This window comes from Girardinichthys multiradiatus, chromosome 21 (genome assembly GCF_021462225.1).
Source record: "Girardinichthys multiradiatus isolate DD_20200921_A chromosome 21, DD_fGirMul_XY1, whole genome shotgun sequence".
Taxonomy (NCBI): Eukaryota; Metazoa; Chordata; class Actinopteri; order Cyprinodontiformes; family Goodeidae; genus Girardinichthys; species Girardinichthys multiradiatus.
In genome coordinates this window covers 11,483,483-11,555,571 of record NC_061813.1, presented here as the reverse complement: position 1 = coordinate 11,555,571, position 72,089 = coordinate 11,483,483, and positions in this window count along the sequence as shown.

Here is a 72,089-nt window from a genome sequence, read left to right as displayed (position 1 = left end):
TTCTCTTAGCTTGATTAACAGGAAATCATAGGGTGTTTTTTGTAAACTCATTTTCATAACTGCTGTATTTGGAAGAAAGTTTAAGAATTGACAGAAAATACAGAAAAAGGAAAACTTAGCTGGTCACTGTTAAAATAAATGTATTTTCGTAAAAGAAGGTCAATGTTGAAGGGTTGTGTGTGTAACAGAGAGAGAGAGATACAGAGAGAGAGAGAGAGAGATAGTGTGTGTGTGTGTGTGTGTGTGTGTGTGTCAGCAAAGCTCCCCAGGGTTAATTTAAGCAGTGTGAGATTATAAACCTAGTCAATTAGCCCCTACAAAGACACCAACTCACACCTCATAAATCAGTTCTGTTAGTTTTAATTTATCTCAGGTTTGAGGGACTAAAACCAGGGTTCCAGGGTGCCCATGCAGTCCTAAAATAGTATGGAAAAGCATTAAAGTTGTATAATCTCAGTTCTTTTGTGAGAACTGAGTTGAGTTTGTGTGTTTCCTTGTTCTTTGCCCATTGAGTTGTGCCTGGATACTCTGTAGTCCAAAACCATTATTGTTAAGCCAAATGACGATTCTGACCTGACTCTAGAGGTTCTGTACAGATAAGGAATAGCTGGATGCAAAACATCATTTGAGGAACATAGTTGAATTGAATTTTTTCTTAAATAGCAGTGTAAATGCTGACTTTTAGAAGTTAATGTTTATAATTAAAATCTTGGCATTTAGTTTAAGTTGTTTCAGTAAAACAGTATGTCTTTCAAGGAGTTCCTTCCTGGCTACAGCACACCACCAAGTTCAATGAATTCTTGATATGTCAGTTTGTGACTTCATGTGTAATTTATAGGGTATATTGGCAAGATCCTGCAAAAATAAAATGTAACATAAGGCAGTGCAGAACCTCATTTATGATATAGTTTAGTACAACTGGCAGAAACCGAAAAACTGATAAAAGTGGCGTCTACCCAGTGAACACCAGAGTTTATTGTTGACTGTTTTTTGTATTTACTCCATCAAACAAACAGAACATGATTATTAAGTTACATATCTCATTTTAGCTGAGCTTAGTATAAACGTACAGGTGTAAATTATGATAGTTTGTTTTAAATTTGTCATTTGTTTGGTTGTGCACTTCTTGCATCGGCACAACAAAAATTCTAAAGAGTATGAAACATGACTAAACTTACCATCTTCCAATAGCTTTTCCAAGCAGATAATTAAAAACCAGACATGGTACATGGATGGTACAGCGACAAATTGTAGTAATTGTGGAGTCAGCAGCCAGAACATGTAAGGGATGTGAGGTTATTTGTCAGTCTAAAAGTTCCTTGGTAAGAGTTGTTTTATTATTATCTCATTTTATTGGTGTTGCTGGGAGAAATAGGAGTTCTGATGCTCATGCACATCAGAGTTACAATGCTGGTCTCCAAGCTACTGTTTCTAAGAGGACATTTCTCCTTATGTCTTCCTCCTCATTGCATAAATTGTCAAATACATCTTAATGATATGAGCTCAAATTCAAGCTGCTATCACTGACTCCACATGAGATGATTATTATTTAGTGCGTTAAAGCTAAAGTTTGGTTCCACCCATCATTCTTCTGCAACTTTGTGCTACATTCATGGCTGTCCTGTACTCTCTATCTTTCATGCTTTTTTACAACTTTTTCCGACATGAATATGACTGTAGTAGGTTCCAAGCATGAACACAGCTGAAAAGAAAATTTAAAGGTTATATATACCCTTTAAACTTGATAAAATCATCTTGAGTTTCTTGTTTTTTTTAGTACTCCTTATAAAACAACTCTTTTATTACCTTAGTTTGTACTCTTCAATGTGAGTGTGAACATGCACAAACATCTGTGCTTTTGCATTAAGCTCTGCTTCAGCATGACTTCATCATGACAAAAATCTACAACCTTGGTTCTGCTACAGATGATAAGATTTGACAGATGTTGAGGAACAGCTGCACTGTAAAGTGTTACAGAATTGTTTGGAAATATTTTTTGCTATAGCCATGCCAGCACCCAGGGATTAGGCCTAAGGAAAACGTCCCTGCATACAGACGATGGGACATCTGTGTTACTGAAGGGCAATACACAAGATACCCATGTGTATTGGAGTAGATTATAGGTCCAGCAGTAGCCATTCCAAAAGGTTAGCCAATTTGCCTTAAAGCAAATCAAGCTGACTGCTTCATTGTGTATTGTGTAGTCACCCAAACACTGGGTATTTACCAAATTCTGCTGACTGGAACAGGGAAAAATCCATATAAATTAAGTTGAAGCTTCAATTAATAGGTCTGTGAATGGCTGACAAAAATAAATGTGCAACAGTATATTACAGTACGTTAAAGGCTTTTTAAGACAACTGTGTCACCAAAACAAAAGCGTGATGAACTAGAACATGTAGGAGCAATTTACATCTCAACAGTTTCCCAAAATTAGCGTGCATAAAAGCATGAAAACATCAGTTCAGTTCATACACCTTGATCTTTCTGAGACAATAAGAGCCCAACAGGAGAAAAGATGGATTGGGGAGCAGGGGGTCTCCACTGTTTGTGTGTTAGCTCTCACTGTTTGTAGAGAAGGGTTCTTTTTTTTACGATGCCATCTGCGCCAAAGCAAGAAAGGCCAACATTGTGTGTACATGCAAGGCCCTTGTGAATGATTACTGTGTTAAAGCGTTAATAACAAAGTCATGTGAACTTCTCACACAGCTTCCATGGTTGTTTTTGCACCAATCAAAACAAGAACGTGTCTTATAGTACTTTTATCTGATAGAACAACATAAGGTAGTACATACTATATGTGTCAAGTGCAATTAAACTGACATATAGTTTTCAAAATTTTTTGCTAGCAAAAAAAGACCATACAGTGGATTTGTTTTCACATTCTAACCACTAGGCCACCAGGGGGAGTGGTGGCCTAGTGGTTAGAGAGCAGGGCATTTGCATCCTGGAGAGGCCACAAGTACCCTGGTTTGAATCCCACAGCTGGCCACTCTGGGTCCCTGATCAAGATCCTTAGCACCTGAATGCTCCCTGGATGCTGCACAATGGCAGCCCACTGCTCCCTAACGGATGGGTTAAATGCAGAGGATAATTTCTCCGTTGTGAGATCAATAAAGTGTAAATTATTATTAATCGCTCCCTCTGAGTCGATTCTTTGTAGAGCCACATTTGCTGCAATTACAGTTGCTAGTCATTTGGTGTATGTCTCTGCCAGCTTTGTACATCTAGAGATGGACATTTTAAGTTTCTTCTTTGTAGTGATTGGAACTCCGGCTCCTTTAAGAGAACTGATTCTATTGGCATGGCGCACTTAATCCAAACATTCCTTTGCAACTCTGGCAATATGATTAGTGTCGTTGTTCTACTAAATGGTGAACTTCTGCAGCAAGTCTTTTACAGCCCACAATAAGTTGTCCCCTATGAATGCCCTGTATTTAGGACTACCCATCTTCCAGTTTATAAAAATGGTGTATGTAGGTTGATGTGTAGTGGTAGTTTTCTGTCACACATAACAATCGGTTTTGGTTTCTCCTGACCAGACTGCCTTCTTCCATGTATTTGTTGTGTCCCATTGGTTTTGACAACTGGGACACCCATGGAAAAAGTTTAAGCTGTGAATACGTTTATGATTCACTGTAAGTGCTATTTTAAACAACCCAACCAAATTTTTTTGCATTAGTCCTAAATTTATGATATTTGTTCTGAATTATTTTAAACTAGAGACATAACTTTTATTGAAATCTTGCTCAAATTTAGGATCATACAAACGTTATATTTGTACATCAAGGTGGGAGTCTTCTTTCACGCAAACACACAAATATAGGTGGCTGCATGAATATTCTTAGGGCTGGTATACACTTCGATTTTGTACCATTGCAGTTGAATGGCAACGATTGTAAGAAAATAGTGGAGAAATCTTTGGTCGTGGCTCTAAATCTGCGCTCTTACGCCGCAGTGTAAGACAGGTTCAAGGATAGCATCTTGAAACCAAAGATAACCTGCGATAAATATCTGACAGTGTCGGATATTTAGAATGACCATCTCCCAGTGTAACAGCTACTACGACCTACATTACACATATTCATCAATGGAGAAATCATAGCAGTAACCGTTATAGACATTATAGACGCCATCTGCAAATAGATGAGTAAGAAATAAACTCCTTCAACTCTCTGTAAAACTGGTTTCCCAAGTTGGCCTGTTTTCCCGAGCCACGTCCGCATCCATATTCTCTTCCTCCTTCTCCTTTTCTTCATATTAGTTTCAATGCACATAAATCCCGCAATCACAAGCGCCACATTATTTATATTGTTTGTTGTGTTTGTCTCTAGCAGCTCAGATGGATGGCATATGTTGATGCAGTGCACGCTGACGACGTTTCTTATTGCTATACATAGTCACCAATTTAGTAGTAAATGATTATCGTACAATGTGCATGCATCAAACTTGATGTCATACCAAAGACTATTAGATCCACACACATAGTGTGTCATGGAATAGTCTTATAAGATTGCTAAAATCGCATGGTGTTAAAAGGCCATTAGAGAAGTGACCAGTTCAAAATCTGCGACAGTCTCTAGATACAAACACCAACCATGCTAAATACTGTTTCTTTTTTTTCACATCTTCATTCTATAGAACATAATAACCATTCAATAAACAAACTGAAAAGAAAAAAAATAGCCTTGAGAGACGACATTCTCCAGCATGTGCTTTACAGACTGAAATCTTGGCACTGCAAATTTTCCCTGTCCCAAATTTTGCTGCTGCACACTTTTTATCTGCCTGCAAACTCATGCATTCCCATTGTGCCTGCTCTGCATCCTGCCTCTCTCACGATAACTGTCATTCCCATTGCTTAATCATGTCAATTTGCGTTGCTGTGGCTGAACAGTGCTTGTTGTTGTTTTGCTGTTTGTGGGCATGCCCAGAGGAGGAGTTCTCTTGAGCTGTTACGAATAGGGTCCTACTTTTTCTACAGGCTTGATGTAGTCAGCTCATTAGCCACCATTCGCTTCATCCCCAACCTGGTTTGCATAGTGAGGCAAATGGAAAGTGAAGGTGTTCTAGGAAGAAAAAGGAGCCTGGAACTTCCACTTACCCCCTGATTGGCATTTTTCTGTCAGAGCCTTCTTCTTGTAGGTAGAGGCATAAACATCCACTAACCATACCCCTCCCAAAACATCCATGTCTGTCTACAGCACTTAGGCCACGAATTCACCTAAATGCATTTACCAGAAGGTTCTTTATTTTGCAGGCAGCCTTGCAAGTAGTGTTGAAATCATTAAAGTGGTATCTACATAAGTTAGTCTGCAAAATAATATACAGCTAGGAGGGTAAGTCTAGGCCTATTTGAAAAGTGCTGAAAACATCCAATGGAACGGCACGCAAAGCAAATAAATAACCTCATTCCCTCATCACACTATTACATATCTGCTTTGCATTTCAATGATGTAGGAAGATATGCTGCCTCTGATAAATAGTGTTTCAATCCCACCTTCCTACGCATCTGATTGTGAACCATGCACAATTTGACCAACAGCTAAACCAAGATGTTATAGATTATTTGGACATGTCCAGTATGTATGGGCCACTGGCAATTTATGCTAATCCTAATCAAATATTGTAGCAATATAACATTTCTTAATCTCCTGATGCAGAGATGCTGTATCTGCACTGAAAAAGATTCACCCAACTTTGATGATACTGAGGGATTGGAGCAGCTTCAACCGACATTGTGTTTAATTTAGTCAAACATAGTCACAGAGTATTGAACACTCATCCCCAGTTAGTTAAACTTCAGTATGAAAAAACATAAAATGAGACAGTGAAGTCAATATAATAATAATAATAATAATAATAATAATATAACATACATACACCCTACAAGCCTTTTCAATGTGCTAACAAACATGGCAAGGGAACAGTCTGACAGCTGCTTTAGATTTCAGTAATGCTCAAATTTAAGCTAAGGTGAGTAAAGGATTAAAAGACACATAGGTGTTGAATTAAGACATCCATAAGAATTTACTCTCGCTTTATGAGTTCAAGCTCATCTAGTTTAATTTAAGACAAATCAAAAAATATAGATATTTCTACGAGATGTTACCTAGCACATCCATAGGTTTAAATTCAGTCTCTTTAATATCTAGAAAATATGACATCTTAATATAAAATAGTTTTTTTTTTTTTTTTTTCGATTAAATGTCTATTTCATTTCTGCCATTCAAACATGATTTTAGTTTTTTTTTTTTTTTGGCTTCAATGTAGTACTACAACTTCATACAACTACAGAGAGTTGCTATTGTGATTAAAAGGACTAAATTACAGTATTTTGAACAAAATGTCATAATAAAGTAATTCTTTATCTGAACAGTCCATTTGTTATTATAGTTCGTCAACTACTTCTGCTAACACAAATTTCTAAAGGATGTTTCAAGATCCTGTAAGGAGAGACATAGTGAAATTGATGGCGCAGTTATTGCTGTCATGTATGCTGGTGTGTTGCAAATTATGTGTTACATGTGTGAAAATAAAGGGGATTTTGTGGAAAATCAATTTATGTTGCATCTTTGAAGAATGTGTGTATACTAATTTCATATCGGTGTGCTCCAGTTTTGAATACTGCATGTGTGTTGGAATGAAATGTGTGGAATTCACAATCTCAGTTACTTTTTGCTGTGATGTCACCATCTTTAATTTATTTTTTTTATTTTTTATTTTAATGATCAACTGAGCATCTGGAAACAACATTTTAATGCTCTACGAGTTCGCCCAAAGCAGCAGATTGTCATCATTCTGTTCTCGGTTCCTCTGGAGTATGTACTGGCAGTTATTTACAGAGTAAATTTACTCAACATCATAAGGTTTTTTAATTTTTAATAAAAAAGAAATAGCAACAATAGGATCATATGCATTGCTTTGACAATTTGCTCATAGACTACAAAAATATTTTGCAACTATGACCAGCATTTGGAAATGAGGATAACATATACCTTCTATGACATTTCTTCCCTCTTTGTTAGAAGCCAGCAGTACCCTTGATTTTGTTTTTTGTTTTTTTCAATTTCTTCCCCTGTGTTGAAATTGTATATTTCTTTCAGGAAACAGTAAAGTTTTAATGGTAACTACATATCAACTAGTGATGGCTTTTATCAATTTGTACCTGCTTTGGCAGATAAATTATATTTTTTTGGCAGTGCAGATTGAGAAAACGTGGACTGTGTGTGCAAAACCTTTAGCAAATCACCCTTTAAGTGTTTTAAAACACTGCTTCAAGTGAACTTTATCATTCAGTCAGTTTATTTTAAGTTGGACTAGATCTTTAGTATTAGAATTAGCTCTTAAATAGCTGTTTTGGTATCACAATAGCTTACACTTTCTAGTTTTGAATACCAAATATATTATTCATTATGTGACTTTCTATATTCTCTGAATGTCTATGAGGTAATACTAACTAATTTCCAAAGCACAGATTAACATTCAATGTGAGGCTGCAACGTGGCATTTGTGAAGCATTTGACTTCCAAAAGTGTACTTGTTTTCCTCATTTTTAGGGTTTTTGAGTTGCTTAGAGACTGTTTCAGTGAGTGTTGATGTTGGGTGGGTTGCAGAAGTTTAGTATAAATAAATTAGAAGTAGTCCCCATAAGAGGCATAGTAAGTACATTGCGGCTTTCTGACATGAGAGGGAATGAGCTGACATGGTCTCCTGGGCCTCCCTCAGCCCTCGGTTGGAAAACATGGAGGTGATGGAATTTCAGGCCTGGAAAAAGCCATAATTCCGGTAGTGCTGTGAATGTATGCAGCCTTTAAAGTCCTGGCAGGGCTTACAAAAGTAAACCCGATCAGTTAACTATGTTGTCAAATTTTCCTGTGGCTCTCAGAGACTTGTTAATGCCCTGTCTAAATTAGAGTCCATCGTAAAAGGGCTTATTTTTTTCCGGCCCTCCCAGGTAGCAATAGAAAGTTTGCTTTTATATCTTTATCATCTGTATTTGTACATGCACAATTTAATACCATCAGATGTATGAACATGTATCATTTGGATTTAGAAGAGGCTGTAAGTTATATGCTGAGTCTGCATCTGAATTGAACTGAACAGTAACTACAGTACAATCAGTCCTTTATATTTGCATTTCTTTTAAACTTTGTGCAACATAGGTGAATGGAAAGTGAACGTGGAAAAAAATTCAATAAAATCTGTCTTAATCCTAATAATGCTTGCAGGTTGTCAAGTTATGTTGCTGGAACAACCCAGGCAACACCAGAAACATTTTTTAATCTGCTCTGGCTATACGTAAATAGTCATTAAGTTAGTGGGAGCCCTATTCATGCTTTTCAGCTCCTTGATAGATGCAGGACACGTTGCCAATGTCTACACAAGATGTTCTCCAACATAATGGCATCAACACTTTCACAGAAAAAAATTGAGAGCTTGTGCAAAACCTGGTGCGCACCTTTTTCGACTGACATGCATACACACAGCACAACAAACATCTATTGATGATGTGTGCAAAGAGAGGGAATCCACTCTGGCTGATGATAATGTAGTTTTTCTTCTCTAGAGTTTCTATGGCAGATGTGCTAGCGCTGTAAAACCAAAAGGGATGCATTGGGGGCTTGTTAATTAGCAGAGTGTTTTGAAAGGCCTCGCGTCCCGCTTTGGCTGGCAGGTTGGCAGCACCTGATTAGTGGGGAATAGTGAAGTGCTGGAACGACTTTCTAGTTCCCTGAAATAAAGAGAGGGAAAAACTCAGCACTTCTCTGTCTCCCGCTCCCTCCCTCTCCCAGAAACACTCATTCAGAGGGCCCATATGCTGACCTCATTTTTTCCCCATCTTCACCTGACAAATTGCATTCTCCATGTGTAAAGCATATACCCTGAAGAGAGAATCCATGTGTCTAAAGCTTCTTTTTGAACTGGAAAACACAGAGGAGATCATTAGACATGTCGCATTGTTTTCTGACATGAAACATGGTCTATTTAAAATGTAGTCAATTGCAGAGCTTTGCATAAGTGTTCATCTCACTTGAACCTTTCCGCATTTTGTCATGTTACAAGCACAAACCAAACTGGATTTTACATCACAGACCAACACAAAGTAGTCCATGATTATGAAGTGGAAGGAAATCTATCAATGTTTTTTACAAATAAAACGGAAATGTGTGATGTGCATTGCATTGATCCCTCCTAAATCAGAACATCTGCAAGTGGTTTAGGGGATGTCTCTACCAGCTTTGCACACACAGAGATGGAAACTCTAAACACTGACGAACCTCTAAGAGGTTTCCTTCTATGACTGCCCTGTATTTAGCTTCATCCGTATTCATCTATCTATCATATCCAGATTCCCTGGGCTTCCCCACAGCATGATGCTGCCACCACCATGTTACACTGTAAAGAAAATGTTTTAAAGGTTAAAAAGCTAAGTTATGGAGTGCATGATTCATAGCTGTCTGATGTGTTCCTTGGTCTTCATGAGGCTGTTTGTTCACTATTGTTCCCCGACATACTGTGAGGTCTTCACTTAACAGCTGGATTTATACTGAGAAAGAATTACAGAGTGACTCGATTTTCTAATTAGAATCATTTTAAAGGCAGCTGGTTGCCCTGGATTTTATTTAGGAGTATAAGTGTAATTGGTTGAATCCAAATGCATACCACAGTTTTCAGATTTTTATGTCTAAAACATTTTGAAAACCATGCATCACTATCCAGCTACTTCACAGCTAAACACCACATTGTGTTGGCAAATCATGTAAAATCCTAATTAAATACTTTTGCTACTGTTGGGTGACAAAATGTGAAAGACAGATACAATATCTCTCAAAAGTATGCACACCCTTAATGAAATGTTTTTGGGATGTAAACAATAAGCTCATGACAAATAATTTCAAAATGTTCCCACCTGTATCCTGTAAAACCTAACTTAAATATAAACAAATCTATTAGAAGAAAAAAAAAAACTGCAAAAACCTAGCATGCACATATTTGTAGTAAAAAGCACCTTTTCACTCAGTTTCATTATTCAGTCTTCATTGATAGTTTATTCCCCTCGACAATTTTTGTCCACTCTACCTTGCAAAGTTCTTCATATCTACTCTACACATCTCCCAAATGCACAATCCTCCTTAGGTCATGGGTGACTGTTCTCACTGTGCCAGTGTGTATCTATAATGCCGTGTATTTTTAGTATTCTTCTCCTGGCTGATACATTTGTACACTGAGAGAAGAAGCTAAAGGCTGAAAACAAATAAATATCAAGAAAATCCTGCAGGGACATCTGAACTTCATTTCAGATTAATCAAACTCACTGTAATAGATGCCAGCTGTGAAGTCAAGATGACTGTATATAATTTAAAAGGTGCACATTTATTGCTATTGCAATTTTTGGATATATTTCCCTCTTATAAATTAGTCGTTCTTCTTACTTGAATTGTATAAGCCATGTTATATGTGGAAAAGTTCTGAAATATTTTCACATCACAAATGAAGATATGAACTGCTTTTAGGGCCACTGTAAATTCAGAAAGTTACAGTCTAAGTAGAATAAGAATAAGAATTTGGTCGCTGTGTTTGTTTTAGGCACCTTTCCACACCCATCCTACATTTGTATTATCCTTAAATTACCGCTTTAGCATATGTCAGTGAAACAGACATATGCAGGTTACCAGACAGCCAAAATGCCAGGTTGTATAAATGATGCTCAAGGAGCTGGGTGAACCCTTCAATCTCTGAATGACAGCATTTCAGTGAAGGATAAAATTATAGCTTGGGGAAGATGCACATTATCGTCTCAGTCGATACACTTAGAGAGAGAAGTCGCAGGTAAGTTTACGATGCCTTTCTCACACCTCCCAAAAACCACAGCAACACATCATGCAGCCACACATGGTGAAACAGGCTGCATCTGTCAGGAGTTGGGCCTTAAAAGACAGAAGCATGCTGTGGAAACATTGCAGGCTGTCATATTCTAAATCAATAAATTATTCAAGGTAGAGGGTTTGCATTGAGCATTGTGATAAACTGTTTTGTGGTCCTTACGACCTCCCATAGGAGTATGTGATTTCAGGTTATTTGTGTTTGCAAGCCTATTTATCCCCTTGCTGCCCTCAGTGTCAAGACCACCATAGAAAGTCTCTCCTCATGGGAATTATCACAAATCAGTGCGTCATCTAGTGAACTGAAAAACATGATTTCATTACTGTAGGTCAAGTACAACTAAATCAACCTAAACCTTTGTGGACCTTCTCTTTTCTGGTTTGGCAAACTGCAGGGACTCAGTACTCATTGGAGGGGCCAGTTTGAACTGCATTAAAACATCAATGTGCAATAAAACATCTGTTCAGAGACGTTTTGTGAAGCAAACTGAATCATGATTCTGAGGTATTCATTTGGTTCCATCCAGACAAGCTAACGCATGCTCTCGCTGTGAGATTCGATGCTTGATCTTCTCTTCACAGATGAATGTTGGGGGTTCCACACATATGGTCGCAGACAGAAGGCCAGAAATTCTGGCGTTATTTTGCGGTCACTAACCTCTATGTGTGAATGCAAATATGATGGGATTTCAGAGGCATGTTGGCTCATCTCGGTGTCTGACTTTATATCTAGCTTGTTGGATAGCTTGGAGGAGTTATTGGCAAAGTTGTTAAATATGAGATCAGGAGGATCTGCAGCCAGTGAAAGAGTAAGAGATGGGCTAAACAAAATTAGAACCTCAGAAAAGGTAAATAGAAAAAATAGAAAGCATGCAAAAATGTTTGAACTTTGCCTGGATTCAGCAACTTGTCCTGTGAGCAATACTCTCAAAAAGAAAGTGTTGAGAGAAACAGATCTTTGATAAGAAAGAACCTCAAAAAGCCAGATGTGTAACACACAAGAGTAGGATTGTTTGCTTTTTCTAATCAATCCAAGCAGTTAGAGGTGGAACACAGTAGTGTAGTGTTTGAAGCTGTGTAACTGATCTGGCATGTTTTTTTTTACCTCACTAAGACTTATATTGGTGACTCTACAAAACATCTGATTTTAGTTTTTGTCTGTAAGAACATCCTGAATATGTCTAAACCATTGATAGACTGAAGACTCTTCCAAAAATAAATGTAGCTTGTGTTTCCTTGATACTGTGTACTCTTTCCACCCAGCCATTACATTTTTGTAGACTATTGTCTCTAATTCACCTCCAACTATCACTCGGTCAGGGTGGCTTTTAAATACGACAAATGCCTGTTGATGAATATTCTACACATACCGAGCATTGTAGTGGAAGCACTTTGATGCCATCTAGTGGTTAGAGTTTTGCCAAAATATGCCTGATTTTGCTTATTGGTATTCTAAATACCTAAACTCATATGTATTGTATGTGCCATGGCAGCACTCTTGCCTTGCAGCAAGGTAGCACTGTTGCCTTGCAGCAAGAAGGTCCTGGGTTCGATTCCCAGCTGGCGGTCTTTCTGCATGGAGTTTGCATGTTCTCACCAGGTACTCCGGCTTCCTCCCACAGTCCATAGACATGCCTGTTAGGTTAATTGGTCTCTCTAAATTGCCCTTAGGTGTATGAATGAGTGTGTGCATGGTTGTTTGTGTGTTGCCCTGTGATGGACTGGCAACCTGTCCAGGGTGTACCCCGCCTCTCGCCCAAAGACTGTTGGAGATAGGCACCAGCTTCCGCGCGACCCATTACGGAATAAGCGGGAGAAAATGACTGACTGACTGTGGGTGCCATATTACAATAACAAATTCTGCTTAACGTAGAATCTGCTTAACAGCAAAAATACAATTATAATCATTTTTTGTGAAGTCGTAAATTCATTCAGGAATTAAGAAGTTACCTTTTTCAGTACAAGTTTGAACTTTATTGGATGTAAGTGCAAAGTAAGTATAAAATGAGACATATGTCCAAAAACAGTAAAACAACCCTGTATCAGTGTTGTTTACATGCACAAAGTAGGCTGCTAAATTGTCTTTTTTTTAAATCAGTTGGCCGTCTTGAAATGTATACAACAAAAGTTACAGTGGCTTTTAAAAGCATTCATACCCCTTGAACTTTTTCACATATTGTTACATTAGAACCACAAACATAACTATTTTCTTGGAATTTCTTGTAAAAGACCAACACAAAATCGTATACAAAGGTGAAATGGAAAAAAATATATATATACATGATTTAAATTTTTTTTTTTAAATGTATAGTTAGTTATCTTTCCACTTTATGTGAAATTGTATACCACTTTATGTATACCACTTTGGAAAGTGTTTAAAAATCTGATCAAAACCTCAGGTTGCCCATGATAGAAAGTTGCAAATGCAAATGCAGCAGAAAACCTGTGCTGAGGAAAATATCCATGTTAGATGGGACTCTGCCAAACAGGAGGAGACACTGCACCTACACACTTAGATTGTTTATTGAGTAAAATAATATCCTAGCTTTCTTATTAATAAGAATGTGTTTTAATTTGCTATACTGTAGGGAGATATGGTTATTATTGTCACCTTTAAACAGATAGAGCTAATTTAAATCTTGGCTTGATAATTATTACAATGTGGAGTTTTTTAAGAACAAATCTCCACCATATTAAATTAAAAAAAAGTGTTGTTTTGGTTTGGGTATTATATCCAAGATTAAAAGGTTCAGTTTGAGAATGCCCCACAGATACTCAACAGGGTTTAGATTTGGAGACATGTCAGTTCAGCACCTTTACCCTCAGTTTCTTTAGCAAGGCAGTGGTCGTCTCGGAGGTGTGTTTGGGGTCGTTATCATGTTGGAATACTGCCCTGCCGCCGAGTTTCCACATAGAGGGAATCATGCTCTGCTTCAGGATGTCACAGTACATGTTGGCATTCATGGTCCCCTTAACGATCTGTAGCTCCCCAAAGCCAGCAGAACTCAAGCTGCCCCAAACCATGACACTCTCACCACCATGCTGGACTGTAGGCAAAACACGCTCGTCTTGTACTCCTCACTTGGTTGCCACCACACACATGCCAGACACCATCTGAACCAAAGACGTTTATATTGGTATCATCAGATAACAGGACATGGTCCCAGTAATCAATGTCCTTAGTCTGCTTGCCTTCAGTAAACTGTTAGATGGCTTTCTTGTGCATCATCTTTAGAAGAGGTTTGCTTCTGGGATGCCATGCAGATCATTCTGATGCAGTGTGCTGCATATGGTCTGAGCACTGACATGCTGACACCCCACCTCTTCAAACTCTAAAGAAATGCTGGCAGCACTCATGCGCGCATCTATTTTTAAAAGACAACCTCTGGTTATGTCTCTGAGCATGTGTACTAAACTTCGGTGGTGGACCATGGCAATGTCTGTTTTGAGTGGAACCTGCCCTATTAAACTGCTGTATGGTCTTGGCCACCGTGCTACAGCTTAGTAGTTTTTTCAGATCCTCAGAGAGTTCTTTGCCATGAGGTGCCATGTTGAACCTTCAGTGACCAGTATGAGAGAGTGTGAGAGATAAAACACCAAATGTAGCACACCTGCTCCCCATTATATACGTTATACAAGCTGCACACTTACTACTTTACATTGTATTGAAGTGTTAAAGCCTCAGTGTTGTCCCAAGATATAATAACATCTTTGCAAAAATATGAAGGGTGTACTAACTTTTATAAGATACTGTATACTTCTTAAGTTAATAAGATGCACTGATACGTATTTAGGAGTATAAGATTATAGGGGGCAGAATACAAATGCACGCCACACCAATCCAATTTTGATTTGTAAAAAAATTGAAAAACCTTTTGTCCTCTCATATAATATAACTAATAATCATTATCTTTTATTATAGCAGAGAAGGAATAATTGTTGCTTTTATGTTTTTAATCAATGAATTTAGATCACGCCACACATTTTTGTTTAATATTTCAGTGTAGATACAAGGAAACTGCTGTGTTTTCACTCAATATCATAATGTGAAATAAAAGTATTAGTGATAAGGCAGGGCGCGGCACTGATGGTGTAGGGGTTAAGCGCACGACCATATACGGAGGCTACAGTCCTCGAAGCGGCCGTCCTGGGTTCAAGTCCTGGGCCCAGCAACATTTGTCAAATGTCTCCCCCTCTCTCTACCCCTCTTTCCTGTCTGCCTACTGTCAAAAAACAAAGGCCACTAGTGCTGAAAAAATATCTTTAAAAAAATAAAAAATAAATTGTGATCAGGCAGTCATGAAGTAAAGTGAAGCTCAAGACATCATTCACAATGATTTTAAGTAATTCAAGTTACTTGTGAAATTTATAACTGTCAGGTCCTTCCTTCTGTGCTAATTGCACTCTCGATACACTTTTCGGTTTGCAATATATTATCACAAAATTAGAAGCAATATTTATACTAACTTAATTTTGAAACATTGACACATGAACATCAGGTGTAAATACTTGACTTCAAGTTCAACCCTCTTTAATGTAGAAAGGCTTTCTCAGTATGTTTGTTAATACCTTATCTGTTGACATAGAAAGCACACTTATAAAGCACACGACGAGCATACAAGTTATATTAATACTTTCTCAGTTAATAATATGGATTGAAAGCATGATCTGGAAAGAAAAGGCCCTAAAAGCCAGCCATATGGGTGGATCTATATCTGGAGTGGCACAGGTTACTAGGACCTCCCTTTGCTGGTGACTGGTTTAAGAAATGGACATCTGTCACAGTCCCCTGACAAAAGAGCCAGCCACTGTCAGAGCTGTAATGAAATATGCATGAAAAAAGAATGTAAAGCAGCGGTGGGCCCACTGCTAATCAATGTTTCGATCCAACAGTGCCCAACGTGGAATATATTTCGACATTATATTTTCATGCTATCTTTTTTATGCATTCTGATTTCTTACTGCAGTCGTGGGGTATTGAAATGAGGCATAGTTTAAGTTGTGTTGAAAATTCAAAGTGGTCCAATTGCCTCCAGCTACTTGCCCAGCTCACTGACATACACACAACATTGTAGTTAAGCTGTGCACCCTCTCTGAGAGTGTGCAATAACAATGGCACCACTAGTGCTTCCTAAAAACAACAGCAACCATACATGCAGTACAAAGTAGTGACTGCTAAGCTTTTCTTCCTAATTATCTTACAAAAAGGGGTGTCCTGCATGGTGAGCCAGAGCTAAATGACCTGAACAGGAGTAAGCAGTTGCAGCCAAGGGCAAAGCTGGCTAATGTAAACCAAATCCTGTACCTGGGGAGCACAGGCTATTCAGGCTAATCCACAAGCCTAGAGGCTGCTGCTTTAATAGTGACACTGTGGAGCTCGTCATTGTCCTCACTATTTAGGAAGCTTGAATGCAACATGCTGGCCACACCAAGCTGCAAATGCCCACTCACCCATCGCTTCCTAATGATCTGTCAGAAGTACAGGCCGCAGCCTAAAAAGGAATGTAAAAAAGTACTTGTACACGTACGTCTGTGTCTCACTTTGGTTTGCTAAACATTGATGATGTGCTATTTTTAAAGGCAACAACTTGTAACCCACAAACAGAAACAAAGTGTGTTTCAGGTATAGGTTTGTAAAACAGCCACGGATGCTTCGAACTGAAGTAAAGTGCAGACAGCGAAGCAAAAATAAATATAAATAGACTGAAGGGAATGCTGTTGTGCTGGATATGTAGGGGATATGTAGGGGATGTATTATCAAGTACACCTTCCTTCACAGGCCTGTCATTTGCCACCAGCCAGAAAGAGAGCGCGAGGAACTGTTAGCAGCGGCCCTTAACATGTCTATCCTACAGATATATGTCATTGGTCTCAAACTATTTTACCTGACATGTTTTTTGTTAACCTTTCACCTCCCTTTACTGTTATACATTTTTCTATATGCATACAGTGCCTTGGGAAATATGCTCACCTCTTCAACTTTGTCACCTTACAATCACATATTACATTATAGCACAAATTAGCACATCTGTGAAAGAAAAGAATCCATCGTTTTCAAAATATTTTTACAAATTAATTTGTGGTGTTAGTATATATTCAGTCCTATTTATTCTGACCCTCAAAAAACTAATGTTTTTTTTTCTTACATTTTCTGATGCAAAACATCCTTAAACTCAGTCAGACTGGATGCAAAGCGTATCTAAACAGCAAGTTTTAAATGTTGTCACAGATTTTCAATTGGATTTAAATCCGGACTTTGACATCTTCACTTCCTTCCAGTTTTCTGTCCCAGCTGACTGGAATAATCTACAACAGTCCCTAAAACTAAGTACATTCATTCCCCTCTCCTCCTTTAAATACTTTACAGTCAATAATACAAGATCATTGCACTTGCTTTTAACCATTTAATTTTTTTTAACACGTCATCATCAGTATAGATTTAGTATTTAATTTATCTGTAAATTCTCTGTTTTATGTTTTTCTGTTCCTAACTTGTAGCTCCCTTGCATGCTGCCTCTTGGCCATGTCATCATTTTAAATGAGAATTTGATCTTAACTGACCCTCCTGATAAATTAAAGGTTAAATAAAAAAATAAATAAAATGATGCTAACATTACCATGTTCCTCTGGAAAGATGATGTTTAGTGTTGGACTGTGGCACAAGACACACTGCGTTGCTTTATATGTGCATTATGTGCCTGTGTACTGCTAAGGAGCTTTACACACACATTTACCCCTGCTGCCATGGGATCCTGGAGTACGCCAGGGGCTGCTGGGGTTACACGGCAGGGGAGAGAGCTTGTGAAGAGCTGCCTCGGTGAAACCCGTTGATAATCTGTGCCAATAATTCACACCTCCTTGACCTAGCTGCTCAATCTATACAACCCTATATCAGTCCCAAGTGGCACAGTGGAGGCAAGCCTGGCTCTTCACAGGCTGACACAAAACACCAGAACTGATGCTGTTTTTAGTTTGTTTTCCTCCTTACATTTCTGCCCTTGTCTGAGGTCTGACTCTCACTTCAGGCCCAACCATCATTCAACAATACCTATAATAAAAACAGCAGTTTGAAAGGAGTTTCTTGGTCAATTTCAATTAGCAGTGTTTTACAGGTTTTTGTCTGTTGTATTTTGGGGACTTTAATATGACAGACCAACACAAAGTAGTCTATTGTTGCTAAGTACATGGAAAAAAGATACACGGTTTAACATTTGTTTTCTAAATTTGCTACCCCTAAATAAAATCCAGTCCAACTAATTGCCCTTAGAACTAACGTCAATGTAAATTAATAACAAAGGGCCAATGTCCTACATGTTTTCAATTTGTCCCTGCTCCAACACATCTGATTCAAATGACTGATTTACCTCTTCAGTATGTCATCAAGGTCTACTAATTAAGCACTCATTAAATTGAACCAAGACGACACCTAAAACATGCATGACCCCGGCCCTTGAGGACTGACTTCGGACACCACTGGTTTGGGACTACAACAAAAATGCAAAGGAAGGTGCTTTTTTAGATGAAAGCAACATTTTACTTTTTTCTTCAACAAGGATAGGGGAGTTGATGACAGTTAATTGGAAGATAAGTGGATGGTAGAAAAAGTCTTGAGACTAGGGTGGAGGTTTACCTTCTAGCAGGATAATGACCATGAAGATAAAGGCAGAATTACTATGAATAGTTTAGATCAATGGTGGCCAACTCCAGTCCTAGATTACCTACTCAGTATGCAGTCAAAGTCTTCACAGTTCTTACAGTTCCCGGATAAGGATTGTATGATTAAAACTGAATCTAAACTCTGTTCATATTAATCTCCCAACATTTGCTTTGTCACAGCACAGTGATTCTGCATTTTAACTGTGCAAAGAATGCGTGGATAAGCTAAATATTAGCAGACACTATTTCCTGTCCCAGCAGTTAACCTCTTTTGTTAGCGCTCATCAGCATCCCAGGAATGTCACATTTTGATAGTGCCGTCTCAGTGGCGGTGTTGGGGAGGGTGGCAGGCGCAGGGTACAGTCTCCTCACAGGTTAATTATCAGGATTGTTTTGGTTGTTACTCAGCTGCAGCTCCCATTCACTTTGAGTCCCCCCCTCTCTTTACCATTTTTTATTAGTGCGGAAAGCTCCCTGCTGTACATTTTTGGTGCTAATTTATTCTCAGAACTTGAGGGAAGCCACATTGAAGTCGTTGTGGGTGCAGCAGCACTGCACTCTCCAACTGCAGTTTTGTGCCTTGCTGGTGGATGGAAAGACCGGCAGGCCTGGTGGGCAAGGCCGGGAGTTCTTGGCAGGTGATGAGAATGCATTCTGCAGGCTTAATTGAAAGTAGAGCCGTCATGTTCCACACAGACAGTCACATGTAATTATTCCAGTCTGCCAGGCTTCACTTTGCGAGTCAGCTACCTGCCTGGGCTGCATGCTGCTGCTGCTTGAGGGTGTATAGAAAAAGAAAGCAGGGGAGGGGGGTGTAGATGGAGAGGGTAGATAGAGGAATGGAGATGGAAAGAGCTGTGTGTGTGTGTGTGTGTGTGTGTGTGTGTGTGTGTGTGTGTGTGTGTGTGTGTGTGTGTGTGCTCTCAGCCGGGATGGGGAGTTTCACTGGAGGGGTTGCATAAAAAGCAGTGATCTTCCAATTTGTCTCTGCTGCACGTCCTTTTTCTCCCTCTATCTTTAACTCGCTTTCTACCTCCTTTTTTTGGTGCCTGCACCCCTCCAGTCAATCTCCTCTTTCTCTCTCTCTCTCTCTCTCTTTCTATCTCCATTTCTTCTTTCTTCAGGAAGAGACACAGGAGGAGGAAGAAGAAACACAAAACACACAGAAACACAGGCATAGAGAGAAAGATTGAGCGACAGTAAATGTAGGCCCTCTGCAGATAGCCCATGCCGCTAAACATAGCCTGCTTGGTTCAACATCAGCTTTCACTTTGGGGAACCTCAGAGTATTTTGTTCCTCCATGTGGCAATTAGGATGTCAAATCAAACTTGCGAAAGCAAACAGCAGAGCGAACCTCCTCGCTGCTATTTCCAGACACAGCAATCTCTGCCTCGAACCTCTTTCTCTCACAGCCATCCTGATCTCCTAAGGATTATACAAACACTGTAGCTGCTCATAGAGTTTTGTATTTCCTCCCACATGGACACACATTGATGGTCTTATGGAAATTATTCCATTCCATAACAATGCCGAGTTCCTGACCCAGTGGTCCGAGGAGCCATAAATCAGGAGGGCTTCAGCTGAGGCCTGACCCGTCCACCTCTCCAACACCAGGCCTGTCCTTCGTGTCAATCAGGCCTTTATCTTCCCTGACCTTTAAGCCTCACCCAGACAACAGAGCAAGACAAGAGCCATCATCCCTAATCACATGCCTGTTTTTAGCCCGCATTTTACATCATGACACCGACGTTTGCCCCCTGCTCCAGGACACATCACTCCTTCCTGGTTTTGTTTTGGTTTTTCTTAGTGTGTAGAGGCTAATTTTTGTCAGATATGCTCTTAGACTCCTATTGGGTTACTTCCAGGAAGCTTTCCTGTATTCTTGTGTCTGTTGTTTTTACCATGAACAACAGTCTAGCCGCAAATTATTATGTTTTATTCCCTCTTGGCATCTTATATGTTTTCTGCCTGCCATAAATTCCATTATATTACACATTCAATTTCTTGCAAACTCCTTTTAGTTTTTTGGCATTTTCTCACATTAACATAGTAACTTTATTCTATTCATTGGAATTTTTTGTGGTAGACTGACACAAAGTAGAGCATAACTGTGAAGCAGGAGAAAAATAACACAAGGCTTTTAAATAGCTTTTTTTACAAAAAGAAATCTGAAAACTGTGGCATGCATTGGAATTCAGTCCCATTTAATCTGATATCGCTAAATAAAATCTTTGAGAAATCAACTGACTAGTAAATTAGCCTGTAATTTAATCTCAGTATAAATTAGGGTAGAATGTGAATATTTCCATGTGTAAGCATGGTGGAGTAATAACCTAAATCACTGCAATTGTAATTGCAGTCATTTGGGTCATTTAGAAATTTTTGACACATCATACTTTGACATTATTATTGGTTAAAAAATGCATTTTTTTCTACACAAGTATGTTGAGTTGGTCTATAACATACAGTACCATCCTATTAGAATACACTGAAATGTGTGGTTTTATCATGACAAATATGACAGTGTTCCACTGCTATGAATACTTTGCAAGACACTGTATTCCATGACCAGATTTCAAGCTTCCAATGTTTATCTAAACACTTGAGATATTGTTTATTCTGCTCAGTGTAAGAGTAGACATGTCTCTGGTTTACATTGACTTTCAAAGGCAAACCACATGAAGGCAATGTCTGCTTTATTCAAATAATTGTTTTCCCTCCTTTATTTTCTGTAACCACAAACACTGTAAATTATAATGGCTCACACCCCATTCAGACACATTTAATGACAGACAAGTCAATTGTGTAAATTATTGCTTTAAAAAGCTTGTTGTGAATCAGTAGCCTAAAGCTCAATCAATGAGGCTGTGTCTGTGTGATTTCTTGACTCAGTGCAAGTTAGTAAATATGCTTTACACCAGATACACAGTTTTGTAACAGAATCACTAGATGGGAAGTGGGCCAGTCTGTTGGTGTCCTGAGGACACTGTCCAACAGCTGGAGACACTCAGGAATTCACTCTGTGAAGTGGGACTTGCTTTGGGTCACAAAGTCGCCCACCCCCCCAAAACCCCTTAACCTCCCCTCCTTCTGTTTTTGTACGTACTTACCCTTCAACAATAATTTTGTTTAACATAGTGTTTTAGCACTGTTGTTTTTTGTCATTTGAAAAAATTTGAGATAAGCAAACCAACACTGTTTTCACATTTTTTATGCAAAAGTTGAAATTTCTGGCAACTCTCCTAGATAAAGTGCTTTGAACTCTTTTCTAATAGACCAAAAAAAAAAAAAAAAAAAAAACACCTTTCAGCATTTTTCAGCTCCCTCTGCTTCAATACAATAAACATTGCTGTAAGAGGTGTAACTATATATCCAGCTCATAAGACAAGACAAGACAATATTGAGTGTGGATCCACAAGACGGGACGTGATTTTAGCAAGCTTTTTGTCAAAACTAAGAATCCCCATTTTTTGTTTTCACAACTGGAGTGAATATTTACCAATCTCACATCAACTGAGTGGATGGCCAGTGCTTACGAATCCTTCACCTGGCCCTCTGTCACTGTTTTTTTTTTTTTCAAAAAATGCAAAATGCTGTCGGATAACTACAGGTCCTTCTCAAAATATTAGCATATTGTGATAAAGTTAATTATTTTCCATAATGTAATGATGAAAATTTAACATTCATATATTTTAGATTCATTGCACACTGACTGAAATATTTCAGGTCTTTTATTGTCTTAATATGGATGATTTTGGCATACAGCTCATGAAAATCCAAAATTCCTATCTCACAAAATTAGCATATCATTAAAAGGGTCTCTAAACGAGCTATGAACCTAATCATCTGAATCAACGAGTTAACTCTAAACACCTGCAAAAGATTCCTGAGGCCTTTAAAACTCCCAGACTGGTTCATCACTCAAAACCCCAATCATGGGTAAGACTGCTGACCTGACTGCTGTCCAGAAGGCCACTATTGACACCCTCAAGCAAGAGGGTAAGACACAGAAAGAACTTTCTGAACGAATAGGCTGTTCCTAGAGTGCTGTATCAAGTGGGAAGTCTGTGGAAAGGAAAATGTGTGGCAGAAAACGCTGCACAACGAGAAGAGGTGACCAGACCCTGAGGAAGAATGTGGAGAAGGGCCGATTCCAGACCTTGGGGGACCTGCGGAAGCAGTGGACTGAGTCTGGAGTAGAAACATCCAGAGCCACCGTGCACAGGCGTGTGCAGGAAATGGGCTACAGGTGCCGCATTCCCCAGGTCAAGCCACTTTTGAACCAGAAACAGCGGCTACAGAGAGAAGCAGCACTGGACTGTTGCTCAGTGGTCCAAAGTACTTTTTTCGGATGAACGCAAATTCTGCATGTCATTCGGAAATCAAGGTGCCAGAGTCTGGAGGAAGACTAGGGAGAAGGAAATGCCAAAATGCCAGAAGTCCAGTGTCAAGTACCCAGAGTCAGTGATGGTCTGGGGTGCCGTGTCAGCTGCTGGTCTTGGTCCACTGTGTTTTATCAAGGGCAGGGTCAATGCAGTTAGCTATCAGAAGATTTTGGAGCATTTCATGCTTCCATCTGCTGAAAAGCTTTATGGAGATGAAGATTTCATTTTTCAGCACGACCTGGCACCTGCTCACAGTGCCAAAACCACTGGTAAATGGTTTACTGACCATGGTATCACTGTGCTCAATTGGCCTGCCAACTCTCCTGACCTGAACCCCATAGAGAATCTGTGGGATATTTTGAAGAGAACGTTGAGAGACTCAAGACCCAACACTCTGGATGAGCTAAAGGCCGCTATCGAAGCATCCTGGGCCTCCATAAGACCTCAGCAGTGCCACAGGCTGATTGCCTCCATGCCACGCTGCATTGAAGCAGTCATTTCTGCCAAAGGATTCCCGACCAAGTATTGAGTGCATAACTGTACATGATTATTTGAAGGTTGACGTTTTTTGTATTAAAAACACTTTTCTTTTATTGGTCGGATGAAATATGCTAATTTTGTGAGATAGGAATTTTGGGTTTTCATGAGCTGTATGCCAAAATCACCCGTATTAAGACAATAAAATACCTGAAATATTTCAGTTAGTGTGCAATGAATCTAAAATATATGAATGTTAAATTTTCATCATGACATTATGGAAAATAATTAACTTTATCACAATATGCTAATATTTTGAGAAGGACCTGTAAGTACCTTAAAAATAAAAATAAAAGTGGTAGAGACGTTTTTAGCCAAATGTTGTTAGATAGCCAACAGGCAGTCTTTATTAGTCTATCTTATCATCTCAACAGAGCAACTAAAAAACGGCTTCCTTCCTCACTTCAAAAAGAGGTTCATACATAGATGCGATAAGTTTTTAAGCTTAAAGTACACACCTTTCTTTCCAGGGGTAATAATAGAATTTACATTTACTTTCATGGATGAAGCCACAGACAGATTTTAGTTTATATCACAAGCTCTTCTGACACGAGACCTTGTTACAATATTAACAGGTAGTATTTGCTAAAATAAGGAAACATTAATATAGAAAATAACTTCTTATAGTGTCAGTCTTCTTTATTTATTGGACCTAAGTGTGTCTTCTTCCCATCACCAGCTGTGACTAAGTTGGGGACAGTAGAATAACCACTAATGATAACTTTTAAACACATCGTGCAACCTTTTTTATACACATCTTGACTAGAGGAAATATGCTCGATGCATATTTTATACAAGCATGTTTTTCAAAACTTTGTGTCAAATATTCCTGTCAGGTAAGTGAAAACACAGCTCGTGTAGGTTTTCTTTCTGTGGTAAGATGATTTACCTTTCTGCCTCATGTTATATGCAAAGGTTTGAATTACCTACTGTCTCAGAAGGTAGACAGATGGTTCATCTACTCTCTGTTTTTTTTCCCCCAAATAAGTGTCTCTTATTTCCCAGCCAATTTCCTCATAATACTCTATTCACTTTACGATCATATTCTGAGTGTCCTCTCACTCACCCGCTATGAAGTATTTGCTACAACAGGAAACAGAAAAAACATAACCAACAGCTGTTAAGACATTCTTGACATTGCTTGATTGTAACATTGCAACGCATTTATATTACCGATATTCCGGGGTGATAAGATCAGAGCATCAGCACAACAGCAAACACCATAGACAGCAATAAATATTTTTTTTTAATAAAGGGATTAAAAGAGTTCATAAAGAACTAATGGATCTATATGTAACAGATGTTTGCACAATGTTGTCTTTTATCCACCAACACAAGCATGATGTTGCCCGCAGGTGCAACTATGCCATAACAGACTAACAAAGTTCACAGACACTGTGTACTTTCTAGTGTTGAAAGGTAAAACATGAATTAAATTGATCTTGTGTTTTTTTTACATTTATTGATCAACTCTATAGATGTTGCTTTACAAAGCAAGTGGCATTCGTGCAGCTTTTCTTTGTCCATACATTTTTTAAGTAAAAGGCTGGCCAAAGGTTCCTGCATATGTGGACTGGGAGGCCTGAGAGAAAAATCTCAGTTGCCAGACAAAAGGCTCCAGATCATTTCTGCATTCCCCAACTCCTCTTCCTATTTTGCACTCTGGCGTTCCCATTTTGTCTCATCCTACTTCAATTTTGTACCTGTAAACACACACTGTAATACCCATATATTTAACCATCATTTTTAGTTGTTTTTTTTGTATTCAACTATTGTCATGAACTATGAAGATAAATTGTTGTGACAAAATCTCATGTGTAATTCATTTTATATCAATATCAAAATATTTTTTGGTACACCCTACTTGCATTTACTTTGAATCTGATCCCTGTTAGGATCAGTTGATTCTAATGAAATAAAACAGAATAGGAACCCTGATCGAAATAATTCTCAGCAACTGCCGGTGACAGCTATTATTTATTGGAGTCATATAACAACATTTCTCTAAAACAGACTATAGAAAATTAGTTTTATTCATTGGTTTAATTTATTGGTTGTCAGTGTGGGTACAAAACATCCCCCTGGCAGGTCCGATTAGATGCATGGTATGCACGAAATGCAGTAGAGCCTTGTCAGACAGCTCCATTAAATAAAACAAAAAGTTAAAACAACAGCAAATAATGCAAAATTGGAGAGTAGTAGGAGAATGTAGCAGAGTGAGGGAAAGTTGTTATTATGTAGGAATAATAGGAAATAGGAGAAATATGATCTCTCTATTTAGTTTTCAACAGAACTCTTTTTTTTTTTTTACATTATTAGCATTTAGCTATTGTTAACTAACCTTAACTTTGCTTATAGCATATAAAGGTGCTGCAAAGGTAGTTATTGACTCTCTTATTCAATCCATGCTTTCTGAATCTGGATATGTGTGTGTTTATACACAATAAGTGGAACTGGCATTAATGTTTAAAGTGATAAAGAAGCAGTACCAAAATGCTAAATTAAAAAAGGACCAGCAAATGCGCAAACCATTAAAACTTATTTACATAATTGCAACATCTTTAAAGAACAAATAGATCTAACTGTTCAATTTAATTAGGTTTTAAGTATGTTTTTGTTATTAAGGAACAGGAAATAGTTGTAAATTCATAACATAGTGTTACAACTTTAAAATAAACTAAGTTCAAAAACAAATTCGATGTTTTACTTTATATTGCACAAATGCACAAACAGCAAATGTCCCCTCAAACCACTTCACAAGACAAACAGCTCCATTTGTTAAACAGAATTATTGTAAATGTCTAATTTTCTGTCATCTATGCTCTAAATGTTCCAGATAAAGGTGCTATAAATGACCCGTGATTTTAGTTAGTCTTTAAAACCTAGTTTTAAGATAGATGAGAATATACATGGTGAATAATATGCACTGTACAAAAAACAATTTTGGTCATTAATCTTTGACATTTGACAGGAACAGACATTAAGGTAATATGCTTTATCTTTGGACAACATAAGCTTATATTTTGCTAAAATATCTCTCATGCTGTTGGTCATTTGTGAAAGTCAGAAGTAACAGTATAGCTAACAGCGTTTACATCTATAAGGTTAAGTTACCATGGAAACACAAATGGTTAAAAAACCTAAAGTTACATTGATAACCCACCAATGCTGCTTTAGAGAACAGGCCTCAAAGTTAACAGCTTCCCTTCCCTTTCAGATTCTCACAGTATGATAACCTTATGTGAAAATGCAACCGTTTTACAGTGTTAGCACAGATCTATAACACTAAAATGTATTTCATGATGTAATTGCTTTTATTTAAAACAAGCAAAAAAGCAACACTTACTGCATTGCTCATGTCAAAATCATATATATTGATTATTAGTTAAATATGCTGTCCAAGATATTTATTTATGGTTAATGGTTGACTTTGATCCCTATGCACCTTAAAAGAGAACACAGGTAAGCAATAGGAATTCCTCTGTTTAGGGGGAATAAGCAGTATTTTTACTGTGATTTAAATCTAGTTTAATTGAGGATATAAGAAAGAAATGTTTTTTACAAAGACTTATGGTGAACAAATATATTTTATTTTAGCAAGTAATTTATTTATATCTCATATGGTAGTTTCTGCCACCTGCTGATATAAATACATAACTGCATTTGGCCAAAATTCCCAGATCTGTTCTGTTTCCACATACGTCCTCGTGATACAATTTCTCTTGTAAACAAGACTAATGAGAGTAAGTGGTAGTTGATTTGGAATATACAGTACAGACCAAAAGTTTGGACACACCTTCTCATTCAAAGAGTTTTCTTTATTTTCATGACTATGAATATTGTAGCTTCACAATGAAGGCATCAAAACTATGAATTACACATGGAATTATATACTGAACAAAAAAGTGTGAAACAACTGAAAATATGTCTTATATTCTAGGTTCTTCAAAGTAGCCACCTTTTGCTTTGATTACTGCTCCGCACACTCTTGGCATTCTGTTGATGAGCTTCAAGAGGTAGTCACCTGAAATGGTTTTCCAACAGTCTTGAAGGAGTTCCCAGAGATGCTTAGCACTTGTTGGCCCTTTTGCCTTCACTCTGCGGTCCAGCTCAACCTTAAATGATTTTCACTTCACAGGTGTGCCCTGTCAGGTTTAATAAGTGGGATTTCAAGCCTTATAAATGGGGTTGGGACCATCAGTTGTGTTGTGCAGGAGGTGGATACAGTATACAGCTGATAGTCCTACTGAATAGACTGTTAGCTGCTTTTTTCTTGCCATAATTCAAATTCTAAGTAAACAAAAAGGAGTGGCCATCATTACTTTAAGAAATGAAGCTCAGTCAGTCCAAAAAATTGGGAAAACTTTGAAAGTGTCCCCAAGTGCAATCGCAAAAACCATCAAGCGCTACAAAGAAACTGGCTCACATGAGGACCGCCCCAGGAAAGGAAGACCAAGAGTCAACTCTGCTGCGGACAATAAGTTCATCTGAGTCACCAGCCTCAGAAATCGCAGGTTAACAGCAGCTCAGATTAGAGAACAGGTCAATGCCACACAGAGTTCTAGCAGCAGACACATCACTAGAACAACTGTTAAGAGGAGACTGTGTGAATCAGGCCTTCATGGTAAAACAGCTGCTAGGAAATCACTGCTGAGGACAGGCAACAAGCAGAAGAAACTTGTTTGGGCTAAAGAACACAAGGAATGGACATTAGACCAGTGGAAATCTGTGCTTCGGTCTGATGAGTCTAAGTTTGAGATCTTTGGTTCCAACCACCATGTCTTTGTGCGGCGCAGAAAAGGTGAACGGATGAACTCTACATGCCTGGTTCCCACCGTGAAGCATGGAGGAGGAGGTGTGATGGTGTGGGGGTGCTTTGCTGATGACACTGTTGGGGATTTATTCAAAATTGAAGGCATACTGAACCAGCATGGCTACCACAGCATCTTGCAGCGGCATGCTATTCCATCCGGTTTGTGTTTAGTTGGACCATAATTTATTTTTCAACTGGACAATGACCCCAAACACACCTCCAGGCTGTGTAAGGGCTATTTGACCAAGAAGGAGAGTGATGGGGTGCAGCGCCAGATGACCTGGCCTCCACAGTCATCGGACCTGAACCCAATCAAGATGGTTTGGGGTGAGCTGGACCACAGAATGAAGGCAAAAGGGCCAACAAGTGCTAAGCATTTCTGGGAACTCCTTCAAGACTGTTGGAAAACCATTTCAGGTGTCTACCTCTTGAAGCTCATCAACAGAACGCCAAGAGTGTGCGGAGCAGTAATCAAAGCAAAAGGTGTCTACTTTGAAGAACCTAGAATATAAGACATATTTTCAGTTGTTTCACACTTTTTTGTTCAATATATAATTCCACATGTGTTTAATTCATAGTTTTGATGCCTTCAGTGTGAAGCTAAAACATTCATAGTCATGAAAATAAAAAAAACTCTTTGAATGAGAAGGTGTGTCCAAACTTTTGGTCTGTACTGTACATCAACTTATTACTTTAAAAACTATAAGGTTTTAAAAATCTATGTTGGTATTGTATATGCAGAAGTAGCTACATTTTCATATGGTTTTCTTATGAAATTGGGAACAAGCATTTGCAAAGCTCAAGAATGAACGGCAGCTCAGAGAGCCCTCTCCCAGCCTCCGGGAAACATTAGCGCACACCTGGGTTTAATATGCCTGACGAAGCAGCAGGCACGCCTGTGTTTAGGATCTCCTGACAAGGACAGGCGTGTCCTGAAATAAGACCACAAGCGAAAAGTAATATTCTAAAACTGCAGTGGAAAAACTGTAACTCCTTGCCAAATCTTTAAATTTACATTTTCTTTCTGTTTTCATTTGATAGCACAATTGAAATGTTTTAATCTAAATATCCAATGATTTTTTGTAACTACAGCTCATATTCCCATTTCTCTTTTTAGGTCAGGGCTGTATAGCCTCTGGATTAAGTTTGCAGTTGCAGGATATTTACGGCCTCTGAGCAGCCTCCTTCCAATCTGAATGCAAGCTCCAGTAAAAGCATTCACGCAGCTGGAATCTCAGGGGCCTCAGACTTCAGAGCCCCTCAGCACTAACCACACCAATTTACAGTTATATCTCTGTGCTTCTCTCCCTCTTATTCCCTCCTTCCATTTTTTTTTTTTCCTTTTTTAAAATATTTTTTTAGTAGCAAGACAAAATTTAAGGATAAGTGGAACAGAAGACATTTTGTTGGCTACATAGCATCAGCTGGCTAGTACACAATGATTTAATCAAAAAAGACATTAATACTGGTTATGCTTACCACCAATGCTGTCTAAAGGACTGACTTTACCTCAAACAGATTAGATTGATGTGCAGTGCCAAATTTTGTCTCATTGCAAACACAAATTTTATGTACTTTATTGGAATTTATAAAATAAATTAAACAATGTCTAATTGTGAAACTGAAGGAATATAATACATGGTTTTCAACTTTTGTTTTTAGACAAAAATCTGAAAATTGTCCCACACATTTGTATCAGAACTTGTTTGTCAATACTTTGCAGAACCGTCTTTTTCTTCTTTTGGGTGATGTCTCTACAAGCAATACACAGAAATGTTTCCTCGTTGCAAACTATTCTGGCAGACTGAATAGAGACCTCTAATATTAGGTTTCAAGTCCTGCCAGAGAATCTCAACTGGATATAAGTCTGAACATCAATTTTTCACCATAGCAGTGGTGTGTTCAGGGTAAAAATGAATTACCCAGAAAATTACCATCATTTGAGTTTGGAAGGCAATTGGTTGTTTGTATGGTATTTAGCAACATCTAAGTGAAGGGGTCTAAATACAAATCCAACCTACTCTTTAAACCATTGATTATTTTCTTCCACATCACAATTAAGCACCATTTGGTGATGGTCTTCCACATAAATTCCCAATAAAATACATTAAGGCTTGTGGTTGTAGTGAGACAAAATATAACAAAGTTCAATGCAAGGCACTTTAAGATATACAAGTCCTTCTTGGACTTGTATTCTTAGCATATTGTGATAAAGTTCATTATTTTCTATAATGTAATGATGAAAATTTAACATTCATATATTTTAGATTCATTGCACACTAACTGAAATATTTCAGGTCTTTTATTGTCTTAATACGGATGATTTTGGCATACAGCTCATGAAAACCCAAAATTCCTATCTCACAAAATTAGCATATTTCATCCGACCAATAAAAAAAAAAGTGTTTTTAATACAAAAAACGTCAACCTTCAAATAATCATGTACAGTTATGCACTCAATACTTGGTCGGGAATCCTTTTGCAGAAATGACTGCTTCAATGCGGCGTGGCATGGAGGCAATTAGCCTGTGGCACTGAGGTCTTATGGAGGCCCAGGATGCTTCGATAGCGGCCTTTAGCTCATCCAGAGTGTTGGGTCTTGAGTCTCTCAACGTTCTCTTCACAATATCGCACAGATTCTCTATGGGGTTCAGGTCAGGAGAGTTGGCAGGCCAATTGAGCACAGTGATACCATGGTCAGTAAACCATTTACCAGTGGTTTTGGCACTGTGAGCAGGTGCCAGGACATGCTGAAAAATGAAATCTTCATCTCCAAAAAGCTTTTCACCAGATGGAAGCATGAAGTGCTCCAAAATCTCCTGATAGCTAGCTGCATTGACCCTGCCCTTGATAAAACACAGTGGACCAACACCAGCAGCTGGCACAGCACCCCAGACCATCACTGACTGTGGGTACTTGACACTGGACTTCTGGCATTTTGGCATTTCCTTCTCCCCAGTCTTCCTCCAGACTCTGGCACCTTGATTTCCGAATGACATGCAGAATTTGCTTTCATCCGAAAAAAGTACTTTGGACCACTGAGCAACAGTCCAGTGCTGCTTCTCTGTAGCCCAGGTCTGGGGAATGCGGCACCTGTAGCCCATTTCCTGCACACGCCTGTGCACGGTGGCTCTGGATGTTTCTACTCCAGACTCAGTCCACTGGTTCCGCAGGTCCCCCAAGGTCTGGAATCGGCCCTTCTCCACAATCTTCCTCAGGGTCCGGTCACCTCTACTCGTTGTGCAGCGTTTTCTGCCACACATTTTCCTTCCCACCGACTTCCCACTGAGGTGCCTTGATACAGCACTCTGGGAACAGCCTATTCGTTCAGAAATTTCTTTCTGTGTCTTACCCTCTTGCTTGAGGGTGTCAATAGTGGCCTTCTGGACAGCAGTCAGGTCGGCAGTCTTACCCATGATTGGGGTTTTGAGTGATGAACCAGGCTGGGAGTTTTAAAGGCCTCAGGAATCTTTTGCAGGTGTTTAGAGTTAACTCGTTGATTCAGATGATTAGTTTCATAGCTCGTTTAGAGACCCTTTTAATGATATGCTAATTTTGTGAGATAGGAATTTTGGGTTTTCATGAGCTGTATGCCAAAATCATCCGTATTAAGACAATAAAAGACCTGAAATATTTCAGTTAGTGTGCAATGAATCTAAAATATATGAATGTTAAATTTTCATCATTACATTATAGAAAATAATGAACTTTATCACAATATGCTAATTTTTTGAGAAGGACCTGTATTTGTAGATATACTGCAATGCTAAACTTAATAAAAAGGAAACAGTTCATTTACATAGAATGTTAAAGCTAAGCTTAGAGGCACAAAAGTCACCTATTTCCTGTGATCATGCAGCAAATCTGAGCATGCTACGGCTAAGACGCACTACGTCCCTTAGGCTCACTTAAGGAAGGCCTGTAAAAACTGATTTACATCCCCGCCGCCTGGGCTTCCGCAGTGTAGCACCACCCCTCGTCCCACAGTGGGTGCTTCAGTGAACTGCTGTGTTGTGAGGTGGCCGGGGTTGTGTGGGTGCAGGAACAACAGAGGAGGGGGAAGCAAGTCCGAGGGGCCTGTGGCAAAATAGGAGTGTAGAAAAGAAAGAAGGAGAAAAAAAGTGAGGGGGGAAGGGGAGGTCATGAGGGCAACGAGGGGCGCTCCCAATCAGCGCTGTGTAAACAGGCCTCCTCCTGCAGTGGACAGGCTGCAGCAGGGGGAGTCCTCCACGGGCCACTGAGGCTGTCAGCAAAGTAGATAACTGATGGCAGGAATGTGGCAATTGTTCTTTAAAACAGGGAGAGAGGGTGGAAGAAAGAGAGGGAGGGAGGAGAGGAGGAGGATTTCAACTAGTGGCAGAAAGTGGGGGCCGCCAATTAACATCCACTTGATGCATTCATACAACCAGACCTCTGGGTCCTTAAGCCCTGCAGCTGCATTTGTGCTGGCAGGCGGCTTCTGGTTTCCCTGGACCTGCGCGCTCACACACAGATCCCCTAAGTTACACTAGAGACCCGGGTGTGTCACTTTTCCATACTGACATTGTTGGACACTTTAGTCATTGCTCTGCAAATCTTTTTGAAAGGCAAGAATTTATGAATTTTCTATGATGTTATGTCTTTGGAATGTATGAACCAATGAACCTTACAAACAAGTAGGCAAATTTGGGAGTATATGTTACAGGGGAAGCACACATATGCTTCCAGGTAAAATCTCCACATACCTAATGCTTCAGTCTAATACCATGTTCACTGTAATAAAAATGGGAGCTGTTTGTCTGCCTAGATGTTCTCAATTGACATATTTCGTGGTCAAGAAGACTGACACCAATTTAGGAGTTAAGCTGCACCAATGGGATTAATGTGATGCACAATTCAAGTCCTGTCTCCAGCCTCTGCGTGTGTTCCATCTGCCTAGAGAGCCGTATTCATTTCCTTCTGATCCTGGAACAGTTATTAGCTTGTCCTCCCATCAGGAGCATACATAATCAAAATCAGAGCAGGCTGACCCTAGGCTTGTGCTCTAAAAAGAGATGTGGGCTTTCCCTCAGCCTTCAAATGGAGCAGCGATCCCTGGGTTTGACCCTCCCCTCTTCCACCACCCGTTGTGATGGCCTTTGAGGCCAAGTGAGGTGTAAACAAATCCAATATATACTGCATTGTACTGCACCCCAAGGGTCCTGGTGAAGTTACTCTGGAGGTACAAATCACTCCGGGTCACGGCTTGCTTACTTTTTCTTGCTCTGTTTCCCAAAGGATTGCAGTCGCCCACACTGTGAATGCTACCCAGCCATACTCTGCTACTATCGCATATGTTTATTTACATTTGTGTGCCTCAGATTGATTGAATGGGCCCCTTTTCGGGATGGAACCACCACAGGCCTGCTTAGTGTTCAGAAAGGAGACCACCATGCAGAGTAGGAAAGACCCATACCTTTGGTTTCCTAAATCATATTATTTTAGTACTCTGGCTATACAGCTCTTACCATTTCTTAAAGCTTAACTTGTTAGACAGATGTGCTTGAACTCTTTCTAATTTGCCTAAAATGTTGTGAAAACGTTAGGAGAAGAGATGATGCATGACATTCGGTTCACAAGAGGAGATTTTAGCAGTTTTGGGAGAAAATTAATCCACTTTATCAAACAGAGAAAATCAAGTGTAAAATATTCCAATCCAAGTTTGCAAAACTTAATTTTTTGGTGTTTATGCTGAGGCAGTCTTAATGGTAAACAAACATTTCAAATGCCCCTTTTTACAAAAAAACTGTTCTGCTCCCTTTTGTCTAATGTTGTTACTAACTGGTTAGTATTGTTGTAAGATAACTGTCATAAAAACTTATGCCTAGGTGTCTAAATTTGTACATGTTACTAAATAAACATGAATAATTTTAAGATTTGTATTTCTGCCTTGTTGTCAACTTATACATACATGTGACAACAGATGTTTCCTATGTAAGAATACAAGTTTTGAAGTTACAGCTTTACAACAATACAAGTATCACAAATTTACAAGTATGAATCTATAGCCCCTGATGAGGCTGTTACACTTCTTACCAGTTAGTGGCGGTAATGTAATTGAGCTTTGTTCGGACATACTGAGTCCACCAAGAGTACGTACGAATGTCCGCGGAGTCAAGTACGCCCAACTCTGTGGAAGCGTTTACAGTCTTATGGTTCTGTGTGAACCTACCAAGCATGAAATAAGTTTAAAGTACAAACATGCAAAGTAAAATAAGCACTCACCGTCAAACATTAGGCCCTTGATTTGTGATTTTGAACCACGGACACTAATATATTTGTAGTCCCTCTTGAGTTTTTATAACTTTTCCAGGCACTGCAGTGTCCCAATAGGACCTACTGAAGAAACGGTACCAAGAAAGCCAGTATCAGGCGGGAAACGTCAGTAATGGAAACAGTTGCAAAACGTGCTAAGTAGAGTTGAGCCAGCCAAAGTTGAACCCATGGAAAAGGGGCACAAGAGTCTGGCGAATGCTTGTTTAATTAAAAAAAAGGAAGATCTGGCCCAGGGGATTATCTTTAAACGTACATAGCTTCTGTTTGCTGAACGAACAGAGAAAAAGTTTTAAAAAGATTTTGCAGATCAGTTCATCATTTGGCTTATGTTTCCTGCTGTGCCGTTTTAATATTAAACAGGCGTTTACAGCACTGCATTCCTTATTAAGTAATTTTTATAAATGGCCTCTGATTCTTGGTAGTTTCCAGACATTGCTACACTTTTTAAGGCTGTGCAATAACTGTGTGACTAAGTGTTGTGTAAATAGGACTGTCATTAGTGTCCAGGGCCAGCAGGGCAGAGGACAACTATCCATTTCCTGAAAAAATTTCCCCAGCTGAACCTCACAGACAGTTATCAGGTCATCCCGGGTTCAGCCTCATCGTGCAACTGGCTGCCTGTATGTATGTTTTCTTTAAAAATCAAGAACAGTAGAAGGAATATAATGCCTTCATATGTGTTGGGAAAATAAATCATACCATTGGGTGGCATGAGGTAAACAGGTCCCCTATGGGTCATAGCTGCTTTTTGCAGGCTAGCCAGCCCCTAACTTTAAGATAAGATAAGAAAAGATAGAGATAAGATAGTCTTAATTTATACATGGTAAGATCAATAAACTTGTTACAGCAGCTCCTAGTAAAACACAAGTAGGGTCCAATTAGGTAAGGTAAATGTGTAAAAACAAGTAGTAATAATAGAATAAAATAAAATAACGTATGTACAATACATAGTGGAGGTGATTGTGATTAACTGCCAATGATTGCAGGTATTTACAAACACAGAGGTTATTAAAGTAGTTACAGTAGATATAAAATAGATATACAATACAATTGAACAGTCTGACATCGATGAGAATGAAGGAGCTGTGGTAGTGTGCCTTCCTGCACTGAGGGTGTCTCAGTCCGCCACTAAAGGAGCTGCTCAGCTCTTCTGCAGTACAGTGCAGTGGGTGAGCGGTTATGTCCATAATGGAGGTGAGCTTGGCTAACATCCTCCTCTCACCCACCACCTCCAGTCAACTGGAAAGCCCAGGGCAGAGCTGGCCCTCCTAACCAGCTTGTTCAGTCTCTTCCTGTACCGCTTCATGCTGCCTGGGGCCCATCAGATGACAGCCTAGAGGTGGCAGACGCTACCACAGAGTCATAACTACATGAACATACTGCATATCTGCAAACAGCAGAGACCTCGCATATTCCAAAAATATAGGTTTTGTCACAATTCACCCAGGATTTACTCAACCAGCAGCAAAAGAATTAGTATCACTTACAATTGAAAAACATAACCTACAAACTTTACCTTACTTTTATCATTTTCTCTCCCAAATGTATAATCCTTTGTTTCGTTTTCAGTTTTGTCAGGTAACTACATCTCCTAGTGTGCTGTGCAAACGGATTTAGCTCTTTTCAACTTCCTGGTTCCGTAAACATCATTCTGTGTCTTCATCTTTCTACAACTGGTGGGACTGACGTGAACGTGTTTAGTATAATCTGATTCCACTGGCTCTACGGATGAAAAGGAGGGATCCTTATTGCAATTCGGACCAACCAAACTCGAGTTAGTGCTCTGAGTAAAGCTGCTTGTCAGAGAATATGCTGCAGTTGAAGCAAAAGACAGCAGTTTCTCAGTGTTTTACTAAAAATGAAAAATAAACGTCAGCAATTTAAATAAAGAATATGTTAAAACAAACCATTGACAAAGATACATAGACATGTAAAAAAAGGTTTTGCAAGTTTTGCAAGTAAAAACACAATTTTTTGTAAATGGTGCCAACATGTGCCGTACTGTGCCAATGGGCAAAACGCCTAGGTATGTCTTTACAAAAGGTCTGTAACTTTGCTTGAGTTTACTTCAGCTGCATGAAGTTTTGCACACATAATGTCCACAAGTGGATTTAGAGTTTTCTAAAGTTTGTAGCCTTATTACTGATATTTCTAAAAGGTTTATTTACTGTACAATGCAGAAAAACTTCTGGCAAGGAAAAAAATATTAATTTTGCCTGTTTTCTAAACTCATTATCCTGATACAATAGAAGCTACTATGATATTTACACTTCTGATAGAAACTCCTAAGTGTTAGCTTTAATTTTATTCTAAGATTATTTGAATAGAGTTTGTAATTGCTGAGAAAAGCTCATTTGGGCATGTTATTTCAAGCGCAAACTTCACGAAAACCCTTTGGGGCTTATAAGGAATGTCTGTTCCAGGTATTCAGTTCCTTTACTCCTTCAATCTGAAAAGTATATCATATAATTTTTTTGTAGGATGTCAGGGTTGTTCCAGATGGGTGTACATCTGGGATTAGTGAAGATCCTGTCATTTTTTATACTCCCACCATAGTGTCAGAGAGGAGTTGATATCAAGGCTTTTAAAGCTACATGTCTTTTTATATTTGAGCTAATAAATGGTAGGTCTGAAATCTTAATGTTATTGCATAATGTCTGTTCTATGTCTAGCCAGGGTTCGAATAGAGGACTGTGTTGAAACCACTTTGAGGTGCATTGTAGTCTGTTGGCTAAGAAGTATTGGTGAAAGTTAGGCAGATCTAATCCTCCATTTCCTTTGGTCTTCTGTAGCGTTTTTAAGCTAACACACAGGAGTTTATCTAACCAAACAAATTTCGTGATGCAGGAGTCAAGAGATCTAAACCAGTAGTATTTGTGTATTAAGTGAATTGTGGAAAGAACAATTAATCGGAAGAACTTTAAATTTTAACTAATTTCTAGAATAATCTGAAACTCTTGAGAAAGAATTTATCAATCCAATTACCTGAGAGAACGAGGTTTGTGAATGCTGGAGAAAAAGTAATACATCATCCGCATAAAGACTGATTTTATGTTCAATATTAATGCATTTTTTGCCTTTAATATCTTTAATTTGCCTGATTGCTGCCACTAGTGTTATAGCAAATAATGAGGGAGAAAGTGGGCATCCCTGCCTGGTGCCCCTCTGAAGATAGAAGCAGGAAGATGTTTGGTTATTTGTCCTGATACATGCTGCTGGGGAACTGTATAATATTTTAACCAGTTTATGAAAGAATTTCCAAAACCAAATTTAGTCAAGGTTGCAAACAAGAATTTCCAGTTAACTCTATCCAATGCTTTTTCTGCATTTGGAGATAATGTATTGGTCTACATGTTTTTACTGTAGGAATATTATATTAAAGTAAGTAATCTGCGTGAATTTGTAGATGAAAGTCTCCCTTTTTTAAAACCAGTTTGGTCAAGATGTATTGTGTGAGAGGAGTTGCCTATTCTTGTCGTTTTGCAAGGGCTCTACAGAATAGTTTGACATCAACGTTAATAAGGGAAATAGGACGATAGCTGGTAGGAAATATTGGGTCTTTGCCTGGTATTAACAGAAGAGTAATGTTGGCAGAGTTTACATTTGGTGGAAGTCTGCCATTTTCCTCAGTTTCTTGCAACATTCTGTGGAATGTTGGAGCCAAAATATTCGAGAATGCTCTGTTGGGAATCCATCTGAGTGTGGAGCCTTTTTATTGGCCAAGCTTTTGAGAGCTTCCTGGATTTCGGCTGAAGTCAGTGATACATCCAGGTCCATCGCTTGACTATCTGATACTTTATCCAGAAACCGATCAATGTCGTTATCTGATGGCTCTATAGCATATCAAAGATTAAACTTCCTCCCCCAATTAAATCAGTTTGGAGTGTGTAAAAAGTTGATGACCATTTTCTACAATTCTGTGATAAAACTTGTCCTTTAATTTGCTTTTATCTTTTGGTTCGGCAACCTATAGAAGAGAAAAACAGAATGAAACAAATAGTAAAGGTGGCCGGCAAAACTATTGGTACCAAATTATCTGATATTCTCCAAAAAATTTAAGGAGTCACACAAAATGCAAAAGCCATTCTCCACTCCACTTATCACCCACTTCATGGTTAATATGACCTCTTATCATCTCAAAAAAGATTCAGGCAGCCTAAATCAAGGACCAACAGATGGACAAACTCTTTCAATACTCAGTCCATTATTCAGATAATAAATGCGATTGGGTATGCTTGTTGGTCATTTTAATCTAGTAATTTTAACTGATACTAGTATTGATGTGTTCTTTACTGTTTTGGCTACTGTTATATTGAGTGATTGTGTTTTTTTAATGCCTTGCAGCAAGAAGGTCCTGGGTTCGATTCCCGACCGGGGGTCTTTCTGCATGGAGTTTGCATGTTCTCCTCGTGCATGCTTGGGTTCTCACCGGGTACTCCGGCTTCCTCCCACAGTCCAAAGACATGCCTGTTAGGTTAATTGGTCACTCTAAATTGCCCTTAGGTGTATGAATGAGTGTGTGCATGGTTGTTTGTGTGTTGCCCTGTGATGGACTGGCGACCTGTCCAGGGTGTATTCTGCCTCTCGCCCATAGACTGCTGGAGATGGGCACAAGCTTCCCCGCGACCCAGTATGGAATAAGCGGTAGAAAATGACTGACTGACAGACTGACTGACTGTTTTTTTAATGTCTTTCAGCAAGGCCAGTTTCCCTACAGGCTCCGTGATAAAGTGATGATAATACTGATACTGTGATACACAACTTGATTCTCTGACTTCTCTGCTGTGTTCCTTAGGGTTCCTGATGTTGTTTATTCTCTAATATTCTCTAACAAACCTCTGAGGCTTTCACAGTACAATTGTATTTACACTGAGATTAAATCAGTTGCACTGTATTTTATTTAGAGGTACTAGATTGTTGGACCATGTGTTGCTTAATATTGGACTATTTGGACGTTGCTGGACATCCTTATGCCTTCTAGCATCATCAGCCATTTTGTACCCCAGAATAGTCCGCTACTACAAATCCCAGCGGGCACCGCGGCTGATAGGACGGGGCGTCGCAGCTCTGATGTCACGGTCGACTATATAACATTTAGTCACACCCCCATTGATTTTCAGCTTGGAACCGAGATGCGGTTATCGGCATCTGAAGCGCACCATTCTGGAGAAGAAATCCCACGTGGACTTTCATTCATTCTCCCATTGGCCAGAAAACTAAGCGAATTAAGCTTACAAGAATAAGAAGGCTTGTAAGTTTCAACTTTACCAATCGAAGATGTGGATTTAACACTTAACCAATAAACCAGGAGGTTTCAAGGACAAGACAATTTCGTCTTTGTGTTTTTGTTCCAGTCGACTGATGACGGTCCGTCATATTTTTCACCTTTCTGCCAAAGAGGCCAAAAGGACGAGGACGGACCGCTTTCCTGAGTTACCCACGGACACGTGGAAACTCTTCCTCCCCCTTTTTCTCTACCTCTCTGGCCAAAGAAGACTAAATCAAGTAAAGTCTGTTTGTCTTTATTTTCTTTATTAGGAATAGCTTGGGCAGGATAGAGTAGGATTTTAGGGCGATTTAGAATCGCCACTTATAGTCTAATGTGTTCTAAATTGTATGTGCATGCCATTGTTTATTGAAACTTGATTGCTGTTGATTTTCGTAGGCTGCCAAGTCTCGCAAGTTGTGTTTTTACTGTGTGGACACCTGAGCACAGGTGCGCTGTGAAACTGAAGTGCTATAATAACCTTATGGCGAAAATCAACCATTTTCTTGTCTTCAACTTTATGCTCCACTGGCTTGCTGGCAAAGGTTTTATTATCCTTTGTGTGCGTGGACTTCCCAGCGTTGGGGGATGTTTTATGACCTGTTTTAACTAAGCTACACTTTAGGAGTGGCCTCCCAGAGTTCGTTCAACCAAACTCCTTTTGTATTTTTCCATAGTTGCCATAACTGCTGGTTTGATTTCATACACATTCAATGCTGTTTTCTTTTGTTTAGTTAGATATTTTACCCTTTTTGTGTAGAACTTTGCATGTTTGATTAGGTGAAGATTAGTGAATCAGAAGAGCGAGTTGTATCAGGGCTGTTGATTTAATAAATATTCATGTAGATAAAGAGAAGGCGTTTGTGTTTATTTTGTGCAAGAGTGATTTGTCAGTCAAAATAAGATTAAAGTTCCCCACGTTTTGGCAGAAACGGTTGATTAGACATCTAATAATAGTTATCAACTATTATCGAGAATTTAATAATTGTAATTATCAAGGGCTTTGAGCCACAATTACAACACCAGAGGACATCTCTGATTTCGATTCATAAACAAGGATTTTTGGTTAAGAAATAAATTTTCTCAAATTTTGATTTTCAATTATAATTATTGATAAATATTAATTAATCAATAATTATAATCCCAACAATAGTAAAAGGGGTTAAATACAAAGTTATGCCACGCTTTTCATATTTTTATCTAATACCATTTGAAAACCATGCATCATTTTTGTTCCTCTTCACAATCAAGCACTACTTTGTGTTGGCTTATCACAGGAAAAACCCAATAAAGCACATGAAGGTTTGTGGTTGCAATGTAACAAGATGTGTAACAAGATTAGCATTGCAGCAATTCTTGTATTTATAGAAGCAATGAGAAAGACAGTTTTAGTTTCATCAGATGTAAATAAAAGCTTCTTAATGCCATGTTATGTCACTAAGAGCTGCTGCAGGACTGTTTATGAAGCATCCTAGCTTGCACCAAGAACCTGTTAGGGAATACACATTTCAGTCAAGCAGCATTTTGTGTGTGTGTGTGTGTGTGTGTGTGTGTGTGTGTGTGTGTGTGTGTGTGTGTGTGTGTTCCTGTCTTGGCATCACAGTGAGAACCATTTTCCCGATTTCATCATCAAATTGAGGACCGTTTGTACCAAAGTGAGGACATTTTGCTGGTCCTCACGACCTATTTTGCTAACGGTTAGGTTTAGGACTAAGGTGTAAATTGACTTTAGGTTAAGGTTAGGGTTAGGCATGCACTGGTAATAGTTAGGTTTAGGGTTATTGTCAGGGATAGGGCATAGAAAGGGTTGAAAATGACTGAAAATCAATGGAAGTCAATGGGAGTCAACACATGGTCCTCACTACATATAGCAAAACAAGAGTGTGTGTGTGTGTGCATGTGTGTGTGGGTGTATGTGTGTGTGTGTGTGTGTGTGTGTGTGTGTGTGTGTGTGTGTGTGTGTGTGTGTATGACCTGCATCTTGTAGTGTTTGAACACACAAGTAAAAAACTACTTTACAAGCCAACAAGTCAGTTCATAGAAAACAGCTTAGTGGAGTGGAAATACGGCCGTTGCAGCAGATGCACTTGACTTATTTTAGCTGTCTCTGTAACCTGACCTGACAAGTCTGTGAAGGTTGGGATGGCCAAACTAATATGAGCAGCAATGCAGCCCAACTTGTCCGCAAGGTTAGACACAGCTCAGGCATTGCAGCCTATTAATTTTTGTTCAAACAAGAGATTGCTTTTTCCTGAGCTTGTTGATCTCCGTGGTGCTTTCAGATTTGCAGTAGGTGAAACTACATGCTTGTCTGCCTCTGTGACCTCTTACTGAATGACAGCTCAAATAGGTGCTGTACAGTACTACGTGTACTACTCATTTAGTGACAAAATTTCTGAAGTATAAATATACACTTACTTAGTACTGCAGCAATAGTTGCACTATGGATTTTGAAGTTGGGGTTGTTGACCTTGAGCGACCTCCCAAGCAGGAATTCTGACTTCAGGAACATTCCAATTGATATTCAGGACTTTCGAACGATGAAAATTATGAATTTCATTTTGTAAAGTTTCCAAGTGTTTAAAGAGGGAAGCTGGAAGGTGGTGTGTATCATATTATATTATATTATATTATATTATATTATATTATATATATTAACTCTGCCTGCCAATGATGTACTAGAAAAGTTGGGAGGACTTTAATTACCTTTGAATGGTGGGGACACTGTAATGATAGAGAAAAGGAGAGAAGAGAAGAGAAGAGAAGAGAAGAGAAGAGAAGAGAAGAGAAGAGAAGAGAAGAGAAAAAATGTGAGCTTATTGCAGCCAATATTACCATCACAAAATTCAACAATAATTTTGCAATCTCAATATTTCCTAGTATCGCATTGCATATATGAAGTTATGACTGGTAATAGTTCCCCTTACCTGTTGTAGACAGGTGTCCTGTCACTGTGATTTTGTGGAGAAAGAAAAATAAATCCATGGAGTGCTGGATGTTAACAAGCTAATCAGACGTACCTTGCATCAATCTGCCTCTTTAGCTGATTTGATGAATTTGTTGACCATACTTCTGTTGGGCAAGTTTTCAATCAGCTACAACACCTGGAAAGTACAGGGACATATCATCTTCAATGCTGCTGCACAACTGACAGTCTAACATGAAATATAAAAGTTTACTACAGTCCTAGTGGAGCTAGGGTGGACTGACAAGTCTCAGCAGACTGATACAGCTGCGGGCTTAACCAATATAACTCCACATAGGATGCTGGATATCGTTAAGCTGAATAAGACGAATAAAAATTATGAAATGCACAATTAAATAAAGGAATGTTATACCTTTTAAATGATTAAACTAATTAACTAATTGTCATTTTTTATAAATTAATAAATTAAAAAAATAAAATAAATGTTACTCTATATTTATTTATTTCATAGCTCCTGTGCAGGAGTGTCATCATGAAATAATTTAAACTGTCTACTTGACTCATCAACATTGGTGGGCAGGACTAATGCTGATTCTGTGTTTCTGTGGCAGCTTCCTCCACGCTGGACCTCAATAAGCTCTTTGGTGAACTGGTTAGATATTTTAGACCGAGCTAGGGAGTTGCACTAAGAGTTTGTGGTAAAATAATTGGAACAATTTCTTAAAGTTAATGGAGTTATATTGGCACTTTCCAGCAAAGACAATAACCTCAGAATCATAGCAAATATGGAAGAAGCTATCTTGACTTGCAATGTGAAGCAGCCAATCAGATGTCAGGGTTTGATGAGGAGCAACCCTAATCCCGTCTACTGGGTTTGATGGGTGAAGTTGACAGTTTGAAATAATTCATGATGACACTGCTGCAGGGGAGTCATGAAATAAATAAATATAGAGTGAAATAATTCAATTAAGTTTTAAACAAATAAAAAAAAAGACATTAATTATTTTTAAACCTTTAAAAGGTATATTTAATTATTTAATGGTAAATTTAATTAATTGTGCATTTTATAATTTTATGGTATATTTAATTATTAATGATTTATTAAATAAATAAATTGTACATTTATTCATTTCATGGAACATTCATATTTATTTATGTATTTATTTATTTAATTATATATTTATTTATTTAATTTTGTCTCATTTGGCCCTCCATGTGGTTTTCTGACAAGAATGACATGTGCATCCATATATTTCCTAAAATGTCTGCTTAAAGTTTTAATTTCATCTAAAATAAGTGCTGAATAAATAATAGACTGAACTTGAGAGGTCTATAACTTAGAACATAGAAGAAACCATACTAACAGAAAACAGGAAGTGAGTCTGAATTTATGCACGAGTGTTTTCCCGTTTTTTGAGACTGAGAATAAGAGGAAGCCAGGAGCCATGTAATTATCTCGGGAGAGTTTTCCCAGACCTGACACGACTATGGTGAGATAGGTGGGACTGGCGAGCACATCCTGAGGCTAGCTAGCTGGTGTAATTACACTATCTCACAGTATCGTGTATTTAAAAACAACATTTTTGTCTGCTTTTTTTCAAAACCACATTAGGGCTTTTTTCCTGCTCTTCCCAATTACAAACCTTAAAACAGTTCCTATCTGCACAAAACCACCGAGGGTCCCATTAAATAGACAAAAGCATGAAACACTTGGATCATTCAGTGCACTTTCTACTCGTGTAGTTGAAGGTGACAGTGCAACACGTGGGTCTTTAATATTGCACACTGTTGCATAAGGAAAGTATGCATCCAGCTTAGACAAAAGGGAGCATTCCATTGTCAACACATGTAGCTTTGTTCATTATCTATCAAGGAATGTCAGCAGTTGGATCTGTAAAATGCCATTTGTTGAATTCTGTCAGACATCTCTAACCAATTAATTTGAACTGACAGGGCACACAGACACACACGCACATACACATACGCACATTGAATGGGATTATTTTTCATGCAATACAGTCATTGGATCAGTCACAAACTATCTGTGTTTCCCTTTGGTCAAGGAGCCATCAATATTAACAGTAGCAGGAGGGGGCTTATATGTGGTTGTTTCCAAGCTGTAGGGGAAAGTACGGAGCAGCATGTCTGAGCTGAATATAAAAGCCATCTTTTGTTTTTGGTTTTTTTTGGGGGGATTTTTATAACACTGCAGCGATGCCTTCTCTCATCTCAGCCTGAAGAAATCCAAGTAAATTTAAAAGCACTGCATGAATAAGTTACATGTCAGACATTTAGCACAAAGCTTGTTTGCAGCCTGTAGATGAGTGAACCAAATGTTCCTACCGGGCACATACATTTTAAATAACGTGTCAGCGCTCATTAGTTTTTCATACCGTTTACCGACCCGCTCGGGTGTGGAAAAGCTGTCCAAGCTTCCTTTCTGGGTTTTCTGGACGCAAATATTGTAGGCAATCTATAAAGTATGCTATTGGAAGTCCATACTCTCAGGGCCTAAAGAGATTATTTTTCCAGGAGCTCAACTTCAGGGTGAAATGTTTATTGGAAATTCAATGAAACAGACCATCGCTAATGGAGCAAAAATACAGCCTCCAACACATTATGAATTAAGCATATACTAATATAAATCCACTGTTGCACTCAGAATGGCTGGAATCCAGAAAACACTTCTGTTTTAATAAAATGGTTGGATTTTCCTGTAGAAAATGTAAAACACTTTGTCATGAAATACTTCAGCGTCTCCTCGCTGATGACTTTAATAAAACCAAAATGTTTTGCTCCATTATCTTGTCATGATAGTTATATTTGGGTGCCAGTCAAGTTTTCTGCAGCTCCACCAGATGATTCCCAAGGATCCCTAAATAAAGCAAGAAAAGCTTCTACCTCACAGACTCTGGATTTCAGCTGTGGTCAGCTGTGTTTTTCAGCACACCTTTATCTGCAGTAGCTAATAAGACCATTTCAGCCTCTATACCTGCAATGACGCCTGAGATGCACTCTTCAATAATGCATTAGACAGGCAGGCAAAGACCCTTGGGCCCACCACCAATACTAGCAACAGCAGCCTCTCTTTCTTCCATCCCCCTTTCCCCCTTCCCCCTGCACATACTGTACAGCAGAAAACAGTTGAAGATGCAGCCTGATTCAAAGGTGAATAAGGCCTATTGATTTGTAGACACAGAGCTCCACTTCTCATCTTACCCTGGTCTGCCTGCAAAATGGATTGGGGTGAGGATGATGGTGAAGGTGGTGGTTGGAGTAATGCTCACAGATACACACATACACACACACAAACAGGGAATATGGAGAGGGCAGAGAAGGTGGGGAGTGCTCGATGAACAGAGAAAGGAACACGACTGGGGAAATAAGAGGCACCAAGGTTTTGTTACTCTATCAGCTGTGGTCCCCCTGCTGTAGAGGGTGGTGGAGGTGCTGGTCTCCTTCACCTTGTGGGTATTCTGCAAGTGAAACACTTGTTACTTGGAGCTCAGTTAACCCGTGAGGCGAACTCCACATTTTGGTACTTTTTTTTTTTCAATGAAACACAAGATCCATTTTCTCAGTTTGATTTCTAACGGCTTGCTGTGCTGCTGATTTTCTGCTGTGAAACCATGTGCACTGAAGGTAACCAATTAGCTGCTTCAAAATAAAAGTATTAATATAATAGTGCAATATTGCTCCCACATGATGCCATAGCCTGTACTGAGTCATGTCAATAGTAAACCCAATAATTTATGACTAGAAAGTTGGTTTTGACTATGCTGCCATGCAAAAAGTATTCATAGCCTTTGAACGTTTTTACTTTTTGTCCCATTGCAACCACAAACTTCATGTATTATTTGGATTTTATAAGACAGACCAACAAATTTAATCCACAGTTTTGATGAAGAAAAAAAATTAGAAATGATATTTAACAAGGATTAGATGGAGAGCATCCCTGCAGATTAATTTTAAATGTTTGCCACAGATTCTCAATTTGATTTAGGTCTGAACTTTGACTGGGCCATTTTAATGCATCAATTTGCTCTGATCTAGACCATTCAATTGTAGCTATCACTATAAGTTTAGGGGTTTTGTCCTGCAGGAAGATGAATCTCTGTCTCTTCTAAAGAATCTCCACAGTATGATGCTGCCACCACAATGTTTCATGTTGGGGATTTGCAATGTTTACATTGAGAGTCATTGTTTCTCAACAATGACTCTCTTCTTGTCACTCTTCAGTAAAAACTAAGCACAAAACTGATCCCTGCCTTAGTGAAATTTGGTTTTATAGATGTAGAAGAGATGGCACTGTGTTTTGTTTAAACATGTAGTTGTGAACAAAAAAGGGAAAGATGAAAAGATGTTTACATAAAGACATACTGTTGTCTAAATGTGATTATAAGGTGGTTGGTGTTGATAAAATGGGTAATTAAACCTGACTTTCAACAGCTTTATTTTGCCTGAAGTTATATGGGGTCTATGTGCTGTCCATGAATTTCTATGAAAAATATCCATATACATCCACTCTTTTGAGGAATAGTTGCTGCTTTAAACCTTTCCACAACACGCTCCCTGACCCGTTCACTCTGTTTCTTGGTCTTCATGATGCCATTTGTTCCCTAATGTTCACTAACAAACCCCTGAGACCTTCATGGAACAGCTGAACCTATACTGAGATTAAGGCACACAAAGGTGGACTCCATTTAGTAATTTAGTGACTATTGAAGGCAATTGGTTGCACTTGATTTTATTTAGTGCCTTAGAGGAAAGGGGGGGCTAAAGACTAATGTCCCAGTTTCGTAGTGTCCACAGTTTCGTAACAACAGTTTTGTAACAAAAAAAACAAATGTTTCATATATGCACCACTTCGTGTTGGTCTATCACATAAATGCAATAAAATACACCGAAGGTTGTGGTTGTAGGCATTAAAAGGAACTTCTCTATATTTTTCATTTTTTATTTTCCATAAGTAAAAGTTTTAAAGCTGATCTGGTATATGGACATTATTGTTTTTAAAATGCCAATGCCATGATGTCAGCCTGAGCTGAAAGTAAACTTTGCTCAAAAGCTACATAAGCAAGAAACTCTGATAAACACTCAGGCTGATGAAGTTAACCAGAGCGGAGCCAAGATAAAGAGTATTGTCTCCCTGTCTGTCTCTGTCCACTGGTGGCTCCTGGAGTGGACTGGACCACTGATAACTACATAATGCTTCCCTGCCCACGCAACAAAGGCTCCATCAACCAGATGGCAAATTAGTACCAATTGTTCAAAAACAACAGCTGATGACAACACTCAGAGTGCATGGCCGAGACAGTGGTAAGATGTTGTTTGGACAGTTTTAGTACTCCACAGGGCAGCAGTGCTCGAAAACACATCCACCATGTTTAGTCTGCTCTAGCATATAAAGTGATGCGGACTGATTTGCCTAGGCACCGTTTTTTGGCACTCCTGTTTTGCATAAACCCAAAACTTCAAGTCTTTAAAAAAAGAACCAACATTGAATAGATTTTTTTGTTTGTTTTTTTATCAGAAGCTTTCACCAGCTGTATGCTTTTACGAGAAGCTGATCTGAACATTTGAGGGTTTGGCCATTTGCCCCTTCACTGGAATGAAGCAATCTGTTGTTTCTGGCCATCTCCTCGGGTCAACTTCACATTTATGACTTCAGAATTGAGCTGAGGAAACGTTGCTGACATACTGGACTTGTATGAGATGAGGAAAATATGTAGCCATTGATGATGAATTGCAACACTTTCTATGTGGTGTAAGGATTTAAGGAATAGAAATCGTTGTTAATGTCCCATAATGTTCCAATTTTTTTTTTCTCCATGCAAATTAAAATGTAAAAGTGTATGTGTTTGGGTTGGTCAGTTGTTACAATGGCACAGAGTTAGATGAGGTAGTGGTGTTCTGGATTACATTTAGAGAAACAGGGGGGAAAAAACACCGGAGTTCTGCTGAAAACCTCAAAATGAAGAGGCCGCAGCTTCTGTTCAAACAAGCACAACCGAGCGAGACTTATTTTAGCCTGGCTGCTGAACAGTTCAGGACACACACTTCTCAAGCCAACAGCTGCAGCCTTCACAAGAACCTCAATCTATTACCATTAGGTAATAAATCAAATGCAAGAGACACTGCCAAGAACAACAGACGTAAAATAAAATAAGATCACCCTATTAAAACATAGCTTGCTTTCAGAGTATGCAATTAGTTTTTATTTCATATGGCACGCTGCACAGGAAAAAACCAAACAGAGGAAATATTTAAAACTTAAAGAGAGGAAATAAGCAATGTGAGAAGGCGGAACACAGGAGACTGTTGAAGTTGGATAAAACTTGGTAACTTCCTCTTATAACCATGCAGTATGAACAAAGGTTCTGTTACATTTTAAAGTTTTTCCATCGTCTACAGGCTAAGTCTTTTACTGAGTTGTATTATCACAAAATTCATATTAATAAATTAGAAGAAACTGAAAGGTTAAGTTATTTCAGTAATACAATTAAAAAGTAAAACTCGTCTTATATAGATCCATTGCTCACATAAAATCAGAAGAGCATTTCTGTTAAATTTGATGAGCATGGCTTACAGCTAGGAACATAAGGAACCAACTATTTTAATACAGTTTATATTATTATATTATATAATATTTTGTTATGGCCTACACAATCATGACGAAGAATGTTGACTTGACAGTTCAATCAAACAGTCAATTCAAAAGTCCAAATACAAATAATTATTCAGGTCCTTAACAGGCTCGAACGATAAATAACTGTCTGCTGCCATTTGATTATTGTAGATATGATATGTGTGTTTTTGGTTTTTCCTGTCTTCTTAGCTGCACCTTGAGTCTGAAATAGAAATAAATAATAATATGAGTATTATGAATAGATGCGGAAGCTGATGTTTGTCTGCAGTTGTATGAGCAATGCTTCCTTAGGGTCCCCAGCATTTCAAATTGCTTGAGGCCTGGACTTTGACAGCACCAGTGTAACACATTGTTTCTGGGGAGTTTAAAGCATTCTGTGGTACATATGGTGCTGTGTTTTAGACACTTATTCTGTCCTTCAGATGGCCTTATAGCCACTTATCTTAGCCATGTCCAGATGTATTTGAAGGACATTTAAGGAAGATCAGGTGTAACATTAGAAACATTTATTTTGCTGCCATGTTAAGGTTTTTTTGAACATTCTCGTTCAGTGTTTTTTTAATTGTACTGACTTGACCTCTATCATTTACAATGGTACCTGGGTTCTGGAGAGTACTTACGTTTTAGAGGAAGATGCTAAGATGTTGACCTCTGGGAACGCTGGCAGCTGTCTCTTGAAAAGCCTGTATCACAGACAAAGGACTCTAGATTGTTTGGAAATGAAGTTTTAATGTTTACCAGAGTGATCGGATCATTGCTGTTGCATTTCCTCCTTTTACTGGGTTACATGCACCTATCAGTGGATTGACTAAGGAAATATAAAAGAGTTATGTAAAGAGCTGTGTAGATTCTAGGTCTGGTTAAAAGGGTACAACCTAGGTGTGAAACATTTACCATTCAATTAAGAGCAGCAGTTTTGTGCCCTCATATCTATGGAAGCACTAAAATTAGAACCTTCTTACAAACCTTGTTTTTGCTTAAAAAATTGATATTGTGATATTGCATTTGTAAAAAAAAAAATCGTAGGATGTCTGTGGATTTGTTATTTCATCTATGTTGCCATTTGTAAATCTCAAAATGACATAATCACTGTGACTGCAATGACTATGGGGTACAAGAGTTCAAATTTGTAAAAATATGTATTTTGTGGTCTAATGTGTTCTCATCACATTCGATGGACATCAGATAATGGGACAGTTATAAGGGAAGGGCAATGGTGCAATAAATAACCTCAATAATGACTACTTTTTCATTCATAAATCTTCCACCACATCTCCTCCATCAATTTTTTTCAGTTTTGTTTGGACCCTAAAAGTCTGCAAATCTGTAAAACGTCCTTTATCTTCTTGATTTCTACAGAATTTATGAGGTACACCATGGGCTTCAGGCAATTATGCTTAATTAAAAACACTTTCTCTTGAACTGATCTTGGTCCGTCTTAGACTCAATCTGAACCCCACTGTAAGCATCTAAAGAAATTGCCCAGGGAAGCACAAACAAAGTCAATCAAAATCAAAACACCTGTTACTAACAATCCAGCATGCTCAAAGACTATGCACTTCTTTGAAAGTGCCCACCTTTTATCTGTCTCTTTTTACAGCAGTGATTTACAGCCACTGGCTCAGTACAAAACTTGATAAATAGTCAGCTAGCAGGTAAAGAGAGATAGAGAGCGTCCTGTCTGCATCAACAGAGGGGAAAACTAACCTCCGGGGAAAACGGAGGGAGGCGACATGTTTGAGCATGTCAACATAAAAGCAGGTGAAGGAGCCTCTCGGCACATCCTGGCACTCCACTTCCTGCTGTTTGTTCTCCGTCTTGGAAATAAAAAAATAAAAAAAAGTATGAAAGCACAGGATGTTGGATCTAGATATCTTTCCTTATTTTGGACATATTGACTGCAATTACTGTTTGAATTCCTGCTGAGACGAGCTATGAAGGTTTCCCTGCTTCCGTTCAGTGTTTCTGAAGCTTTACCTCACTTACAACCGCTGTTTTCAGGATTTCACCTGCTGAGAAAAACAAACATTGCCATGTGAGGCTCCCACACACACTGGCTTCTTCATTATTTGGAAATTTTCCCCTATAATTAAGTCATTTTGTAGGCATTCAGCTCTTAAGTACTGAAATGGCAGAAGCAGACGGGCTGATCTGACCATGCAAAGCTGCTCTTCCTCTCTCAGTATCATTCGTCATGTTTTTGGATCAAACTGAGGTAACTTCAGCCCAAAAACATCATTAATCTGTCCCAGCTTACATTCACCCAACCACATTGAAATACCTGCTCCAATCAAGCAGCAATAATCAGTTTACAATAACAATAAGCCACTCCCCGTCATCCTTGCTGACATCTGTACTGATAGCTGAGTTAATGCAACAGCTTCCCTCTTCATCCCCCTGTTTCTCCTAACACACAGATTAATTTCAGCTTGGCAGATTGTCGAAACCCTTCATGCTGCACAAGGTTACTGAGTAAAAGCTGCCATCAGGAATGCGTATGCACCTGCATGTGTGTTTCATTTCAAACTGCCAAAGCCACTTCCTTAAACATGTCACTCATAATCCTGCCATTGCTGGAGATGGAGTGGAGGACGAAAGGCAAGCAAGCTAGAAAGAGCAGAATGATAAAACATTCTGTCTGTCCAGGTGGGATGCTCTCCACAACAGTATCAAAGAGAAATTTAGAAAAATACAAAATTACTCTCTTCAGACCCCTTGGCTGCCAGTTTTGGAATGACCACAGCTATTTTTTAAAACACAAAGCCACAGTAGCTGTGGAGAGTGGATGTGGTTTTGAGGTGCTCCTGTCTACTGGCAGAGTTTCACTTTAAGCAGCATACCACAGATGTCAACAATATTTTTACTGGAGTCTTACATTTAGCTCCTTTTTCCTGTATGGTTGCTTAAGAGCAGACTTCATCAGAATTTCTCAGAGAAGAGGTTTTGGTAGAGCTGCATAAATTGAATCATAATAATTGCAATATTATTGAGCTTAATGCCAGAATTGTAAAGGACTGCTTGGATGCAGTATTTGGCTAGCTGTCCACAGGATATTTTCCCAAAAGTCTTACAGAATACGAATATTTGTTTAGGCAAAGTGAGACCAGCCTTTACACTGAGCGTGGCAAGGAGCATCTGCTAGGGAGGCCCGCAGTACTTCAGATGTTGTTCTTGGTTTTTTTGTGACCTTCTTAATAGGTCATTAATGAGCTTTTTGGACCAATCCTGATAGGTTGACCACTCACCACTGTTCCATGTTTTCTCCATTGTGAATGATGGTTCCCACTCTGATTAGAGAGACATAGGACCTCATAAATTGTTCTGTAACTGTTATATGTCAACAAATTTGTTTCTCAGATGTTCTCTGATCTGTTCGTGGAGCAGGGTATAAGGTGTTGATCGCTGAGATCTTTTAGCCTACCTTTTGTTGGCATACAGGTTCTAATTAAAAGATTTTCTTGATTTTACTGGTCTGGCTTCTGATTGAGCTAACATTTTCACCAGGTTGGGTGGGATTTTTTTTTTTCGTTGAAATCAGAAATTGAAAACTCCATTTTGTATTTACTGTGGTAGTCTTTGTCTGATATTAAAATTTGTTTGATGATCTGAAATATTTAAGTGTGATGAGAAAGCCAGTTTGCTTTGTGATTTGTTCGTAATACGGCTGGTCTTGATTTGTTATCACATTGGTTTTAAGATCTTAAATTTTAACTTAATAAAACTAAAGCAATCCTGTATGTGTACAATCTGTTCAGGAAAAAACTGTCTCAAAAACTTTAACAGTAACAATATCCAACAAAAGAAGCAATGGAGTGAGAGATACCCGCTGTAAGGGCACCTGACAAGTCTTCAATAATTATTCTGCGCAGGAAATGGTTTCACAGTTTTAATGATGTTCTCCAACATTAAGGTAACACAATCAGCTATGGCCCTGGGTCCCAAAGATGGCATGGACCATCTTCACCAGTCAAGGATTAGCTCAATGCATAAGCATCTGTTGTTATTAGGTGAAATGCAACCATTACTTCTGTTTGCAAGATTTACGAGGGACTTTCCATTGCTCCAATGCTCTCACTCAGATTACCTGTTGCACACCACTATATACTCCTTTTAACTAATAGCACGAGAAAAACCTGTAATAATCCAACAGGTACACATCTTTCTTTTTTTTTTTACCATGTCCTGCAAGTAGCGCTCAGAATTGTCTGAGTGTCAAGAAGAAACCCAACAGATTTACTTTCACAATTGGAGTGTTAGGGCTAATGCTATAATGCGCTGCTTTATATATATATATATATATATATATATATATATATATATAGATAGATAGAATGGTGAATAGCATGCAAGATAACACCCTGCTTGCTTCTGCACTTGCAGAAACATAAATAACAACAGCATTGTTACCGAAAGGTGCACGGTACTTATGAATGCAAGCTGTATTTAGTGGTAAATGTGGCTCAATATAGATCATTTGTGTATCTGCTAACACCTGAATCTAAACACCTATGGGTCTGAGTGTGAGCACGCTTCTGTAAACAAGTTTCTCTAAAAAACAAAATGCAATAGCGAGTGTGAGGAGCCACAGAGCCTGCCCCCCTGGACCTTGGACAGATATGGAGGAGATCTGAGTCACACACATCCAAAGGCCCCCCAGAGCACAGGAACTCTGCCAGGACCACTGCTGGGACAGCAGGCGGGGGGAGGTGACAAGTCTTTAACATAATAGAAACACTGCCTTTTGATTAGGTGGATAAACAGTTAGAAAAATGACTTTTTTTCAAACTTTTAGAACCAGTTTAATTTAACAATTAAAAATGGGTTAGCACTTGTACTTTCTGTTAAAGAGATTGAGGCAGGTAGCTCAGTAGTAATGCAGGCAAACGGCTTAAAACATGGAACATTTCTTTTCGTCTGTGTCCCAAGACAATTTAAGCATTATGTTTTCATTGACAATACAATCACAAAGAACATTTCCAAATGATATGCAATTTAGCATAATCCATTGATCACTGTGTGTGATAATTAATTAGCAGCACAATTATGGAAAGTTATGCAGTGCCTCCACACCCCTTCAGATTACCTCAGAAACTCTGTTTCGGAAACACGTGAAGATAATGTAGTAAAAATGTTTAAAATTCTGGCATGTTAATAATAATTTGTGATATAAAAATGCTGATTTGGTGATATTTTTAGTTTCTATTGAAATGATAATCCTTAATGCATTAGGATAATCTTTACGCAAACCATTATCTCAACAATAACAGAAGAATTTTGCTATTTGGGTCATATTTATGATAAGGTTAATCTTTCATACATTTCATACAGCCACGCTTGTTTGTTGCAACCTATAGAGTCAACGTAGCAACATGTGACTTCAGGGCTGTCTATGAAAATTTCTCTTAATATAGAAATTTATATCATGTTTTTTATTGGTCTACTCGTTTTTTGTGCAGTTAACATGCATATCTTGCTCGCTCACAGAGGTAAAAGGGAATAGATCGTCCCCTCTCTGAACACAACACAGAGCCAATGATGAAAGGAGAACGCGACAGGCTGGCAGGAAGAGACAGAAGATACTGTCCTTACAATAAAGGAGTCAGCCTCTCCATTCCATCTGTCGCTGACTCCAACCTGCCATCTCGTCCATCTCAGATTGTCCTCTTGGCATCATGTCCCATGCTCAATCTGAATCAAAACTAAACAACAAATGCAGTAATTCAGAGCCTTCTCTGTTTTTGCAGTGAAAGAAGCAGCTCATGGTAAATTCTGAGACTGTGAATAAAGTAGAAAGTGGTGAGAAACATGACTGAATGTGGAAATTGTGGATCCAGTTTTACATTATGCAAATGGAGGGGGAATATTATAGATGTTTTTTGTGTATGCAGGAGCTGCATGAGGTGGACCTAAAGCAGTAGCTAAGATTGATTTTTACTTACATGTATAAAATTCTGTAATTCAAGTCAAACATGATACTTTTATTTTTATATCCAGTGCAATGTACCCCCGTAAGTTGGATTTGTGTACAACTTTTAAGTTTTGATTTCATGTCTGGTTTATTGTCATCTCTCTGCCAAGACCTTCTGGTTAATTTTACATCTGCTGTTATCTTGGGGTAAGAGTTGTTGTATTTTACAGTCCTTTCTAACCTTGAAACATAAAACTTGTTTTAAGTGGATCATTTTGAGTAAGGGATGCCCAACTCCAGTACTCTAGAGCTACTATCCTGCAACTTTTAGATGAATCCCTACTCTAAAACATCTGAATCATAGGGCTTGTTATTGAGCATCTTCAGAGCTGAATGAATGAATGCTGATGAGGGAATTCACCCATTTGATTAAGGTGTGTTGGAGAAGGGATGCATCCAAAAGTGGCATGATAGTAGCTCTCGGGGACTGGACTTGGGCACCCCTCTTTCAAGTGGATAATTGGCAGGACTGATGAGGACACAGTTGAAAGAAGGAAGTAGGCACATATAGTGTAAGATTCAAAAATAAAATGTAACAATAAAGTACAAAAAATCTGAAAAAATGTCAACAAACAAACTAGCAACAGCATATAAAGGGATGCCAGCTACTTACTGAACGCACGTGCAAAAAATACGATAATAAAGTAATTCTAGATTTCATATGAAAGATAAAGTTTTTTAATTGGCACCCTTACACCCTTAGACCGTTTTAGAGTGGTTGAGGTCTTACCTTGCAAACAAAAGCTTCAGTATCTGTATTAACCATATAAATAAAATAGACTTACTTCTTCTGCTATGGGGATCATAGAGTAACATAGCACTGCCCTTCCCCAATTTGTTTCTGTGCATAGCAGGTCACCTGGCTGATACACTTTTCCCAAGCAATAAAGACTTATGTGGCTGTTTGTAAATATTTTGTCGCACAAAAAATGGACAGTCATGCTATGGAAACTAAAGGAATGCCACCAATCACTGTTCTTATCGATGCATAATTTTAAAGCTGCTTTAGATGTGGTACCAGCAGCATGTTCATTAAATTGATGACTTCACTACACAAGCAGATAGCCTGACTAGTTAACCAGCTAATATCACCTTGTTGTATTAGTGTTACTTCCCAAACAGCTGAATAACAAAAAGGAATGATATTCTGAACAAAAAGCATATTGAGCCACCACAAAACTTCCCAGTTATTTATCTTTCTTTGAATCACTATATTATCATGGAATCTATATTTCTTGGAATCACTATTGTTGTGACTATGAATCTGAAAATATTATTTAATATTTAATATTAATAATATAATATTTTATCAAATAATATTTCGGTCTGTTAAGGGTTGTCCTGTGAATACCAGCCTAGTAAGGTGGAGGTAATAGGATAAAATCAAAAGGGTGAGCCAAGCTCTGACATTATTGAACAGCAAACTCTGCACACACATGGAATGAATTCACACAATTTCTTAAAATACTAGAATTTATTAACAACAATAAGTCAACTCAAAGTCAAACATATTTCAATCAACAAACTCTTTACTATGCTAAAACAATCCAACTAAACTACTAAGCAGAATTAAAGAATAATGAAGACTAATGAGCTATGTACAATATAAACAAGTTGATTAAAGATGATTGGAAATCATGACCAAAAGAGTGATGCAACATTACCATGCAATGTTTATGTTTGAGAACCAAGGATTATCTTGAAGAATCTGGAAATGAAGTTAAGTTAGTCTTGGAACCAACTTGGCAATCATCAGCAAACATTTAGACAACCATTCACAATGCAAGATCAGATAAAATATTATTTTAATAAAATAATGTTTTAAAGAATGATCTGCTGAATAAAACCAACCTTCGGATGACTAATTATCAACGGTGTCTCATTAGCTGCCTTTGTTTATCCAGAAAAGTTTGTTCCGGATTTTAATGTTGCAGTCCATGGCTATGGTGTTCCGACATTATATTATCATGGAAATCGCAGTATTTTTGCTCCAGTTAATTGTACATGTGAATCTGTAACATAAATTGTTCTATATGAAATGTCCTTAAATTCTGTGCTTCTTCATGCATCTGGTTAAGTAAAAAAAGGACACATCTGAAATGTAAACGTTTTTCCTTACAAAGGCACATTAGACACAGAAAATACCCATAGCCATGTTACCTTTCTTTTAAAGTCCTTATGTGTGTTTAGGGTAATATACTGGCTAATCAGTATTTCCATGCAGCTGTATTACAGTATTAACAAAACCCTCTGAAGCATATATCACCCAGCTATGTAATTCAATCTTTCATACAGCTTCAAAAACTAACCTTACCTCCTCCAAGTAAGGCTAGAAGTAGCATCTGTCAATAAAGTGTAACTGAAGGGTTTGGTTATACAGCTGACTGGCCAGGAGCCATGTTTCCAAATACATCAGAGGGGAAGAGTGAAAGAAGGAGGAAGAAGATGAGGAAAAGTAAGAGTTTGGTTGTTTTACTTTGGCCAGGCCCTTCCTTGCTTATACTATGCAGCGGCTGTAAACGCAGCAGTTAAAATAAATCGTGATGCCAAGGCCTATTCTGCACATACCTTGATCCAACTACATACACAAAACACAAACTCGAGCCATTTCTGTCCTGATTTCATGACTCCTGTAAATTGTTTTTATTTGCTGTCTGTGTGTGCTGGGTATGTGTGTGAGGCCTGTGACCACCTAGAATCTTGCTGCTTCTATGAGTCCTCATCCACTTCTGCGATTTGAAATAATCCACTGGTGAGCAGTCATGTTCAGGTTTAGAAAAGATGGATTCAGCAGACGGCTCTGGAATTTTCAGGGAAAGGGGACCATTTTTTTTAAAGCTTCTAGTATATGCAGCAAGTCTTCTGAAGTATGAAAGTCATGAGGTAATTATAGATTACTTACAAAGTGCTTGACAAAGGTTTTTGTATTTTAACTGATAGACAAAACTTCCAAAAAATGTTGGTCTATACAAAAATTCAAATAAAAATCTGAAAAGTGTCTCAGACATTTGTATTCAGTCCACTTGTGTCTGATAACACAAAAAAGATTAAGTGCAATCAACTGCCTTCAGAAATCACCTAATTGGTAAACAAACATTGGTGAACACAGCAGACAGGTCTGAGATAAACTTGTGGAGTGGTTTAAATCTGTGCTAGCTTATGAAATAAATTTCAAAGCTATAGGTCATCTTAATGACTTTTCAAACAATGGTCTAAACATTTTGGAAGAGTATGTCACATCTGCAAACCTACCAATATATGGCTATCTACCTAAAATAACAAGCAAGAAACAGAGAAGATCACAGAATGAGTGAAGAGGCCAATAGTAACTCAACTATCCTCAGCTCAGGTAAGACAATCTGTCAGCGGGACAACTTTTAGATGTGCCCTCCACAAATCTGGCCTTTATGGAAGTGAACCCATTCGGCCCGGCCGAACTGCACATTACTGCTGTGGCCACAGTGCTGCGGTCCCATTGTACTTCCTTCAGTCCGGACAGGGTCTCTGCTGGGAACTCTCTGGAACACAGTTTGCTTCTGTAGACCTCAGAGAGAAAGTCAAGCAACGCTTGTACCTTAATTATCCCCGTTCATGAATGAATACCGGATACACAAACAGCAATTCATTCCTACTTAACTTTGTGCATATGATTGCATGATCGTATGACACTCTTGGATCCAGTTTGAAGAGTCATGTCTGTTTGCCAGCAAAGAGACATTAGCGCATTGTGTCTCTCCTTCCAGCTCCGCTAGGGACCTGTGTAGAAGAGGTCTGTATGTTGGAACGCGGGGTTTTTATTCAGACAATGACATCACAGGAAGATTGCTGTTACTCCTCCTGTTCCTGGCTGAGTTAGGAGTAGGTTACTGTGATTTATTTTAGAAATTCCAATAAAGATTAAACTGGCCTTTAAATGTTGTAATCCATGGCTGTACATAGTTGATCTTCCTTATTCTTTCATTCTGCTTGGTAGTTTAGTTGGATTGTTCGAGTATAGTAAAGAGTTTGTTGATTGAAATATGTTTCACTTTGAGTTGACTTATTTTTGTTTATAAATTCTTGTACTTTAAGAAATTCAGTGAATTTATTCCATGTGCAGAGTGTTGCTGTTCAGTAATGTCAGAGCTTGTTTCACCCTTTTCAGTTTTGTCCTGATACCACTGCCATATTGGGCTAGTATTCACAGGACAACACTTAACACACCAAATTATTATTTTTATATATATATATATATATATATATATATATATATATATATATATATATATAAATAACTAAATATTAAAAAATAATAATAATAATAATACAACAAAGGGAATAACAAACATGTCGGAAAAATTGCTCTAATGAGATGGATTTAAACTTTTTGGCCTGCAAGCAAAACCCTATGTGTGGCAAAAAGCTAACACTGCATATTCCCCTAAACACTTCATCCCCAAGTTGAAACATGACGGTGGCAGCATCATGCTGTTGGTGAGCTTTTCTTCAACAGGGACAGGGAAGCTGGTCAAACATGATGGGAAGAAGGAGGGAGTAAAAGTCAAGGCAATACTTAAAGAAAACCTGTTAGAGCCTGCAGAAGAATTGAGACTGGGGCAGAGGCTTACCTTCCAGCAGGAAAATGAGTCTAAACATCCAACCAGAGCTGTGGAATTGAATGGTTTAATCCAAAGTGTATTCACATGTAAGAGTGGTCCAGTCAAAGTCCAGACCGAAGTGCAATAGAGATCCAAAGATGTGCAAATCTGTTTAGAGACATTTGGCAAAAGGCTTACGGCTGTATTTGTAGTGAAAGGTGGTGAAAGTATTGTCTTAGTTGGGCTGAATAAAAAACCACACGCTTTCCAATTTGTTTTTTGTAACACTGAAAATGATGTAACACTTTCCTTTCACTGCTCTCCTTTGCACTGGTGTATCACATCAAATCCTAATTTAACAAATTAATGTTTGAGGTTGCAACATGACAAAATGTAAAGAAAGTTAAAAGGATATGAATACTTTTTTCATTGTGTTAATCCACAGGACCTTCTTCTCACCCAGTGGAGCAAACTGCACAGGCTACATGAGCTGCACTAAAATCACACCTAGAAAAATAAACCATACCATTAAAAAACAACATATGGACCCACAGTCCCACTCAGAACCTACACCTAAACTTTTCCACTCTCCCTCCTCGGCCCATGGAAGCCCCCTTTACTCCCTCTTTCCTCCTCCTTTCCACCTCCTGTCTTCTTTTTTTCACATGCTTTTACAGTGAGGTACGCTGAAAGCTCTCTTTGTTGCCACGGTCTGTGGCGTTTGAATGGTACCAAACAAGCGCCCAAGTGCACTGAGCCCCCAAGACAGCCACTGAATAGAATTCTTCCCCTGACTTCTCCCTGGCCGAGCGACAATGACTGGGACCACTCCTTTCTAGTCAAGCCTGCACTAATGGCTAAGACAATATTTGCAGGAATGAGGAGGATTTAATTTGCATTCAGGCTGTCTCCAACTCTTTTCACAGGACTCGGGCCTTCTCAGTTCAACTGTGCCGCTGCTTCTGAAAGTCCACATTCTGCTGATTTCGCTTTGATTTTTTTTCTCCTCCAGTCTTTCTTTCACCCCTTCCATGACTCCACCATCACCAAGTCCACAACCCTGTCTTTTTTAAGTCTTTCAAACACCATTTGCTGCCCATTGCTTTGGTGTCCCAATTCAAACTGGAAAAGGGAAGAGTGGTGAAGGGGGTGCTCAGAAGGGAACAGGTGGGGTTAGAAAGGAAGATGATGTGGTTTCAGGGACATTCTGTCTTACATTATATTGCAGATACTGTCCTTGTTTTCCTAAGTCATTCTAATCCTCCTCTCTGCTCAGTTGCACTAATTGAACTGGTTTTCAAATTATCCTCAAGTAAAACACGGCCTTATCAAAGTCCTCAAGATCTTAAAGGGTCCACATGAAAGTGCACCTCCCAATGAATCATTGTAACAGCTTCCAGGATTAAATATTTAAGCTTTTTGTATCATAAACTGATATTAAAGCTATTGTTGCAGATTTAAATTTAGCTTTAGGCTGCAGAAATAATTCCTGGCTAGCCCCTGATTAAATAAAGTAATTAGCAGAGTTGTTTTAAAAACCACAGTGCTTTAGATTACAAAAGAAAAATACAACAGGCAAACGCTTGTTAATGCTGAGTGACAGCAGAGATGTCGTGAAAAACACTGAACTGTTTTTCCTGCAGGCTTTTTGAAGTCCATTAAAGCTGCTTTAGCACACATATTAAGCTATGCACACAGTGCTAATTATCACGGCAATGTTTTTGTTTTACCCATTTGATGCTGAAAATGAAAATGTTCCTGAGGGATGTTTCCATAGAAATCCCCCTCACTAAATGCTTGTTGCATCAATTGGTGCTGAATAACTGACTTTTTTATTTTCTTGGCTGCTGAGAGGCTCAACGTGGCACAACGACAAAAGGACAGAAGAGTGCAACGTCAGCTTGGATATTACACCGAGAAAAACCTGGAATGCCGCCATGAGCCATCCATCCACAGAGGCAGATCATTTGCATACTGAAGAAGGACAGTAAAATCTGTATTCGTGTTACTGGGCTGTGAAGCAGTGATCTGATGTGGCTCACTGTGAACAGAAGCAACAAAAAAAATGGTCATCTCAGGTTCCCACGCTTTTCCAGACTCCAGACATCCAAGTCCCTCTTATTTAAATATATAATGTACCAAAAGTCTCTAGGAATTTATCACCGCTATTTCTACAGTGTGCAGGCTTTAAATATGAGGCCTGGAAAAAAACAGAAACAGGAAGAAAGTTAGGAAGGAGGGAAGGCTGCCAGAAAGGAAGGACTGACACAGGGAAAAATGGAGAGAATGAAGGACAGAGGATGTGAAGACACAGTGAGGGAGGCAGGGAAGGAAGGAAGAAAGGACACATTTATAGCATATGTTCCATATCTTTGGCAGATAGTTTCCCTGTTAGTATGAAAAATAAAACATTCATAATTAAATTTGAAAAAATGGAATTGCTTTAATTTCATAACAAGCATCCAAAAAACATTTTTTTTTTTACTTTTAGCACGACTGAAATTTCCTGAGTCCTTAAAGGATAATACAGGTGCCTCGAGGAAAGAATTGGGATTTCAGACGACAAACATATTTAACTATTTGGACAAAATGACATGGGAGTTGTTTGAAGGGCCCAATGTGAGGATTTTAAATCTAAGAATACTAGTGGCAGCATCATGCTGAGGGTCTGTGATGAAGGTGGGCTACTTTTACACTTTTCAACTTCCTCTTAAATCACCAGCTAGATGGCTGAAACTAAACAGCTAGGTGTTACAACAGGACAATGGTCCCAGATCGGGCATCGTCGGACTCGGAAACCCAGACATCATTTTCAGATGGAGCTCATAAAAGTAGGTAGCAGTAGGTAATTTTCTTAACTTTTCAATGTGGGCAATGTGAAGAAAAAGAAGAAATGAAGAAAAATTGTTAGTACTTGTGAAATGGAGGACCCTGGAATGCAGACTAGCAGGCAACTTGACGGTAAGTGAAAAAGGCTTTAATTAACTAAAAACTCACTCATAAGAAGAGGCAGGAACAAAACAATAAACGGGCAGGCAAGACAGGCTTGGCATGATCCAAAAAAACAAGACGTGAGCATGATTGAGACAACTAGACATGAGCTTGATCCAGAAAATGTTTCCGCAAGGAATAAACAGAACAGGTGTGTATATATGGAGTGTGAACCAGGTGAAGCAAGACAGATTAACTAGGTGCAGGTGAACCGAATAAAGTTGATTAACCAACAGGAGAGAACAAAACTTGACTGGAGCAAAACAGACTCTTGAATACAAACTAACAGAACTAATGCATAACCAGATCCAAAAACCAAACTTGACAAAACATGAACAAGACTAAATCATGACCAGAAAAATAAACAGAAACATGATTCAAAACTTCAACTGTGAAATAAGACCAACAAAACCCAAAAACACCCACAAATCATAACAAAAAGAGAGCTGGTTATTAACTTTTGGATGTTCTCCTTCAACCAATATTTAGCTTGGACTCTCGAGTTGTGTCCCCTGGTTTTGCCAAAAATGGTTGCATTTAGTCCACCCAGGTAGGTTCCAGTGTGAGGGCTGGCCCACTTTGTTCCCATCCCTAAGAAAATCCGTATGGGGCCCATATACACTTCGTCTTTTTATTGCTAACTAGTGACTTCGAACTCAAGGTTCAAGGTATTAAAATGCTTTTTAAAATGTTGTGGTCTGTCTACTCTATTGATTAAACTAGATGTGGTATTTTGTGCCGTATCCTAGCTGTTTAAATCTTGACTCTAATTCTGCTGTAAAATGTGGGGATTTGTTTAGCAGAAAACACATACATGCACACACACACCAACACATAATGTCTTTCTTTCTTTACATTAATTTCAGTGGTCTAACCTTAATTCTAAAACAAACCATTACCAGTACATACCTAACCCTGAACTTAACCTAAACTCAAATCACACCTTAGTCCTAAACATAACCCCTAACCCAAAAACAGTACTTCTTATGGGACCCATGCTCTGGGCCCTATAAGGAGCAGTGGGTCCTCACAACATAGTACATATTATAAAAATGGGCCTAACACTGTAAGAAATGCTAGAATACACACACAGACTTAAGAAAGGCAAGTTTCTTTGACCATAATTTGTCCTCTAAGATTGTTAGACTGACATTGTTCCCACCTTTTACCGCAGAGGCAGCAAAACGTTCTTCTTTTAAAGACATCGCTCTGCAGGAGAAGTAGATGTAGCCTCTGTCAAGAGGTTTGTGCCTCTGGGAACGTGAGATGGTAAACAGACGTTTGACAGAACTCTCAAACACACACGTCTATAAAGCCGTTTCTGTTCGCATATTCTCTTTGAGATGTCTATGCAGGGCTCTACGAGGGGAGCATTTGTGCATCTTTGCCTGGAATGTGTGTTTTAGTCATAAATATTCAGTTGAGTAATGAATAATAATAATACTAGCAGATGTGTAAGCTAGTATGGGATTTAGACTGACCCTGCGGAGGAAAATAATGGCTCATACACTACAATACACTACAATAATTAAATATCACACACAGCTTGCAGACTTAAAACCATTTCTTGTCATTTACTACAGCTTAGTGTTATATCACGTGGATCAACTGCTGTGTGATCATTTCCAGTGATAACAGGATACAGTATTTAGCATTCATTCCCATTGATTTTTACTTATTTCTTTTACATTTATTAACATTACAAAAGAAACTTCAATGGGGTTTAATGTAACAGACCAATGAAAATAAGTGCATGATTGTGAATTGGAGGGACAATGATATGAGTTTTCAGCAATTTTTACAAATACATATGTGTGGCATGTAGTTGTGTTTAGTCCCCTCAGAGTCAAGTCAATACTTCGTAGAACCTGTATTTAGCAAAATTCATATAAATGCATGCTATCTGATCAGCATCCTGGTCCTGCTGAAGAAACACATCCCCACAGCATGAAGCTGTCACCCTCATTTTTCACCATGGAGATGATGTGTTCAAGGTGATGTGCAGTGTTAGTTTTCAGCCACATGAAGCATGGAAATGTTTTATCTTTTGCCTTCCACTTTACTATTAGATTTCCAATGAGCTGGTCCAATAAATAAAATGTCAATTAAATACACTAAAGTTTGTAGTTATAAAGTGACAAAATGTAAAAAGGTTTATGGGGCATTAGTAGTTTTCCATGGTGTTGTATGTGTGTTTGTTTGATTCAGCACCTCTTGTCAATATTCCTTTCCAAATTCATACAGCTGAGGTTTTATCATCTGATTAAAGAACAGAAGTCTGTCACGTTTTTTTTTGCGTATATGTCAGAAAGTTTCATTGTTTGTTCTAAACCCTAAAAGAAAAACGAAAATCACGGTTCTTTAATTTAGCCATAGGTTTTTTAAAACTTCCTTTTTTCCAAAGGATCATGTACAGGGGTTGGACAATGAAACTGAAACACCTGTCATTTTAGTGTGGGAGGTTTCATGTCTAAATTGGACCAGCCTGGTAGCCAGTCTTCATTGATTGCACATTGCACCAGTAAGAGTGTGAAGCTTCAATTAGCAGGGTAAGAGCACAGTTTTGCTCAAAATATTGAAATGCACACAACATTATGGGTGACATACCAGAGTTCATAAGAGGACAAATTGTTGATACACTTCTTGCTGGCGCATCTGTGACCAAGACAGCAAGTCTTTGTGATGTATCAAGAGCCACGGTATCCAGGGTAATGTCAGCATACCACCAAGAAGGATGAACCACATCCAACAGGTTTAACTGTGGACGCAAGAGGAAGCTGTCTGAAAGGGATGTTCGGGTGCTAACCCGGATTGTATCCAAAAAACATAAAACCACGGTTGCCCAAATCATGGCAGAATTAAATGTGCACCTCAACTCTCCTGTTTCCACCAGAACTGTCCGTCGGGAACTCCACAGGCTCAATATACACGGCTGGGCTGCTATAGCCAAACCTTTGGTTGCTCATGCCAATGCCAGACGTCGGTTTCAATGGTGCAAGGAGCGCAAATCTTGGGGTGTGGACAATGTGAAACATGTATTGTTCTCTGATGAGTCCACCTTTACTGTTTTCCCCACATCCAGGAGAGTTACGATGTGGAGAAGCCCCAAAGAAGCGGACCACCCAGACTGTTGCATGCCCAGAGTGAAGGATAGGGATGGATCAGTGATGGTTTGGGCTGCCATATCATGGCATTCCCTTGGCCCAATACTTGTGCTAGATGGGTGCGTCACTGCCAAGGACTACCGAACCATTCCTGAGGACCATGTGCATCCAATGGTTCAAACATTGTATCCTGAAGGCGGTGCCGTGTATCAGGATGACAATGCACCAATACACACAGCAAGACTGGTGAAAACTGGTTTGATGAACATGAAAGTGAAGTTGAACATCTCCCATGGCCTGCACAGTCACCAGATCTAAATATTATTGAGCCACTTTGGGGTGTTTTGGAGGAGCGAGTCAGGAAACGTTTTCCTCCACCAGTATCACGTAGTGACCTGGCCACTATCCTGCAAGAAGAATGGCTTAAAATCCCTCTGACCACTGTGCAGGACTTGTATATGTCATTCCCAAGACGAATTGGCGCTGTATTGGCCGCAAAAGGAGGCCCTACACCATACTAATAAATTATTGTGGTCTAAAACCAGGTGTTTCAGTTTCATTGTCCAACCCCTCTAGATTTACCAGCTACATACACATTTTATTTTGAAGGACTGACAGCAAAAATGTCTCTTTCACTTGTATAGGTTGCTGTCCCTGGTTTAGGTGGATGGCCATGTCTTGATAGGCTTAAAATAAGGCTCCCTATTAGCAGATGATTAACTGAGGAAAGTTCCATGAGATGTTTAAAGCTAGGCATATTGTTTTATAACTGAACCCTGCTTTAAACCTAGTATTAATGATGCTGTTTGTTATACTGAGATTAAATTATGCACAGATGGAGTCTGTTTGCAGATTATGCGAGTTCTGAAGGAAATTGGATGCAGTGGATTTGATTTAAGGGAAGATGAGTAAAGTTGGCTGAATACAAGTGCACACCACACTTTTCAGATTATTTTTTTTGTGAACAATTATGGAAATGTTTTTATTTTTTGCCTTCCACTTTACAATTAGATTTCCAATGAGCTGGTCCAATAAATAAAATGTCAATTAAATACACTAAAGTTTGTAGTTATAAAGAGACAAAATGTAAAAAGGTTTACGGGGCATTAGTTGTTTTCCAAGGTGTTGTATGCGCGTTTGTTTGATTCAGCACCTCTTGTCAATATTCCTTTCCAAATTCCTACAGCTGAGGTTTTATCATCTGATTAAAGAATGAAAACTTGAGATTCACAATGACAGGTGCACTTGGAAGCCAAGGGGCAGCGTAGCAAATAGCAAACGTTGAACTCCACCTCTTTTCCAACACTTTCAACCTTCCAGACAGCCAAGATGTGAAAGAGAAAGGCAGCTGCTGTCAAATCCAATCTAGATGTTGGAACGTTGTGGCCCCACATACATACACATATACACCTTCACTGCTTGCCTCCATAAAACCATAAAAAAGAAGTAATGTACAGCTTGCAACAAAAGCAAGAGGTTGAGTTTTAGACACAGAGTTGTTAAAGAAGGGGTGGAGGTGACAGGTGTTGATTGAAGGCTAGTTTTGATGTGTGTTGGATTGTGTGTGCAGAGCAGGGAGGCCTGCTCATATCGATTGAGCACCCATGCCAGGACTCAGACTGAGGGGGACCAGCTCCAAGCACTATTTTTTCGCCTGTGGTCATATTGACTCCAGCCAGGCTGTTGGTGTGATATGACCGCAGGCTATGTGCGTGCCCAGGCTGCCTTGCTCACTGCTCTGCGAATCAGACGTGGGGGAGGGAGAGAAGGGGAGGGAACGCTCAGAGAAACCCTGTGAGTGTGTTTAGTTTTCCACAGGGCAAATACCCATGCTCCCATCTAGCAAATTAACGAGATAAAGTCAAGACGATAATGATTCTGACAGCTTGTCTGTCTGCTGTGTGCCTTTGCCGGAGTGCAGACTGAGCCGCTTGTGTCTATGCGGGAGGAATTCCAATGAGCCGGGGCTGAGGACTGCTTGGTTTCTAATTGTGCTTCCAGAAGCCATTTAATGAAGCTAAACAGTTAAAATCTGCATTCCTGTTCCACTAGTCATGACCAGCGTATGTTACCGGGAACTTTTTTATTGTACCTGAATTTTGAATGGATCTTAAACTAATAACTAACTGAAAAGTAGAGAAGTGGTCAACATTTCATGCTGGAAAAGAATTATCTTTAAGCTCCTGTCTCCTCCAGATTTGTTCTGTAGGGGCTTGCCATAGGTGATGTTCTTGATGATGTGATGTTCTTTTTCACATACAATGCCATGCGAAATTACTGAAAGCAAAAAGGTATACTTTATAACCTTAAAACCACCATTTTCATTACACTTTATTGGGATTTTATGTAACAGGCCAACACAAAGTGGTACATATCTGGGCACTAGAAGGAAAATAATACATGGTTTACAAAATGTTTCACAAATAAAAATCTGAAAAGTATGTTCTTGCAGTTGTATTCAACCCTGTTACTCTGATAACCCTAAAATAGTATCCAATGTAGTCAGTTGCTTTGAGATGTCACCTACTTATCAATAAATTAGAATAACACCCTAAGAACCCAATCTGCATTTTGCCATAAGCCAACCAATGGTGCACAGCAAAGGTATGGCAGAAGGTGCTTGGATAAGCCCAAAACTGATCATTGATGGTGGCAGCATAATGCTTTGGGCACGCTTTTCTTTAGGAGGGGTAAACTTAGATCAAAGTGTACTCATGTGTTAGAATGGCCTAATCAGAAAGCTAGATGGTACTTAAATACGGATGTTCACAGACACTCGCATTACAGTCTGACTGAGTTTGAGCTATTAGGCAAAGCACAATGGGCAAAATGCTTAGTCTGTAGATGTGCAAAGCTGTTTAGGACATAAACCAGGGGTGCAGGACTAATAAGGTCAAGAATTGTTTTTGTTTATCTGTTGTTTTTTTATTTTCAAAATAGACCTGTCTGTAAATAAAAATATAGGATTAACAACAAGCTAATAAAGAACGCTGGCTCTGTTCTGGGGACTCCTCTAGAACCCCTGGAGATTATTGTGCAAAGAAGGATTCTTCATAACATGAGGAGCATTAAGGAGAACCCTGAGCATCCTCTTCATGAGACTGTTGTACAACAACAGAATGTCTTCAGTAAGAAGCTTCTTCAGATCTGCTGTAAAACAGACCATTACAGGAGATCCTTCATGCCCACAGCCATAAGCATCTACAAGAGCTCTTTGAAGAAAATTGCATAATATGAGCTACAACATTTATTTTACCTTTAGGGATAATAAAGTTGAATGGAATTGAATTGAATTGAATTGAATTGAATTGAATTTAACTGAATTGAATTGAATTGAATATTTAAGTTACATCAACCTTTTTTACCTTTCTTACTTCCTACTTGCCCTTGTAGTAATGGTCAAAACAAACTTAATATTCTGTACAGAAACCTTTGTTTGCAATTCCAGATATCAGACATTCCGTATACTCTGTCGATATGGGTGCAGATTCTTGTGGCATGACCATTACGATGTTTTCAAAACATTCATCCACGTCGCCCTCTAGGCTGTCCAAGGTTTCCTCATCCAGTGTTTTTTATTTGGAAAATATGAGACAGTGGTTAGTATTTTAAATGTTTAAATGTCTGGCTTGAATGCATTAGCTTGTTTTACCTGAGTTTGTCATGTTTGATTGTTTACCAGTATACCGCCATATTACTTAAGCACAGCTCTCGTGAGATCTCATCAGTTACGTTGCTTCTTGATCAGATTTTTGTATAAAACAAATTGAAAACAACACATACTTTTTCTTTGATTTCACACTTAAGTGTTTGTGTTTGGATCAACTAAAATAACATTTAAATATACAGAAGTGATGATTGTAACTTGACAAATACTTTTTAAAGCATTTTTCTTTTTTTTTTTTTTGGATAGAAAATCCTCACACAGAGAAACACGCTTACTTTGAAACGAAGAACGTACACTGAGATGTTTTAAATTGCAAATGGTGTGTTAGGTATTTCAAAGAGAACCTGGGATTACTTGCATCACGTTCCAAAGACAGGGGCCAATCAGATACGGGGGTAGTCCCACTCATTTGCCTCTTGATCTCGCAGGCTCACTGTGAACACACTGGATTGTCCCCAAAGAGCAAACATCATCAGGCTCCAGTGGGGTCGCTCCTGTGCATTTGTCTGACGGAGAGCCAACTTCATTAGCTCTTGTTCCTCATATAAATTTGGCTCCAGCATGCTGGGGATCTTTGATGTGTCGCCGGAATATCAAAGTGAGAACTTGTCAAGCAGAGACAGAAGTATGTCACGTTTTCTAACAATGAACACAATAGTTCATTGCATATTTTGTCAAAAGAACTGAGACAAAAACAAATTTGGTTTAGATTCAGGAGAGCACAACCAGACTGTGGTTTTGGTGGAAGAATTAGTGGGGGAAAATAAGTTTCATTATTGATTTAATAGTTATTATACCAACTTTTAATTTGGAATTTATTGTTAAAAAGAAACAAACTAATTAAAAAGTTCATAATGAAAACACCTGGCTGAAATGGTTCCACCTTTGGTTGTTCCATATGAAGCCCTCCCCCAAGCTTTCCCTGAACGTGTAGCTGCATCTCCTCCTTGAAGATGTCAGAAATATCTTAAAGATGTGTAACGGCAGCAGTAAAATCACAAACAGCTGCCACATATTTCTGTCCTGTCCAACAGTAACAAATCACATGAGATTTATGTATTTGCAGTTAATTTAAACCACGTCAGAGATTAATTGATTTCCACCCATCTGTATCGGTCAGGTTTTTCTTTTTCTTGAGCTGTGCTTAAGTTACTCTTATTCATTTAATGATCTTAGCAACAACTTAAAGAGTGATGTGGTTTATGTTCATCTTCTCACCTCATTTAAAACTTTGAATGAAAAATGTACGTGCTTCACATTTGAATGTCCTATATATACAGTTCTGTATTTGCAGCGATGCATTTGCACAAAAAGACACGGACATCATAATAACTATCTTCCATAACATTGACAACAAAATATTTTCCTAAAAGTCTTGAAGATCAGCGAGATATTTTTTGCCTAATGTGAGACGAGCCTTTGTGTTCTTTTTGGTAGTGGCTTTTAGTGGGAACTCTGCCATGGATGTGATTTCTGCCCTGTCCTTTTCTTATTGTTGAAGCATGAACACTGACATTAACTGTGGCAAGTGAGGTCTGTAGCTTTACATTTCCTGAGTTTCTTGTGTCTGAGTTGTTAATCATCACTTGGAGTAGTTTTGGGAGGTCAAAGGTTCCTGGGAAGGTTCACCAATATTTCTAGTTTTCTCCATTTATGGATAGTAGCTCTCAGTGTGGTTTCTGGAATCCTAAAATAACTTTGTAAATCTTTTAAGACTGTCAATGACAGTCTATTTATGAACTTACTTCATGTTGTCAGACAGGTTCTTTTTTAAAAGATTTCTTGATTCCCAGGTAGTTGTGGTTAGGGAAACTGAAGTATTATTCATACTCAAATGATACTACACATTTTGAATTTATATAATTTCTTTCAATCACTGTCCTTTATTGAGTCTTTTTTGTGCTTTCAAAGTCATGTCTTCAAAAGCATTGTTGTGCAGTATGTTAAAGCAGTTTTAAATTTGGGAGGTTAACATCCTGCCAAAATGGAATTATAATGCACCGCACAAACAATCATGCAAGCAAACACTAACACCTAAGTCCAATTAAGAGAAGCAAATTATTCTAAAGCCACTATTCCACAATGATCACAAATAATATGAATTTCCAAGAATTGTGAAAATTCAGAATTCGGAGGATTCTTGGAATTTTGCTAATTTTCTGGTCCAATTTATGATGCCGTAAGATTCAGTTACAACACAGATACGATAGATAAAGATAAATTATGAGATTCAGCTTGATTTGCTAGAATATCGTCAAGAATTCAGTACGATTTACAAGAATCTATTAAAAATACTGCACAAACATCAGGAATGAGTTAGGAATCACTTAACAATATGCCGAATGCATCTAAGAATCAGGTACGATTAG